This window comes from Spermophilus citellus, assembly GCF_964194105.1.
Source record: "Spermophilus citellus genome assembly, chromosome: 1".
NCBI lineage: Eukaryota > Metazoa > Chordata > Mammalia > Rodentia > Sciuridae > Spermophilus > Spermophilus citellus.
The window spans coordinates 142,621,096-142,673,688 of NC_138182.1; the positions used below are offsets into that span (position 1 = coordinate 142,621,096).

Here is a 52,593-nt window from a genome sequence, read left to right on the forward strand (position 1 = left end):
GAAATTTGGGGGAAAGTGTCCAGAAATGGGAATCGGGAGCTCTGACTTCTAGCTCGCGTGACCTTGACCAAATCCCCCTCCCCTCTCTAGATCTCAGGTCAGGGGGCTGGGAACTAACTGAGGTTCGAGGTTCTCCCGGCGGGCACCACCCCCAACCCCAAGCCGGAGACATTCTAAGATTCCAAAAGCCACTGAACTCTGGGGTGGGGGTGGGGGCGGGGGCGGAGGAAAGGAGGCCGGGGAGCCCGATTGGCCTCCGCCCGCCACGTGTCGCGCGAGGAGCCGCCCGCGGTCCGCCCTGCCCATCCCCGCGCTGCGGCTGCTGCAGCTCAGCTAACGGGCTCCGACCCAGCGAGCGCGCGTCTGTCCGTCCGCCGGCGACCCGGAGCCTCCACCGCGCGGTGAGTGGGCTGAGGTCGGAGAGGGGACTCCTGCCGAAGGCTGCAGGGACAAGCGACAAAAGCCCAGTCCTGGACTGATCGGAGCCCCCCGCTGGTTCTGGGAAGCGGCGCGGGCAGCGGGGAACCGCTGGGCGCTGGGAGAAGGACTGCGCGGTAACCCGAGAGTGTCTCGGCTTGGGTGTGTCTGCCGGAGCCCAGGAGCAAATCCAAGGCTGGAGGCGGAGAAGCGCCGGCGGACGGCGCCCCTGCTAGGGGAGGGGGAGGGGAGGGGCGCCCCGGCTCTGCAGAGGGTGTGGTCCAGGGCCGGGGTCGCCGGGGCTGGGCGGGCTGCTGGTCCTGCTGGCCTTAATTTGCGGGCTTGAAGGAACTTTGAAGACACTGGGCTGGGGACAGCTGGAGACAGATCTAAGGACTTTCAGGGAAGGATGTGGCTGAGGCCAAAGACTGAGAGTATGAAGAGTGGACCCCTCGAGCCTCTTATAAAATGGCCTGTGTGTGGCATTGGGGGAGGGCTGGTGCATACCTCAGGGCTCTGGTGGATCCCCACTCCCACCCACTCTGGGCCCCTGCTTACCTATGAAGGCCTCTCCAAGGGCTCTTGTGCGGTGGTGGTTTCCTCATCCTTCTTTCTGCTTCCCCTAAGTACAGTTCTATGCCTTCCCAAAGTTCAGAGGCTTCCGGTGCCTCCTAGAATGCTGGCAGAGGAGTAAATTACCCCAAATCCAAATCCCAGGGCCACCACAGCTTGCAGAGTGACCTTGAGCCAGTGGGTCTCCCTCTCTGAGCCTCCATTTCTTTCTCCCAAGTTCAGGGCTGATAAATCTAGCCCCTTTCAAAGGAAACAACGGCTATAAAAATGGATTTATTTGTCAGCTGCCAGGACCCATTCACAGGTTTGGAAATCTTGATTACAGGCTTGAGATGCCTGGGCCAACTCTTACAGGCCCTGGAAGGGGAAAAGGAAGGAGAACGGAGTTCTTTGGGAGGATTAGTCTGCTTTCTCCCTCCCCTTCTTTTGTCTAAACTCTGGTGGGTCTTCCCTGACAATTCCAAATTTGGGCATATGGCTCCCGGGTTTGTGGAAGAATTCCAGTTTCCCCTCTAGAATCTGTCCTTTTTCTCCACTACTCCTTGCCCCCTTGACCTAAAAAACCCTTAAAATCACTAGACCTCTGGGCAGGATGGCACATGCCTGTAATTCCAGAGGCTGGGGAGACTGAGGCAGGAGGATCTCAAGTTGGAGGCTAGCCTCAACAATTTAGCATGGCCTTCAGCAACTCAGTGAGACACTGTCTCAAATTTTCTTTTACTTAAAAAAAAAGTGAGGGGGAGCTGGGGATATGGCTCAGTGGTTAAGCACTCCGGAGCTAAAAAAAAATCACTAGTTCCAGTAGGTTGCAGTGGCAGTAGTAGAGGTACAAGTCTGTAATTCCAGTAACTCAGGCGGCTGAAACAGGAGGATTGCAAGTTCAAATCCAGCCTCAACAACTTAGCAAAACCCTTAGAGACTTGGCAAGACCCTAAATGAAAAAATAAAAAAGACTGGAGATGTAACTCAGTAGTAAAATGTCCCTGGGTTCAATTCCAAGCACACCCACCCACCCACCCACACACACACACACACAAAAAAAAAATCAAATAACTGACCCCAGATAGAATTTCCTGACCTGTTTAGCCTTTTTAGGTGTATCTGCCATTTTGGCCCCGATAGACCTTGACCTTCTATCTGGCAGGTCCAGAGCTCTGCAGAGGACACTGGCCTGCTGCTAGTAGAAAGCTGGCTTACAGTTCCAGATGTGTTAGAATCCTTGGAGAAGCCCCTTGTCTCTGGGCTTTTGTGGCCCACTGGACTGCTGTGAGATCCAGGGCTGGTGTTCTAACATTCAACCATTCTAAGATGTAAGATTCTGGGAACTGGGTGGGGCTGGGCAGAGAGGGAGGCAAAAGCTTCCATCCCCTCTGCAGCTGTGACAGTCACTCATCCATCTTCCTCTGCTTTCTATCCTTTGTTCCCAAGGCCCCACCGCTGGGATACAGCAATTATTTGTGGTTTCTGGTAAGGGCTGCAGCTGTTACTGGGGCAGAAAGTGGATTGAGTGTATGGAGGAGAGGGCTGCCCTGGGGAGTCCAGAGCCTGGTCTTTTGAGGTGATCCTGGGATGGGTGGGGGTGGGGAGACCCTGCAGTGCTGGATGGCTGCCAGTATCTGGAACATCTGCACTGCAGCACCCAGAGGGAACTCTGGAATACCAGGCTCTGGCCTCAGACCCAGCCTCTGTCCTGCGGCTAACCAGCTAGCTGTCCTGGGCACACCCACTGCCCTCTCTGCTTTAGTTCCTTCCTCTGTAGAGGGAAAAGACCTGTGCCGAGGGCACCCAGCTGGTAAAATGGGTTGGGTTTGTGTGGTTCTTCTTGCTGTACCATTCTAGTATATCTTGAGGAGGCCCAGTGGTGTCTCTGGCCTCACCCCCAGCCTCTCCAAGATACTTACTGGGTGGGGAAAAAGCACAGGATGTGGTCTCTACACTGATTCTTGAGCACACTCCCCCCCACTCTACATCAACTGCCAATGGAGAGGAAGTGTGTGGGGGTGGGGGTATCTTTATGCTTATACAGTTCCTGGCTTGGCTTAGAATCCAGCCACATTCCCATCTGCATTCTCGGTATCCTTTCCACAGGGACTGGCTCTAAAGGAATCACTGTCCATGATTGTCCATGGATTTTTTTTTTTTTTTTTTGAGCTTCAGGTCCCTCATGTACAAAAAGGGTGAGGCTGATACCTTCATGAGTGGCAGATATGAAAGTGCCTTGTAAACTGTAGAATGCTGTAAACAGAAGCAAGTGTTGCTGTTATAATCTGAGAAGGGTGTGGTGCTTGAGAAGACAGGTGACCTGGGCCTCAGGTTCCTCATTTTGTAAAATGCCATCTTTATTCTCCTTAAATAATAACCATAAAAAGGTATAAACCATTATTAATTGAACCCTTACCATTCTCCAGGCCCTGGCTGATATGTTAGGTGCTGTTACTGTTTATGCCCATTTTGCAGATGTGGACGCTCCAGCCCTCAAAAGGGGGAAAATAAGGAAGAAATAACAATCACAAACTCTTTATTCTAGTGCTTTCCATGTGCCAAGTGCATTGCTAATTGCTGCACTCCTTAATTCTTTTACCCTCACCATAACTCTTGAGGTAGGGGCTGTTTCTACCCCCATTTTCCACATGAGACAGGGGCACAGAGGTTATGCTTGTCCAGGGCCGCGCGGTTACACATAGCATCAAGGCTTCAGTCTCAGGTAGTCTGGCTTTAAGCTATCCTGAAAGACACTACATTTGCTGCCCTTTACAAAAGTGACCTGAGCTGGGATTCAAACCCAGGTCACACCATTTCCAATGCTGGGGCAGCCATATGATCTCCCGGGCTTTGTCCAGCTGAGAATCAATGGTTCTGGGTCAGGAGGGCAAAGACATTGCTCTCTAAGAAACCTGAGTGCCTGGAGCTGGGGGGTGTGCCCAGGCCCAGGGCCAGGGATGGCATTTACCCTCGATGCATCCGTGGAGGCTCCTGGAGGCCAGTAGCCTGCTCCTGGTGTCTTCCTGCAGATTGGGGGGGAAAACATCAGAAAAGGAGGAAGGGAAGGGTCTAGATTTTGTGTGTGTGCTGCTTGGGATGGAACCCAGCGCCTCATCCATGCTAGGCAAGTGCTCTATCACTGAGCTACAATCCCAACCTGGGAAGAAGGTAGATTTTATAAAAATCAGGGCCCTCCAACACACTCTGGAATACGAGAAGAGACTGTCAGACTCTTAATGTACTTTTTTAAAATTGATTTTATTATTTTTTAAATATACCACAACGGTGGAATGCATTACAATCCTTATTACACATATAGAGCACAATTACATGTACTTTTTTTTTTTTTAAAGAGGGAGGGAGGGAGGGAGGGAGAGAGAGAGAGAGAGAGAGAGAGAGAGAGAGAGAGAGAGAATTTTAATATTTATTTTTTAGTTCTCGGCGGACACAACATCTTTGTTGGTATGTGGTGCTGAGGATCGAACCTGGGCCACACGCATGCCAGGCGAGCGCGCTACGGCTTGAGCCACATCCCCAGCCTATACATGTACTTTTAATACCATATTTTTAAAGTATATTTTTGTTCATCATACTAAATGCTATTTTTTTCTTTTGTCACTGGTGGTGTATAGAATCCAAAAAATTTTGCAAACTGCTATATTAGACTGCCCGTTCTGTGGAGGCAGCATTCCCATCTGTCTCGTTTTCTCTTCTGCCCCCAACTCCTACCAGTGAGGCTAGTTTGTTGATAAGTAATTTTTTGAAAAAATGAGTCCTGGGTTAATCAGTAATGTTCCTTATGGAGTTGGCCAAGTTGCCTAATCTCTCAAATTCTTTTCTCTTTGGCTGTAGAATTGAGGAGTAAAGCATGGTTTGAAAACCACTAATCTAGACTATTTCATTTTTTTTTTATTTTTAGTTGTAGATGGACACAATATCTTTATTTTTATTTTTTTATTTTTATGTGGTGCTGAGGATCGAACCCAGGGCCTCACTTGTGCGAGGCAAGCGCTCTACCACTGAGCTACGATCTCAGCCCCTTGATTTTTTTTTTTTCCTGTGACTTTTCAAAGACATCACTAACGGAAGCTTTTAGAGCTACTCCAGGCATTTCACTTGACAATCGTAAAGAGCCACCTCCGCTTGCCAAGGGCAAGATTTAACCTCTCTGGGGAGCATAACAGAAAAGCATATAAAGTAAATATAATAATTTTCAAAAAAGGGTAAAATCATGACTCACCCAGATATAAAAATGATCATGAGCTAAAAATTTTATTGTCCTTATTAATCAGTGATAAAAGCAAGCAGGTAACTTGCTCAAAAGAGAATTGTAAATGCCTTTATATTGAACAGAATATGCAACTAGAGGTAAAACTGGTTTTTCCACTTGAGGGGGAGGGAAGTCCATTGAACAGGATCTAAAGAGCAAGTATTAGAATTACTTGGCATTACCATCAATTGTCTACAACTTGCCTATCTCTAAATAGTCAAAGACAATGAAAGACCAGAATCAGATAGCCTGGAGGATTTTCCTTTGAATTATGGATTTTTTTCCTGGAATATTTGGGAGGCAGGCAGCCTCCATACAATGGAGGAGTGATAAATTCACAAGGGTCGACCAAAGCCAGTCAGGTACAGGTAGTTGCTGAACACTGCAGAGTTTCCAAGGAGGAAGAGATTGCCCCTGGCTTTCTAGAAATTGTGGCATTTGAATCTAGCAGGCAACAGTGGTTCTTGACCTCCTTGGCTGCACATCAGAATCACCTAGAAAAGTTTTTAGAAATTACCAAAGCCCAAGCCTTGTCCCAGAGCAGTTGAGTCAATCTTTGGGGGATTTTGAAAAAGTCCACAGGTTGTATTAATGAAACCAGATGGGGAAGCTCTGGTCTAGGTTCTAGAAGTCTGAATAGAAAATGCTGGTGCAGAGTGCTTCTACTTTAGGGAGAGGGGAGGCTGTGGTGGGTGAAGAGGTGGGAGGTGAAGGCAGATACATCAGGAAGAATCCCACAAGGGCTTGAAGGCTGAGCTAAGAAGACTGGCAACCCAGGGCACCATGAGAGACTGGTGAGCAAAGGAGTGACCAGCTCAAGTTATAGCCCCCTGGGCATCCAGGAGGCACAGAGGTGTAGGGGTGTTTTAAATGCACTTTTTCCCTCCAAAGTTTTGATTTTTTTTTTTTTTTTTTTTGGTACCAGTGATTGGACCCAGGGGCATTTAACCACTGAGCACATCGCCAGCCCCCGCCCTTTGTAAACTATATATATTTTATTTAAAGACAGGGTCTCAGAAATTGTTTTAGGGCCTCACTAAGTTGCTGAAGTTTTTTTTGAACTTGCGGTCCTCCTGCGACAGCCTCCAGAGTGGCTGGTTGTGCTCCACCATGTCCAGCTAGTTTTGATAATTTTAGTCTATGAAATGAATTGACATTACACAGACTTAAAGGGGGAAAATGCACATTTATAGATGTGCATCAGCATGGAAGCCAGGCACAGAGCATGAGAGTGAATAAGGGACAAGATCGATGAACCTTGTACAGAGTTAAGTAAAGGGTTGGGGGCTGGAGCTTCTAGAAGGAAGGAGAAGGAGTAGGCAGTGGAAGGTTGTGAGAGGAAAATTTCACTATGAGCAATAATGATCTTGTTAAGCAGATGCAGTCTTCCAGGTAAGGCTAGCTGTGCTCCTGTGTCTGGGCCAGGTGTCAAACCCCCAATCTCCCTGTGAAAAGATCTTTTCAATGCAGAAAGAGGGATATTAGATCCTGCCTATGCCTGCATCTGCTGTTAACTAACACAGATGTCAAGTTCTCTTTACAAAAGGACACCTTTGCAGAGCCTGTCTTGTGTCTGCTTTCTTTGAATAACTAACTCAAAATACACCAAAGAAATATCTTTGGAGCCCAGCGTGGTGGTATATACCTATAATCCCAGTGACTCAGGAGAGGGAGGCAGGAAGATCACAAGTTCAAGACCAGCTTCAGCAACTTAGCGAGACCCTGTTTCAAAATAAAAAGGGTTGGAATGCAGCTCAGGGGTACAGCATCCTGGATTCAATCCCCAGTGCCAGAGAAAGAGAGAGACATTTGGGAGTAGGGTGTTTTACTCTCCCACAGAAAGCTGAGTGATCTTTATGTGTCATCTTTCAGTACCCCATAAAAACCAAACAGGATTGTCTTATCAGAGATGAAGAACTGAAGCAGAGAGAAGTTACATAACTTGCCCAAGGTCCTTATCTAGGAGTTTGCAGTGTCAGGATTTGAACTTGGAGACCTTGACTGCAAAAATCTGCATTTATTACCATGCTAGGATGCTGAAGTCTTTGAAAATATTTGTGCTTGTCTTAATAGAAGTTACCATTTATTGATCCTTGACTTTGTGCCAGTCACTGTGCTGAGTGCTTTTCATATCACAAGTTGGTGTTTCTATATGCATTTTGCAAATGTGGAAATTGAGGTTCGGTTGAAGTAACTTATCTGAATCCCAAACTGGAGAACAACTGGGCCTCAAAGCCCATGTTTTTGCATGACCTGGAGAGACCCTACCCTTGTCCAGCTCTCTAGGATTGGGCAGTGGTGACAGCAGTGGGTGGCCACACAACACAAAGCCTCCCAGGTGACTCCACCCCTGACTGGATTTCTGGAGCGATCAGCTGTGATGAGTTTTTATGGGTGTACAGATTAGAAAAGATTCAGAGTTCCTGGGAGGAGAGAGAGACTGTGTTTGCCAGGCTTGAACAACTATTTCAACAAAGTGATGAATCTTGCATAATTGGAGAGGGGCTGAGGTAGAATCCTGTGATCTGAGGGACAACCCTTCCAGGATCCGTACTCTGCTGTGAAAATCCCTGGTTGAAATCTATAAACGCCCCTCATATCAACTGTGGATCTTCCGAAAGAGGGAGGAAGTGTTATATATTGTTCCCATCTTTTTTATGTGGTGGTGAGGATCGAATCCAGTGCCTCACACATGCTAGGCTCTACCAGATGAGCTACAACCCCAGCCCATATTGTTCCCATCTTATTGATGGAGAAACTGAGGCCCAGAGTTGGCCCGACTTGTCCAGGTCACAGGGACAGACTCGTAACTAGAATGTGGATCTTTTCCTTTGGCATCTTCCTATGTCCTGCTGAAGCCAGCGTCTACAGCTATGTGGGGGCTTGCTGTGGCCTGCTGCTGTCTAGTTTCTGAAAGGTCACTTTTCATCCTGAGATGCCGTATCTCTCAGAAATCAGAGGCTTAGAGCAGCAGATCGTTCAGCACCCTGCTGGGATCATGGAATACTGGGTATAAAAATTTGCCTAGTTTGAGAAGTAGGGTCCGGAGGGATCAGAGCTTCTCTTAAATTCGGGGTAAGTGTTAATGGCACATCTGTTTCGGACCTTCTCTGAACCCCTAGAGGGATCCTCAGGGAGACTGGCCATTTGAACTGGAGTCTAAATGTCTAATTCTGGAAAAAGCTCCCTTTCCATGTAGCAGGAGACGTGCACCCACACAGGCCACCACAGAAACTGTTCTCAGAGCTGAGACCATTTTCCCAAAGGTTTAGAGGCCCCTCCTTGGAGCCTCTCTCCTTGGAAAGGGGCTTTCTTCCAGATGATCCTGGGCTGCAGCCAGCTATCAAAGTTTCCAGCAAACAAGGCCAAAGGAAACTGCTTCGATGTGCAGATGATGGACTTCAGCCCTCCCTCTCCTGTCAACCGACTTCCGGGGCCTCATTTAGTCAGATTCTCTGCTAGACTTGGGGTTCCCTCACCCTTTGACCCCCACCCCATCATGCCCCAGACCTGGGGAAATTCAGAGCTGGCTCCCAGCCCAGTCTGGGGTGGATGTCAGTCCCCAAAACACGGGCGCGCGCGCGCGCACACACACACACACACACACACACACACACACACTGTGAGGGGATATAGTTTCCATTTCCTGGTAAAAGCTGCATATTTGTACCAAGAGGCCCCTGGTTGCCAGGGCGACAGTAGGGTTTCCTTGTGAGCAGAGCTGAGCTGAGCCCAGCTGAGCTGGCTTTGCAGGCAGGTCCCCTTCACTCCCAACCCCATCTGATAAATGTCCTTTGCTGCAGTTTGGGGAGCTCATCAGGCAGTGGGAACACACGAACAAAGCTCCTGTCCTCAACCCCACACCAGTACAGTGAATTCCACTGTCTACTGAGAATATGGCTGTCCCTGCTGCCCTGGAGATGACTTCGGTCTCATCCTCCAACAACCCTGAAAGGCAGAAAAGGGAAAGCCCCAGATTTGTGCTTAAGATAAACCCAGAAATAGAGCAATGAGACCTTGGTTACATAGCTTCAGGTGACAAAACAAACATTCCAATCCAGGTCGCTCTGACTCTAAAACCTACATTCTTTCCACTCTGTCCCACCATGTCCAGTGTCCCCCAAAGAGAATAAGGTCAGGGGCTGGGGTCTACAAGATTTCCTCTGAGGTTTGAGGGATATGTAGAGGAATAAAAAGCATTGATCTGGACTGTCTCCTTGGTTTCCACCACCCCTTTCAATTCTGTTCCTTGTGGGTCTTACTGAGTAAGTTTGTTATTTTTACTTTTAAAAAGCAATACATCGGGGCTGGGGCTGGGGCTGGGGCTCAGTGGTAGAGTGCTCACCTAGCATGCTTGAGGCCCTGGGTTTGATCCTCAGCATCACATAAAATTAAAATATTGTGTCCACATAAAACTAAAAATAAATATTAAAAAAATACATAGACATGGTTGAAAGAGATGAGATCACACAGGCCTGTTTACTACGGAAAGCAAAGTTCCTTCATTTCTCCTCTTTTTATCCCGAAAAGTTTGCTTAGCTTTCATCTCTTGCCTTTCTGCTGAGAGTTCTCATTAGCCCAGCACCTGCCCACTTCCCCCTTCCCCTTTCCAAACCAGTTACATCCTCTTTTTCATTTATTTGTAGGTAATGTACCTGTGTCTCTTGTTTCGTCACTGTAGACCCTGGCTCCTGACATCACCACCCTTTACTCCTTATCCATTCTCCATGAGATCATGTGTCTTGTTCAGATCCCCTGCAATGGCCTTGACTCATCAGAGGAAATTGATCAGAGGGAAAAAAATCAGACTTTTTTTTTTGTACTGGGAAGTGAAACTGGGGTTACATCACCAATCCCCAGCTCAGCACAATCCCCCACACACACCTATTTTGAGACAGTCTTGCAAAGTTGCCCGGGTTGGCCTTGAACTTGCCATCCTCCTGCCTCTCCCTCCCAAGTCTTTGAGATGACAGGCATTTGCCACTCCCCCAGCAAAACTTCAGACTTCACAGTGGCCTGAGGCACTGGCCTCCTGCCCCAGTCCTGTCAACCTCCTTCCTACTGCCACCTGAGCCACACCAAGCTCTGTGGTGGCTTCATGACACCCTCTGAGCAGCCACTTGAGATCTCGCCTTTGTCACTCTTCTGGCCAAGCTTTGTCTTTTTGGTGGTCCTTACCACCACTTGAGGTATGCATTAGTCACTCTTCCCCGTTAGGACCCAACCTCCAGGAAAGCAGGGCTTTCAGCTCTCCTATACCTGCTGTCCTAGAGCAGGGCCTAACTCGGGACAGGTGGTAATGAATGGTAGACCTAGGAGAGGTGCAGGTGGGAGCCCCTGCCCCCGTCTGCACATCGGAAGTCCTGGGTTCTGAAGCCATTTTTGGTGACTTGGAGAAAGGCCACACAGGCTCCAGATAGCATGGAATCTGGGATCTGGGATCTGACTGGGAAGCTGAAGTGGTCGGATTCAGTTCTAAGCTGGTTGACCTCGGATCACACGTTGCGGCGCCCCAGCCTCCTTTCCTCCTCTTGAGAGGAGTGATCTGAGGCTTGGAAGGATGATGTGAGGAGGGTTAGTGTCTGGGCAAGTGCTCTGCAGGGCCTGGAGGCTGCCGGGTCAGTGGTCCTGCCTGCCCGCCCTCTTGGCTTGCCCTGGTGTGACTGTCTAGACACCATCTAGTGTATGGATTGTCATCTGAAAAAAGGTACTAAGACAGACCAGGTCTTTGGATGTGGTTTAACCGGAGGGGCTTGAGGCAGCTGGAAAAAAAATTAGGGTGGGGGTGAAGAAAGGAAAGGATCAGAATTCAGGGGAATCTCACGAACTCTTTTTCTTCTCCACAGTGGTTTCTGCCGCAGAACCTGACACCATGGCCAATCCAGCACAGGTAAGGGGACCTTTCTCTCCTGAAGGTTGTGCTCTGTCTTCCCTGGGCCTAGGATCCCCCTAGAGTCATTAGACCTCCTGCAGAGACCCTCTGATAACCTTCACGCTAAAACCATCAGGAAATGTGTTTAAGTCCTGTTAAAAGTCACAGCTCTTCAGAAGCAAGTCACCAGTGATGATATACAATATCCTAAGCAGAAAAGGGGATGCTCATTGGCCCAAATGATCAAGAAGCACAGGACTTCAGGTCTGGCTAGATCCAGGGGCCCAGATGATAGTCAGGATTCTTTCTCTGTGAGTGAGCTGCTTCTGGCTGGCTTTAGTCTTGAGTAGGTCCTTCTTTGCCTGGCCCATTAGTTACCAGCAGCTCCAGGTTTCCATTCCTCTGCTTTAATAGACCAGGAGAAACCAACACATGCTTCTAGGGGAAGACTCGGGTTTCGTTCCTGCTGGCTTGGCCTGGGTAACATGCCCCCTCTTGGAACCAGGAGGTTGAGTTGGTTTCACATGAACTGCATGGCCCAAGAGTGGTTCCCCAAGAAAGGAGACAGATACTCAACAAAGCCAAGAAGCAATAAAGTCCTCTCTGCCCTGGAGATGGGGATGTTCCCTGTCACACGCAGACAGGATTATATTTCCCTGGCTTGGAAGACTCTAAGCTCACTCTCTCATTCTGTCTGCCCATGCTGCTGGGAGTAGAAAAAGAGACATGTTGGAACTTGAACTCCTGTGTGGCTAAGACTGGGGTCTATTCATAGTCAACCCAAGGGGTCACCCTGTGCCAAAGTTGGCCTGAGAGTGGTCCCTGGTGGCCAGCCTTGCAGAAAGAGGTGTGGTCAGTGGGATGATGGCATTGGAGGGGGAGAATAAAACTGAGGGACACGGAGCTCTGCCTTCCCTGGGCCTGGGGTCCCTCTAGAGTCATGGCCCCTTTGGAGCTAGGAGTTCTTCACTCCCCTTGGGGCTCATTTGCCCCTTACAAGGTGGCTGAACGCAGTGCAAAGAACTTCACCCTTATGTTTGTGACTTACCACCCTATGAACTGGGGCCTAACGGATACCCAGAGCTTGTGTAGAGCAATGTTATGTGACATAGGACCAGCACCCTCAGGAGAACTCCAGTGTGGCCTCCCTGCCAGCCCCTAAGGAACACACTTTGCATGGTGGCCTCTGACCACAAGGAGAGAGTATTTGTGGTTATGGGCAAAATTCCAGGGCAGAGCTCTTGCCGTTTCCCCATTTCCCATTTGCAGTCAGGACAGATGGGCATTTGCATTGAAGGGTGCCAGATGACCCAAGTGGGCAAGAGGAACCAGGACCTGGGGTATGGAGCTTTGGAATTCTGGGCCAGTGCTCTAGGGCCAGGCCTGGTCCCTGGATGATCAGTGGTTTTTATTGCCAGGGACCAGGGGCCAATAGACCCCTGCAATCAAGTCCCAGAGTAGCAGGGCCTTAGGGGGCCCTCCTCCCATGGAGGGTCAGTACCTCATGCACAGTGCTCTGATGGGGAAGTACGGGAGCTCTGGGGCAAGCAGAGAGGATGGGGACAGTGGCCTGTGGAGAACTACTCAGAGGAGACACCAGAGGACCGAGGCATGGCCTAGGGAGGAACAGCTGAATCAGGCCAGAGCAGGGAGAGAACAGTGTGGTCCGGGAGGAAGAGTGTTGGTGTGCTCAGAGTGCAGCAGCTGGGGCAGGGAGAGGTTGCAGAGGACAATATTAGAGGAAGATGACAAAGGTCTTCTGGCCACTGAGCTAGAGTTTGTGTCTCTTGCTCCAGTTTTTAACTCTGTTTCCAGGGCCCAACCCCCATGTGCAAACACACACAAACACACTCTTCCTAGATCTGATCACCTGCCTCCGGTTCCTCCCACCATGGTGACTGTGCTGTCCTCCCATGTCTCCTTCCAGAAGAGGGGAACCCAAAAGCATGAGGAAATACTTCCATGTCACAGAAGTTCCCAGGAGGCATGGCTCTGTGGCCTCGGTTTCGTGGAATGCTCTGGGACAGAATGCAATGTTGAATTTGTAGAAAGGCTTCGGGGACATGGCAAGAAGGGCAGGTGCTGGTGCCGGGAATTCTGGGAGTTATGGAGATGAGGCCTGGGTCAAGTCCTATCAGTTGAGGTCCTGTGCAGCCAGCCGTCTCTCTGGGGACGCCTGCTTCAGCTTTGAGAGACCGGGGACACCTGCTCCAGCAACAGCCTGGGAGGGGCCTCAGAGCACAGAGCCCAGGGCCTGGGCTGCTCACCAGCTGGCACCAGGACCTGCTGAATATTTCAGGACGGAAAGTCCCTTCCCTGCTGTCCCCTCCCTCCATTATGGGTACCTGTGGCCAGGATCTTGTCACCAGTGTGACAGGCAGTCAGGGTCAGAGGGATGAGGAGAGGCTTGGGCAGCCATACAGGTGACACTTAAGAGATACATAATTCACACCGTGGGTGTGACAATGACTGATAGCAGTGGGAAGTCTGCGCCTGGGTGCTTTGAGAAGCTGTCTCTGTAGCTCTACATGTGACCAGTGCAAAGCTCCCCCCACCACGTGGGGTCCCGGGGTAACTAGCCTAACAGGAGATCACTTTTGTTATCCTTGTGTAAAGAGCTGCGTAGGAGACTGGGCTTGCGCCTCACTAAGCTAAGCTTGTCTCTAAGTGGACATTTTGGCCAAGCTCTGAGAAGGTCATTGGACATCCTTTCCCAGCAGGGCATGGCCTCATCTGTCACCTTCAGCCCCTTCCTTGCTCACCCCCACTCACCTGCACTGTCCAGAGAGGGAGAAGGGTCACAGTGGAGGGGCAACAAAGGGTAGTCTGCTGCCATCTCTTCTGTCCTTCATCCTGGGGACAGACTTCCATCTTCTCCTTGTCCCCTCCTGGCAGCTTACAATTCCATGATCTTTGGGCATCTGACTATGGGCTCAGAGACCTGCTCCAGCAGCAGCCTGGGAGGGGCTCAGACCACAGAGCCCCAGGGCCCGGGCTGCTCAAGCATACCTTGGTACTTGTTCACTTCCCCCAAACCCCCGCCGCAGCAGACAAGTTAAACATTTTCCAGATCTCACGTACCAACCTTGAGAAAGGCATCAGTTTGAACCATATGAAACTTGTTGTTATTTAACTGCTTTTAGTCTACACAAAAGTTGTGTGGGTCAACTGGATTGTTTTTTAAAAGTCCAACACTGGAACAGTGTCATGAGCAGGTGCTCTGTTTAATGGATGAGGACCACAGTACCAGGAGCTTGTAGCCAAGGGGAATGCCCAGGGCAGCCCAGCCAGGACTGGAGCCACTGGGCAGCATTACAGCCTCAGTGACTTGCTTTTCTCCGCTCTTTTACATCACTCTCCAGCCACATCCCATCCTAGCAACTCTGGACACAAGCCCCTAAGCATTCAAGAATCTGGGCTTGCTTTCCAGAATGTTCCTTGACCCCAACCCCAGCCCTCTGCCATGTGTCTCCTCTTTTGTTGCCTTTTCCATCGCTCTGCTCCCTGGGGCCAGCTGTTACTCATCTTTTAGAACTCAGCTTAGAGTTCACCTCCAGAAGCCTTCTCTGACCTGCTCAGCACATAAGCTCAGTCATTCATAGATCCATTTATAAAACAAATATTTAGTGAGTGCCTGGCTGCTCCCGGCCTTGTGTTAGGAGCTGGAAATACATCAGTGAGCTAGACACAGCTTCCTAAAGGAAAGAGACCTAAAGGTTCCTTTTCTGGCTCCTTTGCTACTCTCACTGTAATGCCTACCCCACTGAATTACATTTGCAGCTACAGTGCATCTTCTCTTCCAGCCTAGGAGATCTCAGTGGTCCCTGGTCCCGGCACTCAGTAGATGCTCAGTAAATGTTGCTTGATTGCTTAAATGAGGGGATGAATGAATGAACTGTAGGGTGGCCCTTGCCCTTGCTTCCCTGGAAACAGGAGCATCTGAGTATGAGAAGCACTTAGGGTACAAAGACTTGGCCAGCACTACTGCCTATTTATAGCCTTGAAAATGGGGTCAGAATGGCACAGGGAGGAAATGAGCCTACCCCCAAAGGAGCCAGTTCCAGCAGAGGATTAATGGAGGAATGATGGTGAGTGAAATAACTTAAATGCTTAGAATTCAAGGACAGGGACAGGGGGACATCACTGGCCAGAGCAGAAGTCCTCGGCTGCGTGATGGTTGGCCCTTCCCATCTCCAGCCCCATCCCAGATGGCAACCAGGGGGAAGGAAGAAAGTTTGGTCTGTTAGAAAGAGCCTTGGATTCCTTTCCCAGCCAGGCCTCTGACTTTCTGTGTGGTCTTGATATGTCATCTGCCTTCTGTATTTTGGGTCTTTGGAACCACACATGGTTTTTTTTTGTTTTTATTTTTTATTTTTTGCTCTACGGGGGATTGAACATAGGGCCACTCTACCACTGAACTCCATCCCCAGCCCTTTTTGGTTTTGAGACAGAGTCTTACTAAGTTGCCTAGACTGGTCTCCGACTTGTGATCCTCTTGCCTCAGCCTCCCAAGTTGCTGGGATTACAGGTGTATGTGCCAATATGCCTGGCCTACATGTGGTTCCAAGTAAGCCAGGGAGGAGTGGCAGGAAGGCTGGAGCCAGCGTGGATTAGGACGGGTGGGCTCAGGCAGGTGGAGAGGAAACCAACCAAGGATCATGGCAACAGCAGCCTGCAAAGGAGCCAGACAGACCCTAGAAGACCTGGCCCTAGTGGCATCTTTCAAAGCTTGGTGCTCCCAGTGCCTGTCTCAGGGTTCCCAGCATTGGAGAGAACTTTGCTAGAAACTCAGTGCCAGGAAAACACTCCACCCACTCCCCACTCCTCCTGCCTTCCTCTTTAAGCATCCTTCATCTCAGAGCCTGAGGAGTGCCTTCATTGATTCGTGCAACTGTCAGGTACTGATCCCTTTCCATTCTCTGTACCCAGTTATTCTCCTTATGCACATTAACTTGTCTTATTCATGACACAGTCCCTGTCCTCCACGGAGTCAAGAATCAAGAGGAAAGCAGGACTAATGGATCTTTAAGGCCCCTTGCAAAGCAGTCATTCTGATCTCTTAACCCTCGTTTCTCCATCCATCCCAGAAGCTGATCCCAGAGCTCTTCTTTTCTAATATTGCTGGGCTGGGAGTATCCAGAGAGAAACTCCAAGGGTGGGAGGTAAAATTTCCTGGAGGAGGCCAGTTGTTCTTTCTCCTGTTCATTTATTCATGTGACAAGTACTTGAGTCTCCTTTGTCAGTCCCTGAGCCGGAGCCGGGGTGGGTCTGGTGCCTTCCCTCTGGGGTTCCTGGATTGGAATGCCTGCCCAGGTAAAGATGCCCTCGGGAATGGCATAGGCTCTAGCCCATGAGATGCGACGTAAGGCAGAGGGAGCCTGGCCATAGGAAAAGTCACCATTCTGTTCTCTGAGCTCCTTACAATGTGCCCTGGTCCATGTATTTGACCTGTCTTAAGCTTTCCTTCTCTGCCCAGGGGTATGATCAGGTTGCAGGAGATTCATGGATGGCGGGAAGAAGGCAGTGTTCCTTTCTGGTCACCCGCCCCGTCAGGACTTTAAATAGCAACACTGCGCCCACGCGTGCATACCTCAGGGGAGTCAGCCTCTGCAGACATAAACCAAGGAGCACGCAGGCGCCTGGCTGGGTCCTGCAATGCAGGCCCTGGGAGACACTGGACAGTAGGGGGCTTGTTCTGCCTGTCTCACTCCTGGAAAGGCACAGTCTTCAGGCCACCCTGACCCCTACAACTCTTTCCATGGAGCCTGACCTGGTCCCCCACCCCACTGTGGCCTTAGCTGGAATTAGCCTCTGCTATCTCCCACATTACCTTGCTTCTGTCTTAAGGTATTCATTACAAGCTTTATGTTAATTTGCCTGCTTGTCTCTGCCCAGAGCTAGGAAGGAGCTCGTGAAAGACAGAGCTAGGCTCCTCTTCTCTCCCCACGTCTTCAGCTCCCAGCATTGGGTCTGGCATAGATGAAGTGCCACCGTATGGGCTGGTCTCTGGCGTCCTCGGCTCTCCCTGCTCTTCCTGCTCCTGGACCCCAGTCTTCTCATGTGGGCATGGCTGACCCACATCTGAGTTCTCTGTGAACCAGCCCATTGTGCATTCAGTTTAGATTCGATGTCTGCACCTCCTGGCTCTCTGCCCTCCTCTCCCTGCCTGCAAGGACTGTGCCAGCTTGTCCTTAGATGCCAGTTCACAGTTCAGTTTACCGGGCCCAGAGAGGTAGCACCTTGTCTTGGCATTGAACTCAAGGGTGGTTCCAGGTCCCCTGGGCCCAAGACCTCACCCTGAGTAGCTGACAGTGGCCAGGTTTGTGGAGCTGGAGAGCAGAGGGGAGCAGGGACGAGGTCTGGGATCTGTGTGACTTCCTGCAAGTGGTTCTTTCTTTGTGCTTGGCTGCCTGTCTCTGTGATAGAGATCATCATAAGTGCTCCTATAGTTGCTAAAATAATCACAGTAATGGAGATGAAAGGGCTTTGTGAACTATAAAGCACCATGAAAATAGGAGGGGCCCCTGTTACTCTCACGGGGTTCCTTTCCACCCCCTCCATTCAGCCAGCTTTTTAAACCCTCCCTTGGAGAAGTAGCACTGCCCTCTGGGGAGGTTGGAGCAGTGGCACAAGAGAATCATCTTTACCCTTACCAGCGGTTTATATGATCGGTACTTGATTTTTCAGGGGCCAGGGCTGAGTGTGGATGTGGACCAGGGTTAGGTGTCTGCCCAGAGGTTGAGGCTGCAAACCTAGTCCAAGTCCAAGGTCAGCACCTCATCCTCTGCTTTTCTCTCCACAGGGTGCCAAGTACCGGGGCTCTATTCACGACTTCCCAGACTTTGATCCCGGCCAGGATGCTGAGGCTCTGTACACCGCCATGAAGGGCTTCGGTGGGTGCTAGACCAACCTGAGTGGGTCCTGCCGGAAGGAAGATTCACTGGATGTTAAGAGTAGTCCCAAATGTGGGCATAGCCCAGAGTCCTGGTGTTGGAGGGGTATGAGGTGGTGAAATGTATATTCCTTCTATTCCTTCTTCCTCCTCTTCCTCCTTTTTTTTTTCTTTTTTTACAGTGGATCAAACCCAGCACCTCTCACGTGCTAGGCAAGTGCTCTCTCACTGAGCCACGACCCTCTTTTTTTTTTTTTTTTTTTTTTTGTCTCCTCCTTTTATTTTTCACAATTTTATAATAAAACATTTCAGGCCAACAGAAAAGGTATAAAGAATAATGGAAACTTCACCCATAGATCTACCACCCAAGTTAAGGAACTAGTGCTTTGTTGGTGTAGTTGAAATCTCCTTGGTAGAGCCCCCTCCTGATGACAACCCCCTGCCTTTCTTTGGGGTGACCACTGAGGGTGGCACTCATTGTTCTCTTACTTTTGTCCTGTGATTGAAAGAACCCTGTACCAGGTCATAGAAAACCTGGCTTCTAAGTCTGGCTCATTGGGAGACTCTGGGTGAGTCCTTTCCCCTCTCTGGGTCCCGGTTTCCTCCATGGTGCAGAAGCTGGATGAGGGCCCTTTGAGTTGAGATATTGTGTGTGCTATGACCCTCTTCAGTGGGAACTTGAAATATCCCCATGGATCCTGTGCTCATCACCTCCTCCTCGTGAGCTGATGACTTCAGGGGACTGCAAGGCTGTGCCCAGGGAAGGGAGCACCAGTGGGCCTCCTGAAGGCAGAGTGGGTGGGGTGACCGGTGCCCTCCCCTCTTCCAGGCAGTGACAAGGAGGCCATACTGGAGCTGATCACCTCCCGGAGCAATAAGCAGAGGCAGGAGATCTGCCTGAGCTACAAGTCCCTGTATGGCAAGGTAAACCCGGCAGCTGGAGGGCTTCTGGGGTGGGCAGGGAGGATGCCACTCGCCTGTGTTCTGGTTCTGAGTCTCTTTCTCCAGGTCAGCCTCTGCTGACACTCCTGCATCCAGAGCCTGTTCTTCCTCTTTTTCTTCCTTCAGTCTCGAGTATGTCTAGAGCACCTGCTGTATGCTGTGCACTGTGCCATGTATCAGGGCTGTGCTAGGGAATAAGATCTCAGTGGTGTCCACTCTGTAGAATCCCAGACTGTGGGAGAGACACATGGTGGACAAGGAAGCTGACGATGGGGAGGGGCGCAGTGCTGTGGACTTGAACCTGCACAGCCCCTCGGCTGGCTGGGTCACTTTGGGCACATTCCCTGAGGTCTCTAAGGCTGTTTCTAAGGGCTGATGATGGCGCATATTTCCAAAAGCCATGATTCAGAAAGATTACTAACCTCAGTGCTTGTCAGAGTAAGTGCTCATTAAATGTAATTCTTATTATTATCACTGCACCTCCCCACCCCCCAGGACCTCATTGCTGACTTAAAGTATGAGCTGACGGGGAAGTTCGAACGGCTGATCGTGGGCCTGATGAGGCCACTTGCTTATAGTGATGCCAAAGAAATTAAAGATGCCATTTCGGTAAGAAACGTGGATGAATATGTGCATGTAAGGGATGGGGGTATGGTGATGGGAAGATCCCAGGCTCTACAGCAAACATCTGGTGAGCCCTGCACCCACCCAGCAGCTGTGTCTTGCTCCAAGAGGCAACTTGCCAAAACCCTACCTCAGAGCAGGCAGATGTGGACAGATGTCAGAGCAAAGCAAACCCCTCAGCCCAGACCCCCACACTAGGAGCTTGTAGTCCCAAATAAGTATCCAACATGCAATAGGCCAGGGACACACTAAAAGAGGCCCACAGGGTAAGGTCCTGGGCTTGGAGTGGTTGGAAGAGGCATCCCAGGAGATGAGAGGATCAAGTCAAGCCCCAGACCTGGAGAAGGTTGATGGATAGGAGTATGGAGGTCATTCTAGGCTGGGGGAAATGGCAGGAGAGGTTGTGGAGGTATTTTCAAGATAAGAGGAGAAGTTTAATCTGGATTGAGGCAGAGAGTTGCCCTCCAGGAAGAAGGGAGATATTAAAAAGCCCATAATCGGGGCTGGGGGTATAGATTAATTGGTAGAGTGCTTGCCTTGCTTGCACAAGGTCCTGGGTTCTAATCCCCAGCACCAAAAAAACAAAACAACAACAACAACAACAAAACCCCTTAATTGTGCCTAGCACTTCACCTCCTATAAGGTGATACTGTCTTTGCTACCAATGAGCTATCAATCATGAATTCGTTCCATAAACTGATACTCTTAGCTACAGTGAGAGAATATTGCCTTCTCAATCTCCCTTAGCATTTGGAAGAGCAACTAACATCATCTCCATTTTACAAATGAAAAAACTGAGGCCCAGAAAGATAAAATCTTGCTCTCGCTCTCTCTCAGATGTTTTAAGATTTTTATTTTGTATACAAAGAGCTAGCATGGTTCCTTTCATTGGGTAGATGTCTCGGATAATCCATTCAAGGAAGATCACTTAGACCAATTTAAAGAGTCCTCTCTCCTACTGACACCCTGGTGGCACATGTTGAGACCATATTTCCCAGTGTGAGTATAGCAGTTTGAAAGTTACAGCAAGAATGAGAGCCATGGTCAGCTTTCCACAGGTGACTCCAGTAGATGAGCTGGTGACCCATCTGGCTTTCAGGGGTACAACTAGGCCAAAAAGCAAAAGCAAGATCAAGTTTCTTAATGAGACATTCAAGAGCAAGCTGCCCAGAGTTGCAGGTCCAGAACCCAACTGGTGCCCAAGACCTGGGGTGGGAGCACCCTGAGTAGGGGTGTCCTACCACCCCTGCCCCTAACTCCTGTGTGCCTTTTATCCAGGGCATCGGCACTGATGAGAAGTGCCTCATTGAGATCTTGGCTTCCCGGACAAATGAGCAGATCCACCAACTGGTAGCAGCATACAAAGATGGTGAGATGGGCAGGAGGGGCCACTCGGGATCTTCAGATATGAAATGAAGATGATTTCAAGGGTGGGGACACTGAGACTATCCATCGCCTCTCTGATTCTTCCACCTACCCGTCCATCTTTCCAATGAGTCCCTGCTCTGTGGTGGGTAGACGAATGAGATAACAGAGAGACACAAACAAAAATGGGTAATCAAATAAACATGATAATAAACATTGGGGTTAAATGTTATGAAGGAAACAAATAAGAATCAGACTTTGACAGGGAGAACCCACTTCAGATAAGTCACCAGGGAAGCAATTGTGAGAAGAATGGAAAGACAGTCCTTTTGGCAGAGGGGACAGCAAGTCCAAAGGCCCTGAGGTAGAAAGCACTGGTAGCCAGATAAGGCTGGAAGAGGTAGAGGGCTGGGCAGCGTCATACAAGATCTTCAAGAGGGAAGTGATGTTTTATTCAGAGTCCAGTGACAAATAGGGGCTTTCAGACAGTTAATCTTGTCACTGTGGATTGGAAAGAACCAAAGAAAAGCGGTAGCCACTGTCCTTGAGAGATAATATTGTCCGCCGTCAGATGGTCCAACAGGGACAGAGAAGTAGATAGATTTCATGTCATGATGTCATAGTCCCAACAACTGCAGATACACTCTGGGTCTTGCCACGGTGGCCTGTAGATTGGATTTGGGATTTGAAACAAAACAGGTGATCATTTGTGGGGTAGCAAGGGACCTTTGTCCTGGATCCCTGAGGCCTCTGGATGAGGCTAGATCTCATGTTCCTTCCTGCAGCCTACGAGCGAGACCTGGAGTCTGACATCATCGGCGACACCTCTGGCCATTTCCAGAAGATGCTGGTGGTCCTGCTCCAGGTTAGTTAATCCATATGAGCCTCTGAGCCCCTCCCTGGTGCTCTCTCCCGGAGTCGGGCTGAGGACCATGGGCGCCTCCTTCAGGCTCCCAGACAAATGGCCCGCGAGGGGCTTTTGGGGGAAGGTCCTTCTCTTGTGCTCTGCCTTCCTCATTGCCCACCCTGCAACTGCCCCTAGCCTCTGGATCCCAAGACAGTTTCTCTGGCTCACCTGGGTATGGAATTGGGGACCCCCGGGGGGTGGGCCTGGACCCATCCTTCTGGATAGTACAGTGCCTTCAGAAGACCCACACGTCCTTGGCACATACTCCTGTCTTGTGACCAGTATTCTCCCTGTGAACTCCTTCCGCCCCTCTCTGGGCCTCCCTCTTGCCACTGCTCCTCCAACCATGGTACCTGCCCGGGATACCAGGAGGGACATGGTGCTGCAGGGCCACCTGCATCACATCACCCACCGCCAGGCTGTGCTACCTTCTCTGCTGCCCATGAAGCCCATCACAAGAGGACTCTAAGAAGGCCTCACACTGCTCTCCATGGCTGAACTCAGTCTACCATGTTGGATTTTTTTTAATTTTGTTTTCCCACATGTTTAAACACCAAAAAACTTTGAGATAATTGCTGACATTCAAAAATAGATTTTGCTCAGTAACCAGATTTCTAGATTCTTTGGATTAATAGAAAATTCTGGCAACATCAGGCCTTCAGTGACTGGAAAACGTGTCTCTCTTGCCTGCTTCACTGTGTCATTTATTTTCCTGGCACTCTGGGGACAGGCAAGGCAATGTCTCAAGTCCAGCTCCAAGGACCAAACCTTTCTGAAGCCTCATGTATAAATCAAGCCATTGCATCTGGGCACAGTGACACATTGTAATCCCAGCTACTTGGGAGGCTAAAGAAAAGGGATCACAGTTCAAGGCCAGCCTGAGCAACTTAATGAGACCCTGTCTGGAAAAAAAAAAGGAATTTAAGTAATAAAGGAGCTGTACTCAGTATTACAGTGCTTGCCTAGCCTGCGTGAGGTCCTAGGTTCAATCCCTCCTGCCACAGAAATAATAAATAGATAAATAAATAATAAACCAAGCCACCACTTTGTCCCTCTCTCCTCTTCTCTCTTCCCCTTCCCTCTTTTACATTAATTCTTCCTAATTCATCTCTTCCTGTTTCCATTACAACCTACACCTCATATTAACAGGATGGGGATTTATCAGTTGTGAGGAAGTGTGTGATCTTTGCCCCATTGCAAAGTTTATTTTTTGGGGGAGGAGATTCCCACTCCTGGATCTTGGAGTCAGGGATGTTGCCTCGTCACATCTAACTAGTGGCAGCAGTGTGGCACAGACTGCAGGCATGCCAGCTGTATCGCATGGTCAGTCCCAGAGAAAGCCCAGGGGGTTGAGACCGAGTATCACGGGGAGAGAGGATGGAGCACAGCCCTGGCCAGGCCAACTGCAGACCTCTGCCCACGTGCTCAAGGAGCTCAGTGTGGTTTGCCCTGGTCCTTTTGATTAGCTTCCTGCTTCTAAGCCTCCTCTATCAGATGGAGCAGAGGGCTCCACAGAGCAATAGAAGCACCAAGAGGATCTGATAATCTTTGCAGACTGCGAGCTCAGATCATGGGGCCCAAGTCCCAAATCCTCATTGCTAAGTTGGGTTAAGGTATGAGAGCTCCAGATAATAAAATGCAAATGCACAGCCCCTTTGCACCTGTGGTATCATTGTAGGGATATGTGGTGGGTAATGCCAGGTCCTATGGTCGGGGCTAAACAGAGCTCAGAGGCTGTCTTCAGAACTCTCCTGGAAGGGGCACCTGGAAGGACCGTGGTTATTCTTAGGACTCTCCTGTTTGGTCACAGCCTAGGAGAGGGGGCCCGTGATTCCCTACAGCATAGATGCTACTGTCTTGATCCACTGGTAGCTGCTGTTTCTCCAGACCTAGTCACTGCTCCTGGACATTTCTGGGCCACCGGGATTCCTCAGCCTTCCTCGTCTCCACCATCATCACCAGGTCCTTCTCCTGGCCCTGTCGTATTTGAAATCTATTTCTTGTCTCCCTATCCAGGGAACCAGGGAGGAGGACAATGTAGTAAGCGAGGACTTGGTACAACAGGATGTCCAGGTAAATGAGCCCTGATAGAGGTCCCCAAGGCATAGCAGAGGACCCTTGAGAGAGGGGAGAGGTTGGGAGCCCTGAAAAAGGCTGGAGGTGAAGCCATTTGTATCAAATACCTCAGTATTTGGCACTTTGTTGAAGAAAAGGTTTAAGTTGTCTTTCAAAGGTGCATAACGTGGAAAATTGCTAAGATGTATTTTGGAGGTTTCATTGTTTATTCATTTGTTTACTTCATGTTTTTTGAAATTAAACACGTACTCTGTGCTGGGCACTCTGCCAAGCATTGGGTAATCGCTAATGAACAAAATCAAACAGTACTGGGAGAGACAACTCATGTTGATCCCACAGACACTTCTCTATCAATATACCATAATGTCCAGTTGTTTTCAGCCCCTGCCTTATGTTGTTGTGACTATAGGGACAGGTAAAGAGAATGCTATGACATCATCCCTTCTTGTTGGGAGGGAAAGCAATGGTTAGGAGACAGATCTATGAGCAGATCATAATGCACAGAGCCTTGAAAAGGGGAAGAGAACCCTGCTAGAACATTAGGGAGTACTTTGAGAAAGAATGGGACATTTAATCTGGGACATGAGGTTGAATAGAACCTTCTCCAGAAAGGAAGGAAGAAAGAACTTGAGGTTTATGCAGAGGTCCAGAGGCCACTAGTTATTGGTATGGTTCTGAGTGGCCTGGCCAGTGTCTCCTCAGGTTTCTTCTCTGAGTTAAATCCCACCTCTTCCCCTTTAGGACCTGTTTGAGGCAGGGGAACTGAAATGGGGAACAGATGAGGCCCAGTTCATTTTCATCTTGGGAAATCGCAGCAAGCAGCATCTTCGGTTGGGTAAGCTCCAGAGAAGACCTACAGCTGCCCCCTACTGCAGCCTGTCCTTTGAGGTCCCTGTTTCTTCTCAGTGTTAGGGGGCACTCTCAGACATCCTGTCTCTGTCTCACTCAGTGTTTGATGAGTATCTGAAGACCACGGGGAAGCCAATCGAAGCTAGCATCCGAGCGGAGCTGTCCGGGGACTTTGAGAAGCTAATGCTGGCCGTGGGTAGGTCCTCATGTTGCATTTCCAGGGCCTTTGAGGGATTCTGGGATACCAGCCCAGGAATGAGGGAAGAGGGGAACTCTGTTATCAAGCTGAGAAAACCAGATGGGCCATGGATTCTAAAGGTGGAGCCAGGGCAGCTTGGCTGCAGGAAGCCAAGTTGAATCTCAGCTACTGACCTCCAATGCTGTAGAGGGAGAAAGCACTGAGCTTAGAGTTGGAATAATGGTGACCATGATCAGAGGCTTATGTGGAAGGTCTGCTATACCACACACCACACTGAGCAGGCACGGTCATTATCTCCATTTCACAGATGAGGAAACTGAGTCTCACAGAGACTCAGTCACATGCCAATGGGTAGTTTCATAATGAATTAGAGGTGCTCTGATGGTGGAATGCCAGGAGCTGACCAATCAATGGTGGAATTTAAATTCAAACCCAGGGCTTATAGCCAGGCATGGTGACACACACCCATAATCCCAGCAGTTCATGAGGCTGAGGCAAGAGGATTACAAGTTTGAAGCCAGCCTCAGCAACTTAGCAAAGCTCTAAGCAACTTAGTGAGACCCTGTCTCAAAATAAAAAATAAAAAGGGCTGGGGATGTGGCTCAGTGTCCATAGGCTAAATCCCTAGTACCAAAAGAAAAATCAGGGCTTCTTCCAAATTTTCTGTTGACCTAGGTGGGCAGGTAACTTAACCTGACTGGGCCTCACATCCTCCGTCTGTTAAATGGGAGCCTGACCCCAGTTATTTGTTAAATGCTGCCTGACCCAGTCATTTGCACGTTTGACATTCCAAGAGTCACAGCAGCTGAGTCAGCAGTAAGCTGTGTGTTCGCATTCTGTGGAGGAAGGCCTCATCTTCCCACCCAGAGCTGCCCTCTCCAGCCCTACGTGACATGACGTAGACAGGGTCAGGAACATGCTACCAGCAAGATCGGAAGTGATTCGGCTGCCAGTACCTTTCTGGTGTAGCAGAATCTAAAGATGCACCTTTTCCACCTCCACCCCAGACTCTACCCCCTGACCTGGCCTAGTTCCCTGTGAAACCTGAAAGGATGAGAAAGATGAAGTGGGCCTTTGAGATGGGCTACTGAGATTTCAACAGGCTCATTTCCTGGTTTCTTTACCCTCTGGGTTTGTGATAGAGGCAAATGGATTCAAGGTGCTCTGGGGCTAAGAGCTATCAGGAGCCAGGGTTCTTCCCACCTCTGAACTAGGTGACTCCTAAGATACAGAAACCTAGAAGGGCTCAGGCGCCATCCCCTCTGTGTTCCAAGGTGGCTGAAATAACTCTCCCTCTTCCTCCCTTTTCCAGTAAAATGCGTCCGCAGCACCCCGGAGTATTTTGCTGAAAGGCTCTTCAAGGCCATGAAGGTATGTGGGGAGTTTATATGAACCAGGCTGGGGGGGTGCGGGGCTCTGCTCACCCCTCACAGGACTGTTGGGACTCTGGCAAGTCTTTGATGTCCACTGGCCAAAGAGAGCCCTCAGGGATTGGCCATGGGCCTCACCTTGGTGATGGCACTCTGTCCCAGGTGAGCTCTGGAGCCTGGGACACTGAGTGCTTACACATCCTGCGGTGGGTATACCTGCCCCGACCTCATGATCAGTCATATAGTAAGTATGGTGGCAGACGACACCCAATCTATCCAGCTGTGTGTGGGGGTCAGCAGCCCACACTTTTAAAAACTAGTGATTAACCAGAATGTTTCTATGCAATGTGCATGGGTAAGAACACTTCAAAACACTTCGGGAAACACTGTGACGTATCTGCCAACACTCCTTATGACCCAGCAGGTCCCCTTTGGCTGAGTTCTTGAGAACAGTATTTCACAGGTTTTTACACATAGGACAGAGAAACTGAGGCTCTTTCCATGGCACACCAGAGTGAGTGAATGCAGTCATTGGCTGCCAGAGGCCCAAGGCCCAGGAGCTCAGGCTTTCCTGGCTCTTCTTGGCCATCCCAGAAGGGAAACGACTACCCATCTTGCTCTGTCTGCCAGTGTGCCATAGTGAGGTTGGGCAGCTGAGTTCTGGAGAGATGTTTGCCTGTACACCTGCTCCTAAGAATGCTCGTGACATTATCATCTGTAGGAAAAAATGGGCAGCAACCCCATGTCCACCCAGAGGAGCATGGAAACATAAATACACAGTAGTATTTTTACAAAGTTCCAAAATGTGCGCATCTAAGTATTGCTTAGAGTTGCAATATTATAAAAATTATAAGGAAAATCAAGGATGAAAATGACATTTTCAGACAGAAGACAAGGTTTATAAAAAGCAAGAAGGGACACTCAGGGACCTTCAGAGGGAACGTCAATGTCTGCCTCTTTTATTCTTTACTGGCAACTAAACTGGGGGCTATCAGCACCACAACCTTCTCTCAAGGCCCCGTTACTTGACCCTGCTTGTCTTCCAGGGCCTGGGGACTCGCGACAACACCCTGATCCGCATCATGGTCACCCGCAGTGAGCTGGACATGCTGGACATTCGGGAGATCTTCCGGACCAAGTATGAGAAGTCCCTCTACAGCATGATCAAGGTCAGCAGACCTCATGGGGGTGCAGAGGGGAGCAGAGAGCTTTCTTCCAAGACAGAGGGCTTGGGAACCACTACCAGGAGAAAAGGCACCATCCGAGAAAGCTGGGGGTCTCTTGGAAGTTCCAGGAGCCTGTGTCTTAGGACTCAAGTGTCAGGAGTGCTTGTGAGAAGTGAGGCTGAAAAGGAAGGCAGAGCTGGATCATGGAGGGCACATGATTTGATTTAAGGATAAGGACTGTGAGTCACCCACCCCCACCCCCGCCCCGGGGCAGGGGAATGCACATTCTGCTGGAAGATGGGACCCATTGAAGAATAAATGAGAGTTAACTGAGGAACCCCCCTGGTCATGGGCCAGACAGAGATGCTTGTGAGGTGTCCAGCCTCTTTTTCACAAGACAGACATAAAATTAGGGAGGCTTTCCTTTTTTTTTTTTTTTTTTTTTAAGTGAAGTTTTTTGGTGACAGGGCAAGAGATCTCACTTGTGTTCCTAAGGTATGTTTCCAAATTTTGTGCAAAGATAAACCAGTAACTTCTCATAGCCTTTAATATTTTGAAGTTTATTAAGAAACCTCAAGCAGGATATAGAATATGCCATTTATTATTGATACGTGTTGTTTGACTTTTAGCATTTCCCAATGTTTTTTTTTTTTAAGAGAGAGTGAGAGAGGGGAGAGAGAGAGGAGAGAGAGAATTTTTAATATTTATTTTTTTAGTTCTCGGTGGACACAACATCTCTGTTGGTATGTGGTGCTGAGGATCGAACCCGGGCCGCACGCATGCCAGGCGAGCGCGCTACCGCTTGAGCCACATCCCCAGCCCGCATTTCCCAATGTTTTCGTTCATGGAGCCTGAGTTCCATGGAATATTTCCCTTAGAAGGGCTGGGCTAGGGACTCTGGTGGCAGTGGTGTGCTGAGGCTCTCTCATGCTGGCATCTGGCAGCGAGAATTCTCCATTTTGGGAATTATTTACACCACAGAAATTGGCAAATACCTTTTTTCCTTCCTACTTTTCTTCCTTTCTTTTCCCCCCTGAGAGCCTGTTGTTAAATATTGACCAGCCCACCCTGTTAGGTGGTCCAGGACACCTCCACACTCATTTGCTGTGAATGTGTGTGCAGCCCTCCACTCTTCTGGGCTATGCAGAACCTTGGCTTCTGTCTGAGAAGAACCCAGGGCTGGGTGAGAGGTCACCTTTATTTCTCTTTCTTCCCAGAATGACACCTCTGGCGAGTACAAGAAGGCTCTGCTAAAACTGTGCGGGGGAGATGATGAGTAAGTGGCTTCTTGGGTCAGGCCGGAGGGAGTGGCCTGGGACTCTCCTGGCTTTCATACCGATGGATGGATTGATGTGCTGGGGCTCCCTCTGAGCCAGGAGCACCATGCTGGCGAAAGGTGGCCTCTGTTGACAGCTATTGTGTTTGTGGGTCTGTGGGAGTGTCTGTGTGTCTGAACATGAGTGTGTTCTCTCATACATGGAGATGTCTCTTGTGAACAAGTTCTTGTGAACTTGGAAGGTCAAGGTGGAGTTTGGACCAAGAATATGGGGGTCCAGCCAGGTGCAGTGGTACACACCTGTCATCCTAACCACTTGGGAGACTGAGACAGGAAGATTGTAAGTTCCAGGCCAGCTGTGGCAACTTTGCAAGTCCCTGTCTCAAAATAAAAAGGGCTGGGATGTAGCTTAGTGGTAGAGCACTTTCCTTGATGTGCAAGGCCTGGGTTCAATCCCTAGCACCTCAAAATGAAAAAGAAGAAAGAGAACATGAGGGTCCAGGCCCTACTACTTTGTAGCTGCTTCTCAGTTACATCGTGTGTTTTATAGGGAGAAATACAAGCTCCTGCTCTGCCTACTCATTGATTAGGATGTTTGTATCAAGTGCCTTCTGTTCAGCCCTGTGGGGAAGCTCCCATTGAAGCCAACAGTGTAGCAGGGGATGCGGACCAGTATGCCAACATGGTCGGCCCTGCAATGGGGGAGAAGTATAGGCGCCATGTACATGAAAGACATAGGTGCACTGACCCTAAACTGTGAATGCTCCTCAGAGATGATGGGGCAGAGACCCAAGGAGGAAGGTGAAGAGGAACAGCCAAGTAAAAGGAGGGAGAGTGTTTGGGGTGGAAGAACTCACAAGTAGAAAGACCTGGAGACAAGGATGGACCACCTGGTTTGTCATATAACTGAGGTCACAGTTACATGGTGCTTGAAGAAAGAAACAAAGCAGAGACGTGGGCCGGGCCTGGGATTCTTCCTGTCATGTTAAATTGGGCCATGGCTTGATGAATTTGTAGAAAGGGAATTGTGGGTGCTCTGATTTCTCTTCTCTGAGGTCTTCAAGAATCAATTAAAGAATCAGGTGAGGTGGTGCACACTTGTAATCCCAGCAATTTGGGAAGTTGAAGCAGGAGGACGGCAAACTCAAGGCCAGCCTAGACAACACAGTGAGACTTTGTCTCAAAATAAAAATAAAAAGGGCTGGGGGCATAGCTCAGTGATAGAAAACCCTTGGGTTCAAGCCCTAGTACCCACCACACCCTACCCCAAAAGGATCCATTAAGGGAGGGAGGGATACAAGAGCCTCCTGCTAACTTTGGTAAGTGCCATAGAGGCTGCCGATTCAAGGGGATACATCGGTACTTTGCAGGAGATGTAGGGACAACGTCATCCTGGGTCCAGTAGCCAGGCTTCTCAGGCATACACACCGTATCCCACTCCTTGGCCTTTGAGAGGGTTTGAGACAGAAGTCACTCATGTTATTAAGAAGAAAGGGGAGGCCCAAGGATTGGAGAAGTCCTTCCCCACTTGGACCTGAGGCCAAGAAGGCTTCTGGGAGAAGCCAGTGTTTCAGGGAGCTGGAGGACAGCTCAAGAGAGGATGGAAGATGCTCAGGAACAAGGGAAGGGCTCTGGGTAATGAGTGAAGCCAGGCTGAAGAGAAAGGAAAGCCACAGGTGTGTGTGTTGGTAAGTGTATATGCGTGTGCATGTGCGTGTGTGTGTGTGTGTGTGTGTGTGTGTGTTGTGTATGGAGCATTACCCATAATGACATTCCCTCCTTCCCCCCCTCAACCCCCCTCAACCCCCTCCATTCCAGTGCTGCTGGCCAGTTCTTCCCGGAGGCAGCGCAGGTGGCCTATCAGATGTGGGAACTTAGTGCAGTGTCCCGAGTAGAGGTCAGACCCTCCCCACCTCCTGCTTGACCACCAGCTTCCACTCTTCCGCTTGCACCTTCCTGCTGCTCTGGTTGGCACCCAGCTGCCCCCTGGCGGCCAACCTGAGACAGATTCTCACAACTGCAGCTTCCTTTTCTCCCCTGGAGTGATGAATTGCTGGGGGGACCTTCTGGAGGGGGCTCCTGATTCCTGCATTAACTTCTAACACACTGGGGAGTATTCTGGCCCACTCACTGCTAACAGGGCTTGCTCAAGAGGAGACCTGGCTGGTTCCAGGGGGTTCCTGTTTCATCCTGGGTCCAGTAGCCAGTAGCCTGTTTCATCCCAGGCATACACACTGAGATCCCTGGGGGCACTGAAGGAATCGAGGCTGTGCTCCTGAGCATTCTCAGACCTGGGGCCCACAAAGGACAGGGATGAAATGTTTCACAGAAGCACTTCGGACAAACCATTCCAGAGGCCAGTAATACTTGGCCCACACAACAATTTGGAGCCTTGGATTCTACAAGTCACTGTCTGGCATACTTTGGGCAAGTACCCACCTGTTTCTGAGCCTCTATTTTTGCATCTTCAAAATGAAGGGTTAGTCATGGCCATCTTGGTGACTTAAGGGCTCTTGAGCTCTGATGTTCTTGTTGTAAGGCAAGAACTATTAATGTAAATGATCTTAAGTTAAACAAGAAATGAACTTAGTCTGGCAGAGTGGAGGACCCTCAGGATGATAAGTGACACTGAACCCCACACAGTGGGAGAGCAATTCCTCTTCAGTTCCATCGATCTTTCTGATTATGTCAAAGAAATAGTCTAAGCTTGGTGCCAAATGAGTCTCAGCACTCATTGACTATCCTTTTTCACAGAGCAAAGGGCCAAGTGTAGTGTCACATGCCTGTAATCCCAGCGATCCAGGAGGCTGAGACAAGAGGACCCCAAGCTCCAGGCCAGTCTCAGCAACTTAGCAAGACCCTGTTTCAAAATATGAAAAATAAAAAGGGCCAGGAATATAACTCAGGAGTAAAACACCCTTGGGTTCAACCCCCCAGTACCAAAAGAAAAAAAGAGCGAAGAGAGCTGGCTCTGAGTTCAGAGCTTTTGGCAAGCAATGACATCTTGTGAAATTTGGTCATAGTTAACATTGTTGGTTTTTGTTTTTATTACATTTTCATGGGTTATCGGCTTTTATAGCGTATGATACTTCCTAATTCGTTATAGTAATATAATTTTTTTCAACCATTAATTCATTTAACAAGTATCTTTTGATGCCTATTATGAGTCAGGCACTATTGTGGGCACAAGAGAGTATATACAAGGACAAAATAGGGAAAAAAATTATCTTTGTCCTTTAAATGTATTCAAATGCACTTCAAACGAATGGGTTGGGTCTTAGTAGCTCAGTGGTAGAACATGTGTATAGCATGTGGAGACCCTGGGCTCCACCCCCAGCACCAAAAATAAAAACAAAAACAGATATGTCTAAGTAAAACAGAAAAGAAGTTGACTCAGGAAAAATATTAAGACTATCACAGGGAATATGCAAATGTAGAAACTAGTGTGAAGGTCACTTGGGGGTGACTGAAATTTGGGAAACTCTGTTATAATATTCAGAACACTTTGGCTGCCTTTTTAGGGGCAGTGACTCTAACGGGCAACAGGGCCCTAGAGACAGGGTGGCATTCTGAAGGATTGGGGGGCCCAAATGGAGTACGCTGTCCCAGGAAACTGGGACAGGGTGAGTCCTATAGCAGAAGCCGACTCCTTTTCCCTGACCAGCTCTTGCCCTGCTCCAGGCCTGAGACCACCTCTCTCCTTTGTCCCTCTCAGCTCTGGCTCAGGGTCTGTCTGCTGTGCCTTTCCCCTGCCTCTTTTCCCCAAGCTGCTTGGTTTGGAGCTCACGGGGAAGGCTCCCCCTTCGCATGCTCCTCTCTGGCCTGGCTCCCGAGCCTCTAGACAATTGCTCAGGCTCTTTCTGCTTCTCACAGCTTAAGGGAACCGTGCACCCAGCAGGTGACTTCAACCCTGATGCAGATGCCAAAGCCCTGAGGAAAGCCATGAAGGGACTTGGTAAGGAGCACATGAGGGCAGGGTTGGCCTCTGGGGCAGCAGTATGGCAGGTTTAGCAATGGGCTGGGCAGGACCCAGGGATGGGACATCCAGCTACTGTCTGCATAATGAGGAGGCCAGGTCTTCACCCTCCTGGGAGCCTCCTGGCTCCTTCATTGGGGAAAGGAAGGGCACGAGAGGGCTTATAAGGAACTTGGCAGGCGTCTTTCCTGGAGACCAAGGTGCCCTCCAGGGCCTTAGGTGCAATATACTGGTGTGAAAGAAAGTATTAGGTCATAAAGCCTGGATTTGTGCTGTGGCTTTGCTGCTGACTCACGGTGTGACTTAGTCCTAAGTCCTTTAACTGTTCTGGGTAAAATGAGGGCGATGACCCAGTAGCTGAGAAACCCAGTCCTGGGATGAGAGCGCCCCCTGCTGGTCAGCTCTTCTAGGCTAGCATTTGCTTGTTGTGGAAGAAGCCCCACAGCACCCAGCTGGACCTGTGCTCAAGAAAACCCAGCTGGGGACAGAGAGTCAGGGCTTTGGCTTCCATCACCTTTTCTCCTCGCTGTTCAACAGCAACTCCCAGTAGGCTTTAGGGAAAGTCCACTCTTCCAGGGCCTCATTTCTATTTGTCTCATGGGAATAATATCTATCATGCATATCTAGGTCTGTAAGATGATAGATGTAAAAATGAGTCCTGTGCCAGATCTGAGGTTGATGGCACTGTCTGAGCCAAGATTAGAACCAGAGTCCCTGACTCCCAACCCAATGCTCTCTCCCCTCGTAGGTATCCCTTTTTCTCAACCAGTGACTTGACAGAAGGAAGCTGGGAGGGAACCAGGGGAAGTCAGTGGCCTGAGCCAAAGGCAAAGGGCCTGCAGGGGCTCAGGAGCACATGACTGCCTGGCCAGATTTCTACCCAGATGGGGACCATCACTGGGGGGACATGGAGAAGCTGAGTCATAGGCCTTCCTCTGAGGCATGTGGCTTTGATGATTCAGGAACCGATGAGGACACCATCATTGATATCATCACTCACCGTAGCAATGCCCAGCGCCAGCAGATCCGGCAGACCTTCAAGTCTCACTTTGGCCGGGTAAGGGCCTCCCCGCATCCACGCAGCTCCCCTTTGAAGCTCATCCCCTCACAGCCAGCTCTGCACTGTTGGGCACAAATATCTTCATGGCAATAGGAACCTCGTGTGATTAGATGATCTTGGAATGTCTCCAGTACTGGGTTCAGGCTGCGACAGACATACCTCTTGGCTCCCCCAGTTCCTTGCTATTAGTGACACTTGTGCGAGATGGCACAGTAGAGGCAGAAGCTCAGCATGGGTCCCCGATCAGGGATATGAGTGTTTTCAGATGGTGCTTTGGGGGACTTGTAGTTCCTCTGTGCAGAGAGAGAGAGCTGGCTTCAAAGCCCCAAGGCTGAGTGTCAGTGATTATCGCACCTTGGTGGCACCTGGCTTAGGCTGATGAGTTTCCCCCAAGATGGAAATGATGTCCTGCAGCATTGCCTCCCAGGAGAGCAGGTCTGCTTCTTGGTTCTTTTCCTCCCACTCTCTTTAACTTCATCTGAATAATAAATGCAAGCCTGGTGCATTGGTTCATGCCTGTGATCCTAGTGATTCTGGAGGCTGAGGCAGAGAATCGCAAGTTTAAGGCCAGCTCCAGCAACTTAGCAAGACCCTTTTTCAAAATAAAAATTAAAACAGCCTGGGGGTGTAGCTCAGTGGTAGAGCTCCCCTGGGTTCAATCCCCAGAACCAAAAAAAATAAAATAAAACACAAAATAGGGCAAGGGATGTGGCTCAGTGATTGAATGCCCCTGAATTCAATCCCAGATACTACCCCCCCCAAAAAAATATAGATATAATATATAAAATTCAACATCAGCAAGACAGACAGACTCCTGTGACTTTCCCACAGGGAGATCCTGTTTCCTCATTTCCTATCTTCTCCCTGTCCTGGTAACGAGTGAGCAAGTTTTGATGTTGTATGACCTTGGCCCTGCCCTTTGTAGGACTTAATGGCTGACCTGAAGTCTGAGATCTCTGGAGACCTGGCGAGGCTGATTCTCGGGCTCATGATGCCACCAGCCCATTATGATGCCAAACAGTTGAAGAAGGCCATGGAGGTATAGTGTGGGCACCAGTCTCTGCTGGTTCCAGTGGGGCACAGAGGTCAGGACAGTGGCCAAGATCGTCTTTGCCTGGATGTTCTAGGGAGCTGGCACGGATGAAAAGGCTCTGATCGAAATCCTGGCCACTCGGAACAATGATGAAATCCGGGCCATCAATGAGGCCTACAAGGAGGGTAAGTCTGGGGAACTGGGCCTAATGCTGCTGGGAGGCAGGCGGAAGAAAAGCCAGGGCCCTCTGCTCTCAACCTCAGCCTCAACTCCACCCACAGCTTGAGCCTATCTCCTTTCTCTCAATTCACGAGGCTTGGATAAGCCCCTTGGGTGTGCCCAGCCCTGTGTCTGGAGAAAGACAGAGGTGTCCCAGTAGGACAAAGGCCTGGCAGTAGAAGAAGGTTTGGAAGAAGTTGAGAAGAGAGAGCTTCCCAGCCCACTAAAGAGAGCGAGAGAGACTTCATGGTGTGTGGCCTGAGCAGCTGTCCAGGGCCCACACTCAGCAGGGTCTTCTGCTTAAATGCACGCTCTGCTATTGCTATCTTCAAATTCTTAGTGCTTAAACAAGTGGCCTCTTATTTTCATTATGAAAAGTCGCAGACAGTTTTTCTCTTATAAACAGTTTATAGTAGAATTTTTGAGTAGGGGAGTGACATGGTCACAGTTGTGCTCTTGGGTCTAGATAGAGGTTTTAAGGGAGAGAGGTGAGATACTATGAGACCTCAACCAGCATGTAAGCAGAAGGATGCAGAGGAGGTGAGGGTTGATAGGAATACCAGTTGTCTTACAAAATCAGCAGAAGGATGACTGGATGCCCCCGAGAGTTGACTACACACCCCTTCATTCCCACCTCTCCTTGCTAACAACTGCCCTAGCCCAAGTTTGAGCTTTTTGGCCAGCAGGTGCCCACACCCCCTTTCTCTGTCTCAGACTATCACAAGTCCCTGGAGGATGCCCTGAGCTCAGACACATCCGGCCACTTTAAGAGGATCCTCATTTCTCTGGCCACGGTGAGTGCATTCATGGGGCCTGGGAGGAGGGGAAGCATGACTGAGTGCGAGAGAGGAGTCTCCCCTCTTGACTTCTCAGTGTCTCACCACCTACCCTTGTTGTTCACTTCTCAAAGCTGGCTTGGTGCCACCTTCTCCAGGCAGCCCTCTTTGATGGCCATCAGCATGGCTTTTGGACTCCCAGCTCATAGAACAAGACAACATGGGTGACCTCCTCCTGTGATGTTACCCAGGAGCTTCTTCCACCATCTCTTGAATGCCTCATAACCCAAGTATCAGGCCTCATCCACAAATATTGAGAGCTCACTGTGTCAGGCATGGCTCTAAGTGCCACCACCACCTATCCTAGAAGGCAGGATTATTGTCCCTGTGTTACAGATAAGGAAAGGAATTTGGGAAGATGGAACTGGGGGTGCTGAGGGACAGGATGGGTGCATGTGTAGGGACTGATTTTCTCAATGGTCTTGTTGCAGGGAAACCGTGAGGAAGGAGGAGAAGACCGGGACCAGGCCCGGGAAGATGCCCAGGTGAGACCCCAGGCCACCATTAGCTGGGCTCTTCTGAGAAGCCTCTCCAAGTGACGTCAGGCCAGGCCGTGGCAGTCTGGAAGTGGGGTAGACTCCTGCAGAGGTGTCGCCGATTTGATTGGTGGATTCTTAGACTCTGGGCCCTTCTAATTCCACCCTTTAGAACTGAGACTTTAAGATTTTCAGAATGAGATTTGGCGGTAGATGCTAGTCTTCCTGGCATTTCCTATGTGAGCAGTAGGTTCCTCGGAATGGGAAGGGATGTACAGATGACCCAGGTCAAACCTTTCAAGTTACAGTTGAAAAACAGAGGCCAGAATGGGTGAATGTCTTCTGGAGAAAGTCACACAGCAAACCAGTGGCCCAGGTAGAATTGACCTAGAGGGAGCAGGCTTGGGATCTTGCTGGGAAAGAGGACTTATTATCTATCAAATGGGGCTGAGGTTGAAGAGAGTGTCCTGGGAGAAGCCCAGGGCTGGCAACTCTGTTATGCTCCGTGCATTCTGTTGTGTCTGAGCATGTATCCAGAGTGGTACATGCTCAGCAATACTCAGTAAGTATTTGTTGAATGATTATGGGGGAGGGTTTCACCAGGATCTCTTAGCCTCTCAGCTGCTGCCCAGATTCTTAGGCCAGGAAGCTTAGGTCTAGAAATGGCTTCTCTAGAGGCTGGACAACCCCCATTTTTTTCCCCCTGATGGTTCCTATGAATACACGGTCCCTACTGAGGCTATCTGAATTGTCCCTATTGACCTGGGTCTTGATCCCAGCATCCACTGGCCTGACCCAGAACCTGTCTCCATCTCTTCTGCCTGTCCCATCCCCACCCCCTCAAAATCTCAATGTCTTGGGATTGGACAGAGACACTACAAACTGCAAATCCAGCCCCTTATTTTACAGCTGATAGGTAGAAAATGGATTGAGAGTCAGGGCAGCAACTTTTCCGTTCCTGGCTGCAACCACAGATGTGTGGTATGTTGCAACAGTTAATAAGCTAGAAAAATCCTTAGCGGCACCCCAGCAAGTACAATTGCAATGATTAGAATGCATGCTTTATACTTAGCATAATGCTGAACTTTTCTATGTCGATTATGTTTTCTGTTTTTACTGGAGGAAAATGAAACTCCTAAACTTTTCTAAGGGAAGTTTCTAAGAGTAGTGGTATTGGTTTGATTTGAACTCGGTCTTGCCTGACTCCAAAGTTTATCCTTAATATCATTTAGAATCCTCCAGGACCCAGTCCAGAAATTTCCCCTGAAGCTTAGCAAAACAGGTAGCAGTTGTCTAGAGGTCCTGCCCTTGCTTTGGAATACAGCTGTCAGGAGCTGCAGGGTTCCTAGCTGAATCGTGGGATGTCATTTATATTCTGGGCACATTTATGGGATAGTCAGGAAACCCAGCCAGACACAATCGCAGGTTGGTGTGAACACAATTTACTCACTCATTCAACAGATGTTTATTAAGTATTACAGTGAGTAGTGTCACTGTGCTGTGAGGGGGCTTTTGGTCTTAGCTCTCTTCCTGAATCCATCCCCATCCCAAAATTCAACCTTCCAGGGAATGCTTCTGCCTGGTGCCTGGTCTGCCTGTGAGCTTAAGCTTCCAATGGACACTATCAAGGGACAGTGGGGGGCAGCTGGTTTGCAGGAGAGAAAGGGAGAGAGAGAACCTGAATGGAAGCAATTGAGACCCTTGAGCCAGAGTCCTGCCTAAATCAGCTGCTTCTCCAGATTAGGGTGATAATCCCTCATTTTAGGATGGACCCATTTTCTTATAAAACAGATTTTTTTTTAAAAAAAAGTTTTTTTAAGATATTGATGGATCTTTATTTTATTCATTTATTTATATGTGGTGCTGAGAATCGAACCCAGTGGCTTGCAATGCTAGGCAAGCATTCTACCGCTGACCCACAATTGCAGCCCTATAAATAGAATTTTATTGTTGTTGTTTCATAAGTAATGCATATTCTTTTACAGAAACTAGAAAATAGAGGAAAAGAAAACCTATAGTCTACTTGCACATATTCAAATTGTTTTTCTGTAGATATATAAAAGTAGATCTAGAACATTTAAAAATTAGTATTCTAGGTACTGGAGTTGTGGCTCAGCGGCAGAGCGCTCGCCTAGCACAGGTGAGGCCCTGGGTTTGATCCTCAACACCACATAAAAATAAATAAGTAAAATAAAGGTATTGTGTCCAACTACAACTAAAACATTAATATTTTTTTAAAAATAGTATTCTGTGCATATTGCTACATATATTCTTAGAGAGCAGCAACAGTTAATGGCCAATACTATTCCATCTGAATCCACTGTACTTTATTTATCCAAGCCCTCTACCTCGTATCCAAGACTGTTAACACACTCATGATCATTTTCATTAGAGTACATTTCTAGAGGTGTAGTGGGAAGGCTAGAGCAAAGTGTCTATAAAAATCAAAGGCAGTTGATAGGCAGGACCAAGTTTCCCCCTCAGAAAGATAATGCCTTTCAGTTCTTAGCAGTTTGGTGTGCTTGTTTTGACTGCCTTCTCCCCCAGCCTCTTCCTCTGCACATCTGGAGCAGCAGCAGGTTCTCAGAGTCTATTATTAACAGAGTGACTGCATGTCCAGTTTCCACCTTTCACCACACAGTAACTGTCAATAGCCTCCTCTTTCCCCTTTAGTGTTCTGGTTTGAGCAATAAGCAATGTAGATAACCTAATTATTACAGGCCCACAGTGAAAAGAAGCATTATAGTTATTTTTAGATAATCAATCCCCGGAGATTTTTTTTTTTTTTGTACCAAGGATTGAACCCAGGTGTGCTTAGCCACTGAGCCAAATCCCCAGCCTTTTTATTTTACTTTATGCACCACCCCCATTCTTTTTTTTTTTTTTTTTTTTTTTCTGAGACAGGGTCTTGCTAAGTTGCTCAGGGCCTTTCTAGGTTACTGAGGCTGGCTTTGAACTTGTGATCCTTCTGCCTCAGCCTGCCAACCCTCTAGGAATTATAGGTGTGTACCACTGAGTCCGGCCAATCCCCAGATTTTTTAATGATATAACAGCTGTATTGAAATATAGTTCAAATACCATGCCATTGACTCATTTATAGTGTACAATTCAGTGGATTTTACTATCTTCACAGATGTATACAACCGACACCACAATCGATTTAAAACATTTCTTCACCCCTAGCAGAAGCTCTGTACACATTGACAGTCACTCATTTTCTCCCATGCCCCTAGCCCTAAGCTACCTCTAGTCTGCTTTCTGTGGCTAGATTTGCCTATCCCTGACATTTTGTGTCAGTAGAGCCACACACCACATGGCCCTGGGTGACTGTCTTCTTCCGCTTAGCATCATGGTTTCAAGGGTCGTCCACCCTGCAGCATGCATCTGTGTCTGTTTCTTCCCATTGCAGAGTACTCTCTTGAGGAACTGCCCAGATTAATTTTTGCAGGAAGTAGCTGAGCTAAAAGGAAAAGCTTTTGTGGGGAATATTATTTTAATCTTCCACCACATTTTTCTTAGAGGTTCTGGGACTTGAACCCAGGACCTTGCACATGCTAGACAAGCACTCTACCACTGAGCTACAGCCCCAGACCTTATCTTAATTTTATTTTTGAAACAGGCTCTTGTTAATTTGCCCAGGCTGGACTCCAACTCACAATCTTCCTACATCAGCTTCACCTTGGTCTCCCCGAGAAGCTGGGAGTAGAGGAGTGCACCACCACACCTGGCTCCCACTACCTTTTTTTTGTATTATAGATGTTATCGTCTTAAAGTTGCCTTGGAAAAAATACATCCGGGGTTGTCTGACCCGAATAAATAAGAATATTTAGCACTTTATATTATTTTAAATATTTTTTTAGTTGTCATTGGACCTTTATTTAATTAATTAATTTAATTATATGTGGTGCTGAGAATTGAACCCAGTGCCTCACGCAGCCAGGCAAGCGCTCTACCTCTGAGCCACAAGCCCAGCCCATTTGTTTTATTTTTTTAAACGCCGCCCCATCCCCACTCTTTTTTCTCTCTCTTTTTTTTAAGTAATACGAAGTTTGTTTGTTTGTTTTTTGCTTTTTGCGTGTTTTTTTAGTGCTCAAACTAAAATTTTTTTATAAAATACATGTAACATAAAATTAACTGTACTTATTGTTTTTAAGTATACAATTCATTGGTACCAAGTACATTCACATTCTGGGACAAGAATTACAACTATCTATCCATCTCCAGAATGCTTTTTATTTTGCAAAACTGAAATCTAAACCCACTAACCAGTAACTGCCCATTTCCCTCTCCCCTGGTCCCTGGCAACTGCCAATCAACTTCCTGTCTGTGAATTTGCTTCATGTAAGTAGAATCAGACAGTGTTTGTCCCCTTGTGGCTGGCTTCTTTCACTTGGCACAATGTCCTCAAGATTTAACTGGATTGTTTTTAATACAGCTTTCAATACAGTATTTAAAAACCAGAAGCTGTTCATAATCCTAGTAATCCTGACAAGTCCTGTTTGACATTTACACAGATAAGTAAAGTAATATTCCCACAATGGGAAAGGTAATCATGACATTTCAGAATGAATAAAAGAAAATGCTGAAGTTTTTCTTCACATTCCTTCCCAAAGGAATCCATAGTCAACCATATCTTGGTAATTTCTGATGTACTTCGAAGTAAGCAGGGGAGTGTTTATTTATTTTTTTAATCTAGATAAAAGGAACACAGTTATACACAATATGTGTATTCTATTTTATATTTCTATATCATTTAGATGGAAATGCCTTATTAGCATTGTAGATCAATCTCATTCTTTCATTGTTGTTTTTGTTTTTTCCTCTTCCAGGGCCTTGCTCATGCATCCCAGACTAATTATATTTATTCTTTTTTTAAAATTTTTTAGTACTGGGGATTGAACTCAGGGGCATTCTCCTTCTGAGCTTCATATCCAGCTGCCATCACCACCCCCTGCCTTTTTTTTTTTTTTTTTTTTTTTTTGAGACAAAGGTATCTCACAAAGTTGTTGAGGCTACCCTCAAACTTGAGATCTTCCAGCCTCAGCCTCCCAAGTGGCTGAGATTACAGGCATGCACCACTGCACCTGGCTCAGTCTTATTCTTTTTTAATTTTTAAAAAATATTTTTTAGTATCAATGGACCTTTATTTTACTTATTTATATGTGGTGCTGAGAATCAAACCCAGGGCCTCACACATGCTAGGCAAGCGTTCTACCACTGAGCCACAATCCCAGCCCTCAGTCTCATTCTTTTTAAAAAGTTGTGTGGATTATTTCTCTTGATTGGCTAAACCATACCCTGTTTTGTTTTGTTTTCTCAATTGCAAAGAAGGCTGCAGTGAGCATATTTTTAATTATTTTCAGGCCTTGCCCCATTTTGTATTATGGGGTGGAAGACTTGCCAGTCCATCTCTAGGGCACACTCCTAGCAATGTTATAGCTCAACCAAAAGCCATGTGCATTCCAAGTTATGATAGACATTTTAACTTATGCAATAAAAGAAGTTTTCCAGAGCATAAGAGTGTTGTTTATAAAGATTAGGATTTCATTCTATCCAAGAGAATAAAGTAGTCAGCAAAGAGTCAAGGAAGAAAACAAAGGTGACATCGTCTGGGTACACAAAGGCCACCTGCTTTTGTTCCCAAGCACAGCCACGGACTGCTGTGCTGTGCATTAGGTGAATGTGAAATGCCTTCCCCATCCTGCAGCTAGGCCGTCACCCCCAGGTAGATCACCCCCCAGAAGCCTTGGCCATCCTGCCCCCATGCGACACTCTGAACGTGCTAACAGGTGCAGAGCACTTTGCACCTTGCGTGTTACCTTCTCAGTAGCTCTGTGGGGAGTGATAGGGTTTCTTTCTCCCAATTTTCTGACAGGCAAACTGAGGCCTGGAGCCAGCTCCAAGTTACCTGGAGGGAAGGACACACTTCTTTGTCTTTCTCTTATCCCCAGGGGCACATGTTTTTAGTTATTTTCAGGCCTGGCCCCATTTTGAGCTTTAGCCCAAAGATCAGAGACAGGCATTTTCCCCTCCTGTCCCTCATAGTGGTCCCAGGGTTTCTTGGGGACCTCGGCCACTCCCCCTGCCTCCCAGGAGCCCCAGAGCCAACCTCTGCAGCCTCTCTGACTCTTGCCTTCCCCTCTCTCCCTCCTCTCTCTCCTCCCCGCTCTCAGGTGGCTGCTGAGATCTTGGTGAGTGTCCCGATCTTCATCTGGATGTTAACAGCCTCAGTAAAGTCTGTGCTTTGGGGCTGGGCAGTGATCTGGGGGCCTTGCTCTGCAGCTTCTCTCTCTCCCCTTCAGGGCCCCTTAAGGACCCTGCTGGGAAAACATGGGCCAGGCAAGTGTTTCCCCAAATTTGCTGGTTCATCTCTGGCACAATTTGGGCTACTTAACCACCGGCTATGATTGTTTTCTTTGAGTCCACTCACTTGTTTGTTAACCTAAAATGAGTTATTTCAAAGGGAGTTAAGTGGATGTAAATAGAACTGTAGCCAACTATAAGATAACTGTGGAAGCATACACGTAGGTGTATTAAAATGTCTGCCTTGCGGGGCGCAGTGGCTCATGCCTGTAATCCTAGTGGCTCAGGAGGCTGGGGCAGGAGGATCATGAGTTCAAAGCCAGCCTCAGCAAAAGTGAGGTGCTAAGCAACTCAGTGAGACCCTGTCTCTAAATGAAATACAAAATAGGGCTGGGGATGTGGCTCCATGGTTGAGTGACCCTGAGTTCAATCCCTGGTACCCCACCTCCAAAAAAAAACTAAAATGTCTGCCCTTGACTCTATTTGGGGAAACACTGACTAGGCCAATTTTCCTTGCTTGTGTGCATGTACACATTCCCCAGAGGGGCTCTCTAATTGGAGGACAGAAGGCAGGAGAACCCTGAGTCTCTGTGCCCAATACCAATTTGGTCCGTCCCCTGGGCCCCAGTCCCCAAGGCCAGGGTGGAAACACCCAGTGCCGAGCCCATGAGTGTGCCCACTGGGCCTCTGGGACCTGAAGAGGGGAATGTGGAGGTCACTGTGCTGGAGGCTGAGGAAAAGGAGGCCAACCTCAACCTCTTCCAATGGCGGCTGGATCAGCCCCGCCTCCAACTGCCTCAGCCTCTCAGATAGGAAAGTGGATCATAACCAGGACTTTCTTATGTCTCCCCTCCCAAATCCTTGTCCCTACTCGGGCTCTGCAGGAAATCGCAGATACTCCCAGCGGAGATAAAACTTCCCTGGAGACTCGGTTCATGACGATCCTGTGCACCCGTAGCTACCCGCACCTACGGAGAGGTGAGGCCCAACTCCTTCCAGTTCAGCAGGAAGAGTTCCAATCCAGCAAGAGCCTCTCAGCTCTCTGTGAAGAGGAACCAGTTGCACACCGTCTGCCTCCCTATTCCTGCAGTGGTAGGGGACGCTGTGGCTAATGGGGACGCTGTGGCTAATGGGGACACAGGCACCCTGGCATATCATCAGCCTCAGGCCATCTCCCTTCACCTCCTTAAGAGAAGCAGGTGAGATGCCTGGGATAAGGGCTGGCAAGTGGATTTCACCTCAAAGGCCAACACTGGCGGATTGGAAAGGAGCTGCTGTGTTGAGAAGGCTTCTGAGGTTCAGTGTCACAATCCATTGGTGATACCTGCTAGGAGCAAGGCAGTGAGGGGCGGTGGTCACACAAGACCATATGTAAGTGTTTGAACCACAGGCCGCCACACACACAGGCACACCTGTGTGTAGGGGCCCTTGCATGAGAAGACCATAAAGTGCCCTTTCCACTAAAGCAGCTGAATATGCATTCGTCTGGCACATTTCAGTACAGCTGGTGCTTTAACATAGTGGCTGAAAGAATGGACTAGGGCACTGAACCACCTTGAAATGAATCCCCCACTTATCAGCCATGTGGCTCTGGGCAAGTTTCTGAATCTTTATACCTAAATCCCTTACCTAGGAATTGGGATTTTACTTCTGCTTCATGTGATTGTTGTGAGAACACAAAACACAATACATGTCAAGCACGTAGCACCGTCCTTGGCCCATGTGCTGCCCAAGGGTTGTACTCAAGACTAGTCTTAGTGTCCCCACCTGACCCATGAGGAGAAAGAAGCCCAGAGTGGGAAAGGGTTCACCTGAGGTCACTCAGTGAGCCAGGGGCAGAGCCATGACCAACATGCCTGTTCCCTTTACCACACCAGCCTGGGTCCTTTGTTCTTGTCCAAGTCTCAGGGGCTTCCAGCCAGCCTGGGGGCTCTGGCCTGGCACAGATTTGGCACTGGGCCCACAGCAGCCTTGAGGTCAGAATTCCCTCTCACCATGGTCTTGCCTGGTGTATTTAGCCTGTCTGTGGCCACTTCTGCTCCCCTTTCCTCTTCCCCAACATAGCCTGTGGGCAGAGCTGAGTGGGGCTGGGGAGTGGTGATCTCCCTCTCTGAACTGAAGCTCACTGTCACCTCTGGGGCTTCTCTTGGGGTCAGTCTTCCAGGAGTTCATCAAGATGACCAACTATGATGTGGAGCACATCATCAAGAAGGAGATGTCTGGGGACGTCAGGGACGCTTTTGTGGCCATCGGTAACTGACAGGGACCAAGGGAAGGGACTGGGGAAACTGGGAACACGGCCAGCTTCCCTGAAAGAGTGCCACCTTAGCAGCTTCCTGTGCTACTGGCTCTGGAGAGTGAATTCTGTCTAAGGTCACCTCCAGGGTTTCTGCCAGTTGAGATTGTTGGGAGCATCATGAGGATCTGTTCCAGGCTGCAGGACAGGATGCAAAACCAGCCCTCCCTGGGGAAGGATCAGTGAGGAGGACAGGGAAGAACTTGGTGTCCTGCAGGACTAGAATGTATATACAAACAGTCACACCCACCACACATGCACACACAGGACACTAAGGACATGCACATGCAGGATATATTCACACATGACACACTGCACACACACGCACTCTTTCCTCCTCCCAATACCTCTCTTTGGTTCCTCTTTTCCTGCATAAATCAAGTTCTTGACTTTAAAGAAGTCTTTCCCTTTTGGATCTGTATTTCTCTATGTGTAAGCATGAGTAAATAGATAGGAGCAAGGGTTGAGCGCCTAGCTATTGACTTTATTCGTGTTTATTACTGGCATCCTATTAAAAGGATGCATTGATGCATGTACTTTCCTTATCTCGCCAGGAGGTGTCAGCGGAAGGATTTCCCATAACTGCCATCCATTATAAAATGCATCTGGACTTCAGAGATGCTAATGTGGAAGAAAGGTGGTTTGGATTAGATGGATAGACATGCTGTTGCTGTTGTTACTTACCACGTAATGGTTCTTTGCCACCGAGCGCAGTGTCCGGGAAGCCAGACGGCCTTGTGGTTAAAAACATGGGCTCCAGGGGGAGTCCCCGCTCTTCCACTTGCTAGCTGCGTGTTCTTGGGCAAGTCACAAAGCCTGTGTCTCAGTTTCCTTCTCTGTAAAATGGAGATAGCAATAATACCCAGCCTGTAGCGTATTTTCGTAATATTTAAATGAGTAAGTATATGTAAAGTACTTAGAGCAGCGCCCCCTGCCACAAGGTTGCCACTGGCAACGTGAGCATTTAGTGTGATTTCCACCAGGTTCTGTGCAAGGTTCCTTATGGTTTGGTCAGATCCTTACCAGATACTTCACAGAGGACAGTGCTGAGGTTCAGAGAGAATAATGCTAACACGAGAACCAGGGGCCGCCTGAGTCCAAAACCCGTGTTCTTAACACCAGAATAATCAGCCTTTGGAGACTCCTTTGAATCTTGACCTTCTCATGTTTCTCCCTCTTTCTTCTTTCCTCCCACCTTGAACATGTGTGCATGGCGTCATACCATACCAAACTACACCACTCCACCCATGGCAGTCACCAGGGTCCCTTGAGGCACATAGGCTATTGCAAGGAAGGCTTGCAGGGTTGATTGTAGAGGAGAAAATTTTCTGCTCAATGTGCTCCTTAACTAGACTCACGAAGCCCTAGACCTGGAATCAGGGGAGGCTTCCTGGAGGTGGTGTCGTGATTGGAGGAGACGTGCACATCAAGTGCAACCTTGCAGGATGGGGTTTAGGGGAAGAATAAAATAAATAGGAAGCACATCCATATCAGGCAGACAAGACACAGAGGAATGTGCACTGTGTTCAGTGGGAGGGAGCAAGAGTGACTAGGGGGCAGGAGCTTTGGCTCTCAGGCCCAAGAGCTCATGGGGAACTGCATCAGGAGCTAAGCAGGGAGGTGTGTGATGTGATCTTTCCAGAGGGGCCTACGTGGGATTGTGCCTTTGGGGTAAGCAAGGCCAGCCTCTTGCTCCGGGGCCTCATAGATAATTTTCTCCCCAGAGTCTTACAGCTCTCTGCTCCTGGTGTTTAATCCTCCTCCTTAAGCTGAGACAGCCCCATTGGTCCTTGGAGCCTTGATATCAGGCAGCTGCGAATCCCAGAGAACCCCAGGCCTTGAAAAAGTGCTGTGTTGGTGACATTGGCTGTTGTGTGGGTGGGGTGCAGGGGCTGCCAGTGCAGCAAGAATGTGCAGGCCCTGGGGCAACAGTCAGCCCCAGGGATTGGCACAGTGCCTTAAAGTATACTGACAGTCATTCTTTGGGGTGCTATTCTCTAGATCAGTAGTTTTCAAACATCACTAGAGTAGGGAGAGCAGCTATCCTGGTTTGTACGGACTTTCAGTGCTAAGACAGGGAATGTACCCAGCAAACTGGGATGAGTAGGTCACCCACCTCCAGAGTTTCTGATTCAGCACATCTGGGGTGGGGCATGAGAATTTGCATTTTTACCAAGATCTCAAGTTACGTGGATACTGTCAGTCTGGGCATCGTACTTTTAGAACCACTGCTCAAAATGTCTCTAGAATCTAAGTCTCGAGAGGAGAGCCTAAAACCTGAGTTTTAAACAAGGTTCTCATGTGATTCTGATGTGCTTGAAAGTTTGAGGCCCTGTTCCTTGGGCTCAGAAGGGGTTAATTCCCTTGGAATCCTCTTCTGACCTGGGTGAGCTGCAAGCATCTTAACTGGAAGTGAGTTGCAGTCCAGTGAGAGCCAGGCCTAGGAAGGAGCAAAGGAGGTGGCATTGGGAAGAGGAAGTGAAGCTGTCATCCCCTGAGTGACCCTGGGGTTTGCAATGATCTGCAGGCCCAGGTTGGGAGAGTGGGGTAAGAGGGAAATTCCAGCACAGAGCCTGGGTGCACAGCTCTGACTAAGTTCCCTGCATCTCCCTCCTCTCCCCACCAGTTCAGAGTGTCAAGAACAAGCCTCTCTTCTTTGCTGACAAACTTTACAAATCCATGAAGGTAAGAAAGTCTTGTTTATTTCTTTCCCTTCAGGCACTGACTTTCATGTACCCACAAACACAGACGTGCACATACCCCAGATCAGGACTTCTGGCCACTGTTTCTTACCTCTTGTTATTTAGCAGCATCTGCCCTTGTCTGGCTGTAGGATAGAAATTTTCCAGTAGCATTGATCTTGCTCCCCAGGGGACAGTTGACAATATCCAAACATATTTTGGATTGTCACGATTTGACGAGTGTTGCTCTGGGCATCTGCTGGGAGAAAGCAAGGGTGCTGTTAAACAACCCATAGTGCACAGGGCAGGTCCCCACCACAAAGAAATCATCTGGCCCCAAGTGCTGAAGTTGAGAAACTTGCTGTGGGGACAAAGGGCTGAGTCCTCTATCAGAGTTCACATTCTAGCAGGTGACAACGTCTCTTGACAAATGATTATCCAGGATCACAAGTCCTTAGCCCTCTTCTTCCTGAAAATTCCAGGCCATGCTGGCCACATTCCAAGCCCAAACGCTGAAATCTCAACTGCTGACAGAGCCAGGCAAGTGGTTTGGTGGGAAGGAGTCTGAGACCCCACTCAGCCTAATCCCCAAGCATGGTAGCCGTTTATTGAACACTTACTATGTGCCAAGTTTTGTGCCAATTGTTTACCTCCCTGAACACAGTTGATCCTCCCAGCAACCCTATGAGGTCATGGTAGTATCCTCATTATATAAGGAGGAAACTGAGGCCCACATAGGTGAAAACTTCACCCACATTTACGTGGCTCCTAAGTGGCAGAGCTGGGGGCAGAGGCAGGCCCTGGCTGCCTGTACCTTCCGTGCCCAGTGCCAGCTTCTTGGGCCCTGTACCATTTCCTAGGGCTGCTATAGCAAATCACAAGAAATTGGGGGACAACAGAGACTTATTCTCTCAGAGTTCTGGAGGCTAACAATCAACCTGGGCCAGGTTGATTCCCTGGAAGCGCTGAGGGAGGAACCCCCCCATACTACTCTCCCAACTTCTGGTGGTTGCCAGAAAGCCCTGGCACATGTGTTTTATGGATGTACCAATTCAATCTCTGCCTTCATCTTCACATGACATCCTCTGTGTGTTCGCTCCTGTCCCCTCTGTAATAAAGACACCAGTTACTAGGGCCATACCTAATGCAGTATGACTTCGTCTTAACCGATCACATGTGCAGAGACTCTGTTTTTAATATTTATTTTTTAGTTGTAGTTGGACACAATACCTTTGTTTTATTTATTTATTTTTATGTGGTGCTGAGGATCGAACCCAGGGCATTGCACACGCTAGGCAAGTGCTCTACCGCTGAGCCAGGACCCCAGCCCCACAGGGGACTTTTGGTCAGGACTATTTGTGGAAAACAGAGGCAGAGTATCTCACCCCAGTTTTGGAGAGCAAAAGAGAGAGACGTGGGTAGACACCACCATGTCTTGCCTCACCGGCTCTGTCTCCTGCCTGTGTCTCTCTTTCCTGGCTCCAACAGGGCGCTGGCACAGATGAGAAGACGCTCACCAGAGTCATGGTTTCCCGGAGTGAGATCGACCTGTTCAACATCCGGCAGGAATTCATTGAGAAATACGACAAGTCTCTCCACCAAGCTCTCCAGGTAAGGGGACAGGTTTGCCAGGGGGTTACCTGGTAGAACAGCATGTGGCTCAGTGAAAGGAGACCGCCTTACTGTTGATACCAAAACCAATTCCAGAAGAACCAAAAGTTCATAGCTAAAAATATTCAAATGAAAAAGCCTATTTTTTTTAACTTTAAAAATTTTTATTGGCTGGGGTTGTGGCTCAGTGGTAGAGTGCTTGCCTAGAATGCATGAGGCACTGGGTTCAGTCCTCAGCACCATATAAAAATAATAAAAGTAAAGATTAAAAAAAAATAAAAAATAAAATTTTTATTAAAGCACAACTCACATACCATAAAATTCAGAAATATTTAGTAAATTTACTGAGTTGTGCACCCATCACCACAGTCCAGTTTTCAGATATTTCCATCATCCCACTAAGGTGCTTTCTACCTGCCTATTTCCACTCCCAGGTGTAGGCAGCCACCAGGCTACTTTCTTTCTCAAGATTATGGGGACCTTAGGGGGTCAAATCTTTCTATGAATTTGCCTTTTCTAAGTATCTCACATAAATGGTTTCATAGGGACCTTTTGTGTCTGGCTTCTTTACTTTACTTATGGAGCCCTTTTTTTTTTTTTTTTTTTTGGTCTTGAGATTGCCCCAAATCTTAAGAGCTTGGTGCTGTCTATACTTGCTTGTGGGTATCACAGGCAATGTCATGAAGACTTGATGGAAATTTAAATTGGTAGCACACCTTGAAAGGGAAATTTGTCAGTTTCAAAATTTGAAGTATGTGTACTTTTGACTGGGTAATTTCTACTTGTTGGAATTTATTCTACAGACATTAACTGTACATGTTCCCAAAGACATGTGGGAGAATAATTATGCCAGTATTGTTTATAGTAGCCAAACATTGGAAGCTGTCCATAAAGAACTGGTTAAATAAAATGTGGTACAGGTTAAGCCTTCCTAATCTGACAACCTGAAATCTGAAATGCTCCAAAATTTAGAACTTTTTAAGCATGAACATGCAGTAGTATAAGTAGAAAATTTCATAACATGAAACTTAGTTTCATGGCACAGAACTATTTAAAACATTGTATAGAATTATTTAAAACATTATATAGATTTACCTTCAGGCTATGTGTGTAAGATGCATATGAAACATAAATGAATTTTGTGTTTGAACTTGGATCCGATTCCCAAGACATCTCACTAATGTATGCAAATATTCCAACATTTTTTTAAGAGAGAGAGAGAAAAAAAATTTTTTAATGTTTATTTTTAAGTTTTTGGTGGACACAACATCTTTATTTTTATGTGGTGCTGAGGATCGAACCCAGCGCCCCACGCATGCCAGGCGTTACCATTTGAGCCACATCCCCAGCCCTTCCAACATTTTTTTTAAAAATCCCCAATCCAGACACTTCTGATCTCATGAATTTTGGATAAGAAATACTCAACCTGTATATCCATATAATGGGATATAATACAGCCTTGAAAAAGTATGAGAAGGCTCTAGGTGTTGATTTGTCAAAAAGTACAGCCCAGGACAGGATATGTGTCCATTTGTGTAGAAGAGGGATGTATATGTATTTGTATGTGTACATGTATTTGTATGTATACAGACTGTTGCTAGGAAATCGTATCAAAATGTAGTAACAGTAGCTGCCTCCTGATTGGGGAATCTAGGGGCCAAGGATGGGAGGGAGACTTTTGGGTACAATCATCCCTTTGATCTGAATTGTTTACAATTATAACATTACTTTGAAAAAAATCACATATTAAGTACCCCAAAACTCCAGAAACCCACATATCATAAATAGGTTTTCGTAAGTGACAGGAGCCCTCTAAAGGGGGCTCTGTAGCATAGGCTACACTGGCCTTCCCCGCTTGACAGTGGTGTGTCAGACCACTGTGCTGTGTGGTGAGTACAATGATGATCGAGCATGTCACCAGTGGGCTCAGCAGCGCTTGTTCAGGTCACATGACTTGTGAGGGTAGGGTCTCTGTGGTGTGCAAGGGGAACCAAGGTGGGAAGGAAGCACTCTGCCTCCTAAGATAAGATGGATGGCAGGAAGGTCCTTGGAGGGGAAGGCCCTGCTGCAGACAGGACCTGGGGAAGGTGCAGGGGCCTGTGGACAGCTGGAATAATGGGAGAAGGAGCCAAGAGGACAGTGCTGCCCCCAGGAGGACGGGAGGCGGGGTGCTGCAAGCTCTAGAGTCCAGAGGTCCTTGAAGCCAGGCCAAGAGCTGGCACATATTCCTGGGGGGTCACAGGGCCCCAGAAGGGACGTGATCACATTTATGCACAAGAGACCTCTCTGGCCGTCATATAATAGCTTTGTTGGTGACAGAGAATACAAGGGAGATGTCCAGGCTGGTGGGTAGTTAGGAGAAGAGGTGGGCATTCAGACAGAATTGTTTCCACTCACTCTACTTTCCCTCTGCCCCTGCCAGGGTGACACCTCCGGAGACTTCCTGAAGGCCTTGCTGGCTCTCTGTGGCGGCGAGGACTAGTACCACTGGCTTTGGTGTGTCCCTCTGCCAAGAAATGGTCAGCAGCGCCATCTGCTGTGACCAGGCCGTTGTTCCAGATCCAGAGACTGAGGAAGGCATAAGGGTGGGGGGAGGGGTTAGGATGGGGCTCTTGTCTTCAACTGAGACTTAGGAAAGTCTCCCACTCCCAGGGGTCATCAAGGTCCCCGCACGGTCACTCCTGCTCATGCCCGAGCAGCTGAAGAACCGTAGCCACAGGTCCCGTCCACCTCTGCTCCCTTGTTACCCCCTCTCCAGCCACCACCCCTACCCACCTCTGTCCCTTGCCACACCCCTGCCCTGGTTTGGGCTTTGTCAAATCCCAAAACATACTGAGCCTCCATAAAAATGAGTGATGTGTGTGTTTTGAAAGGGGAGATGGTGGCAGGTGCCACTCAGCTTACTGGGAGTGGGGAGGGAAGAAGAAATTACTTTGGGCACATTGGCAACCTTCCCCCACCCTCAATCCCCACCCATCTCCATGGAATCTGTGCTGGAGGGCCAGGCCAGGCCTCAGGACCCTGGGTTCTTGCATCTGCCACATAGTTGCTTCTGACTTGGGCCAGTCCCTTCCCCTCCTGAGTCGTTTCCTTATCTGCAAAAGGAGAGAGTTAAGACTACAGAATCTTGTTTCCCTTCTAACATTGACATCCTAGAGTGAGCCTCCGATTCATTCCCTTGAATCCCATTCATTCTCTTTTCAAAAGAGGAAAAATATGACACACAGAAGCACATTTCCAACAAGAGCCTCTGTCTCTTCCCTAGAACCTGCAGCCTGAATTTTCCTCCTCGAAGGCTGAGGTTGTTAAATGTGCCTGGGGA

General features: G+C 48.5%; 1 protein-coding gene across 2 annotated transcripts; it reads left to right on the forward strand.

Annotated features, from left to right (window-relative positions):
• The first annotated feature begins 266 nt into the window (after positions 1-266).
• On the forward strand, positions 267-52,123 carry ANXA6 (annexin A6). 2 transcript variants are annotated; one of them, XM_081268991.1, is made up of 26 exons: positions 268-401; positions 11,089-11,132; positions 17,917-18,007; positions 18,836-18,930; positions 19,444-19,557; positions 20,851-20,941; positions 21,723-21,802; positions 23,861-23,917; positions 24,662-24,755; positions 24,870-24,965; positions 26,281-26,339; positions 27,385-27,507; positions 28,722-28,780; positions 30,599-30,677; positions 32,654-32,735; positions 33,719-33,813; positions 34,742-34,855; positions 34,944-35,034; positions 35,783-35,862; positions 36,336-36,389; positions 42,554-42,571; positions 43,568-43,661; positions 44,840-44,935; positions 47,606-47,664; positions 49,149-49,271; positions 51,694-52,123. In XM_081268991.1, the coding sequence occupies exons 2-26, from the start codon at positions 11,115-11,117 to the stop codon at positions 51,751-51,753; spliced, it is 2,022 nt and encodes a 673-aa protein (XP_081125117.1). In that variant the 5' UTR covers positions 268-401; positions 11,089-11,114; the 3' UTR covers positions 51,754-52,123. The 2 variants fall into 2 exon arrangements, with proteins under 2 accessions (XP_081125118.1, XP_081125117.1); XM_081268992.1 differs by lacking the exon at positions 42,554-42,571 and having other exon boundaries at positions 267-401.
• Positions 52,124-52,593: the final 470 nt, after the last annotated feature.

Bases quoted from the DNA above. Each gene is read 5' to 3' on its own strand.
- ANXA6 (XM_081268991.1), top strand. The intron at 30,678-32,653 runs GTCAGACCCTCC...TGCTTCTCACAG, and splicing joins GTGCAGTGTCCCGAGTAGAG to CTTAAGGGAACCGTGCACCC. The intron at 35,035-35,782 runs GTAAGTCTGGGG...TCTCTGTCTCAG, and splicing joins CAATGAGGCCTACAAGGAGG to ACTATCACAAGTCCCTGGAG.